The following is a 68,947-nucleotide window of genomic DNA, read 5'->3' as shown; positions in this document are numbered from 1 at the left end:
TGCATTTTTTTAATCTACAACACTCTTGTTGCGCTATTGCAAAACCATAGTGGCAATAGCTATAAGTCTATCATTGCTGGCCAACTTTTACGTACAAATAAAAATAAAAACTTCCAAAATATCGAAAGTGGAAAAAGTGAAAAAAGCGATCACAACAAAAACAAAGCTTGAGATTGAGTGTGATCATAGACATCTTACAATGATTAGTGATTGATTGATAATCTCGGAAAACTTTAAACAGCGGATATTGGATAGGATAATGCATGGATAATATGCGGAAAAATAAAATAGAATAATTAGTAGCCCATAAAAAAATGTAAAGTCGGTTCAGAAGCTTTATCTTTGGGCTGAGAAAGCCTCTGAAATGTTATTCCTGGAAGTTCTGCATACTTCTAGAGTATTTAACCACTGAGGCTGGCTTGTAAAGATGGGCATCGTGACTCGTGAGCTCCGATTGTTGAAGTGATGTTTGTTTGTTTGTTTGTTTTATTATCTTTATCCTGCATTGCGAGAAAGCGGACTTGAGCGCTATGCATCGGTGTACGCCTTCCGACGTACACCTGACCCACGCTGCAGCCGACTGCAATGTCTGTTTCCGGTTGTCTACTCTATTTATGACTTAAATTTGGTACTACCCATTACTCGAAATCGATCACTGGGTAGAGGCAATTATCGTAAAGTTTCTTGCGCCAAGAGAAACAACAGCAAGTGCGAGTGGCTGGAGTCGAACATGCAGGCTCTCGACTGCGAGTCCAACGCGCTAACCACTCGGCCACTGCTGCCGACTGTTGTTTGTTGTGTAAAATGCATCCACGAGGTGCCGCTGAATGAAAGCAGATCAAATACGTTGCTCAAGCACAAACATCGCGAGTCGAATCACACTGCTTGGTCCTGCGGTTTCTTCGTGCATAAAGTCAGGCATTTAACGAACTCGTAGTTCAAATGAAGCAGAAAGTTTGTGATCAGCCGAATGGAAGGACTCGGGGCCAATTTTGTCGGGTTATTAAGTTTGAGAAGGCCAATATATTCCGTTGGGAGATGAATAGATGAGACAACCAAAAATGATGTGATTGGCTGTTTGCTCCGTCGCACTACACTGACACGCAGCAGAGACCCTCATACCTCAACATGCCAAGCAAGAATTAAAATACCTCGTTCCCGTTCTCAATCGGTTCAGCGTAGCTAACCCACTCCCGTCTTTGAAGCTTAGAAATTAGGGTAGACTGGGGTAAGAAAAGAAGCCCCCCTTAAGCAAGAACACGCACCAATCTTCACCTTCACTATTTACTGAATCATTCACCATGTTAACATAAAGGCACAATGCGACTAAACAAATTGGCCATAAAAGCAAAGATGACATTTTTGAACGAAGCTCAAAATAAGACAAAAATTAAAATTACTGAAAGGGGCGTTTTACCCCTGCGCTGGGGCAAAAAGCCTATGGGGTGGGCGTTTTACCCCACAAAGCTTTATGAGCCAGAGATGATCTCAAACAGAGAAATAGTTTGTTAACTTTGTTGTGACGTTGCCAGTTTAAGTAAATTTAAGATACAGTAACAATGTTGACATTATGCTCCCTACCAAAACCTAACATTTGCTGACTTTAACTCATGTTTCATTATTTCCAGGCTAAAAAACAAGAAAATATTTTATTTCTATGCTGATATCTTCATGATTTAAATGCATTCAGAATTTGAAATATCTAGGCATTTTGCAGAAAGTTATTTGTACTGAAAAGATTTAATCTAACAAGCATCAGCCCTGTATAACATAATATGCTAGGTTATGTAGCATAGCCTACAATAGATTTAAAAAATATTGTCCAACTAGAGTTCATCATCTGAGCTGCAGTTTTGGCAGACATAAACACATTCACCAGGGGTGCATTCTTCATGTGCCCAATGCTTACACATGCTGCATTGCATCCACTTTTCTCCTGGCCTACTGTTAGAAAACGGCTCCCCACATACTAAGCAAGGCCATCTCTCATCATCTGAATCATCAGCAACAACGTTCTTCTTAATTATCTTTTGCTTTCTTTTAGCTGCCCTATGCATGGACACAGTCTTCTTTTGGTTTCTTGAAAGTTTGCTAGTAGCAAGTTTCTTTTCCTGTAACATCTTTTTATAAGGAGAAGATGTGATTAATTGTGCTTGCTCTGACGAACGTTTTCGTTTGGGTTGAGCACTCGATGTGGCAAGCTTAGGTGTGCACAGCTCAAACAGAACTCGTTTTGCTCTTACAATGTCTTCTCTCATAGAATCAGCTGATGAAGTTGACGGCATATTATGATGAAAGGTTACATCAGTAGGCCTACCATGTTGGCTTTCCAAGGACCCTTCATTTGGCTGCTTTGTCAAGGACCCACCACTTGCTTGCTTTTCTTGAGACTCGTCTATTTGTTGCTTTTCGGAGGATTCATCACTTTGCTGGTTTCCCAGAGACCCATCACTGTGCTGTTTTTCCTGGGACCCATCACTTTGCTGGTTTCCGAGAGACCCATCACTGTGCTGTTTTTCCTGGGATCCATCACTTTCCTGGTTTCCCTGAGTCCAATAAATTTGCTGCTTTTCCACGGATCCATCACTTTGTTGGTTTCCCAAAGACCCATCACTTTCCTGAAACTTTTGAACTTCTGGATCAGATTGGTAAGAAACTTCATTCTCACCAACTTCTACAAAATCTTCATCTGTAAAAATACAGTCATTGAAAGGCCAGAGCCCACACACTCTAAATCCATTGACAGATTTTTCAATGGTTGCCGATTTGTTATAAGCTACTGCAAAAATTCCAGCTATTGGTCACAGCGGTAAACCATAATTTCTTCGTGGGAAAATTGTAACTTAAAGTTCCCGGATCCTTTCGTCTGCATATAATGACCGAAGAAACACACACTTGAACTTCTTTTCAAAAAGTGTATTTCTGTAAAAATTAGCCCACGGCTACCGAAAACGAGGGGGTGCAACGCGTACACCACTGAAAACTGTCACTACAGAACAGATTACTTGGATAAAAGACGGAACCTTTGTCCAGCTAGCAAGCACTAAGCCAACAGTTAAATGTGCGGCCAACTTTCAAACAATCATTTTACGAATGACCAGAATAGATAGCAATATCTCAAATTCACGTATGCAGTACTGTGACGCAATAATGAAAGACAATTATGAAGTCATTCCAACAGGTGTTTAAAGCTGATGTAATATTTTATGTCAGGCCCAAACAGGCCCAAACAGGTTTGACACAAGTCTTATGACGATGTGCAATTTTGGCACATTTTCTAGCAACTTCCATGACATAATATTCAGTAGACTTGAACGGTTTTTATATGACGTTTGATTAGGTGAACAATTGTCTGGAACATAGCGGCCCCTAGTTATGACAGTCTGACATGGCATAACTAAAAAAGAATTGACGACAATTGTGAGCCAATGAATAAAAACACATGATACACAAATTGTTTGAACCACTCACGTTTAAGTTAATAGGCAAATACAAAGGGCATGCAAAGAATGAACAGCAATAAGAAATAATACACGACGATACATGAAATTGGTACCATAGGTACACGCTAAAATGACGCTATATACAATAGTTGCGATAATAACCGACTGTTCCGGGCTCAGACAAGTATCGGCCACCGCAGACAAAACCAGGCTCAAACCCTAACACTAATTAGGTGTTCTTTACGAGGGCGAGGCACGAAATATCCCTCAACACGTAGTCTACTTTCACTTTCCCCGTACTCTCATCATAGTTGCAGGCGGCAACTTTGGCTCTACGAACCACAGGCTTCCCTTTCCTAATTTGTGGAACTACCTCATGCACCCTCCCAAGTTGATACTTCCCACGTTTACCAATGTCTTGGAGAGAACCTACCACTACAAGTTGACCAGGCTCCAAATTCTCGGCCATTTTTAGCCATTTTTTCCGGCCCTGAAGACCTGGCAAGTAAAAATCGATCCATTTACTCCAAAACTGCTGAGAAAGTGACAAATTGAACCGATAATCCCTTCTTAATTGGTCACGATCATGTGGTTGCCCAACAGCACAGTATGGGTCTAAGTATGGGGTCAAAAGTGAGGCAGGGGTGATGACAGTAAAATCCCTAGGGTCGTCACTCAAAGGTACCAAAGGGCGTTCGTTCACGATCCGAACGGCACTGCCTGTGTACGTAAGCAGTTCAATAAAATTGGGCTTACGAATTGAAGAGTCCAAAATGTGAAAAAATGCAATTTTAAATTGTTTAACCATTGCCTCCCAGGCGCCACCTTGCGCCGGAGCATACGGAGGTATAAATTCCCAGTTTATCTCTCTCTGTCTCAGGGCGTTGTGAAATTCAGCTGATTCTATCAACTCGGGTAACTTCTTAGATGCTGCCTGAAAGGTACTTCCATTATCGGAATAGATAGCATTAACCTGCCCACGTAAATCTGTAAACCTTGTAAAGGCAAGTAAAAAATCACTCAGCGACAATGACGTGACCAGCTCAACATGAATAGCGCGAGATGCCATACATGTGAATAAGAGTCCCCAAGCTTTTTTGTGACTCCTACCTTCAACAAAGGTCAATGGTCCAAGATAGTCTAAGCCGCAATCAAAAAAGGGTTTCCTATGGGCAGTTGTGCGAGACAAAGGTAAATCAGACATGAGCTGCCTTATAGGCCGAGCTTTCTCAATCGCACATACACCACAATCATTAAGATACCTCTTCACGGAAGCATTACCATTAGCGATCCAAAACTTCTGTCGCGTAGACAACAAAGTGTGCTGTACTCCACAGTGCGCATTTCGATTATGATGCGACAGTACAACAAGCCTAGTGAAGGGGTGTTTCGAAGGCAAAACAATCGGATGCTTTGCTTCTAGAGAAATCTCGGGAGAATTACTTAAGCGCCCTTCAATGCGGATTACACCAGCATCATCTACACAAGGTCTGTACTTTTTAAGTGAACGCAATTCCTTCAAGCGTTCCTTCTCACGTTGCGAAGCGCCAACACTACCCCGCTTTATCACTTCCTCAAGTGCATCCGGCGATCGTTTGGTCATTAAATGTAACACATCGCCATACACGCTCTTCTGAACAAACTTCACAGTTAAGTCTAAGGCTCTATTAAGATAAGAGGCGTCCAGTTTTGGCTTCATAAAGCTACGCTTTCTCGTTTTACAGCACAAAAATTCAACAAAAGCAACCAAATAAGCAATTCTCTTTTTCATAACATACAAAGAAGGTGCGGCCTCGATCAATCTGTGAAGGCCACCCTGTGCAACGTCAAGCGACCCCTCTTCGTCACGAAGATATAGGCTATGGACAGGTACTGGAGTGGGGTTTTCTACAGATGGAATTTCTTCACACTGATAGAGAAGACTAGAACCATTTAACCACAACTCTCGAAACTCTTTCTTTGTAATAAGATTTGGCCTTGTGCCAACATCAGCTGGGTTCATATCGGTAGGGCAAAAACACCAATCCTGGGCTCCAGACAACAATAAAATATGCTCAACTCGACGCGTAATAAACTTATTCAAACGTAAATCAGGGTTTTTAACCCACTGCAACACAGTCCGAGAATCACACCAAAAATACTTACTGCAGTCGGGCATCTTCAATGCCTCGAAGGCCTGCTTCACGAGTCTTGCTGTATTTAAAGCGGCAACAAGCTCTTTCCTAGCTATCGGCCAAGAAAACTGATTTTTTACAACAATGGTAGATTTACCCAGAACGAAAGACACACTCGGAACTCCGTTAACCAGTCTACGTAAGTAAACAACAGAAGAGAAAGCTTGATTCGAAGCATCACTAAACCCATGCAATTGATATGAAACAATATCATCAGGACTGCACACACCAGAGTTTGCAAAATACCATCTCGGTAACGAAAAATCCTTAAGCAGGTCCAAAGAGCGAAGCCACGACTCCCACTCTTTAACAAAGCTATCAGGGACCTCGGTGTCCCAATCAAACTTGTCTATCGCCAATTGCTGAACTATAAGGCGTGCTTTTAGAAAAAATGGCGCTCCAAAGCCTAGCGGATCAAAATTTTGTCCAAGCTGACTGAGCATACTTCGGCGCGTGTGTTTAGCTAAGGGCTTTAAGGAACATGCGATACGCATCTCGTCAGACTCGGTTTGCCACACACAACCCAATGTCTTCGCTGATGGCAAAGTCATATTTTCAGTCTGAAAGTCAATGTCACGAATCAAAGGTGAAAGCATCTCATTATCCAAATTTGACAAGACAATCATAGCCTCCTTGTTAGCACTCCACTTAACAAGTTTAAACCCACGGCTTTCAAACAAAGCAATTGATTCATGAGTGATTTGCTGAGCTTCCTCTAAGCTATCAGCCGAAAATATAAAATCATCCATGTACATATTATCTGCAATATTGCAGAGAGTTAGTTCACCAGCACTGCTGGGGTTCTGCTCGATCATTTTCTTTATAGCCAAGCAAGCGATATACGGGCTACTCTTTATTCCCCAAGGGTGTACACAAAAACGAAATGGTACCATCCTACCATTTTCAAGGTCATCATCTTCAAACCACAATATACGAAACAAATCCCTTTGCGACTCAGGTAACATTATTTGAAAGAAGCATTTAGTCACATCAGCCATGAGACCAAATCTACCAAGCCGAAATCTAGCCAAGACATCTACCAGAGGGTTTAACAAGTCAGGACCCGAAAACATTACATCATTAACACAAGTTCCTCGAAATTCAGACTTGCCATCGTAAACAATCCCAGCAAACATTGTACTTCGGCCCAACGTAGTGTGACAGTTGGTAAAATAATGCTCCTCCGTTGGCACTACGTTGTGGCCGAAGTTGACCCAACGTATCTTGCACCATTCGTCGCAGTTGGGACAACTTCTTCAAAATGTTTGGGCCAACGTTATCCCAACTCTGCACCCAACGTAGTTCATCGTTGGTACCCTACGATGGCCCAACGTATTTTGCACCATTCATCGCAGTTGGGACAACTTCTTTAAAATGTTTGGACCAACGTTATCCCAACTCTGCACCCAACGTAGTTCATCGTTGGTACCCTACGATGGCCCAACGTATTTTGCACCATTCATCGCAGTTGGGACAACTTCTTTAAAATGTTTGGACCAACGTTATCCCAACTCTGCACCCAACGTAGTTCATCGTTGGTACCCTACGATGGCCCAACGTATTTTGCACCATTCGTCGCAGTTGAGCCGACTTATTTTAAAATCTTTGGGCCTACGTAATCCCAACTCTACTGCCAACGTAGTTCATCGTTGGTACCTACGCTGGCCAAACGCACTTTGCACTTTTCGTCGCAGTTGGCCATACATATTTTGCACTAATCGTTGTAGTTGAGCAACGTTGGTTAAACTTAACCTGCAATTTCAAGTTGACACTGTCCTGATGATCCAATATGCCAATACGATGACCATCTTCTTATACTGAGCAAATTTAAGTCAATGATGTAAACAAACGTAAAGTTGTTGAAAAATACATTTATTCGAATGGTAAAATGCACCACCCATGCACAATTCACAGCTACGACAAGACATGCATAAAAGTCTAAAAACACAGTGGACTGAGGTACTTCATGCCTCATCAGAAGACTGCGCCTGGATGTAACAACGTGATCTGTGGCGGCTCAAACGCAAGTACCTATAAAACAATATGCAACATTTGTAAAGAAAGCAGGGATGAAAGAAAATATACTGTACAGTGCAAATTAGGTCGTGTTTACAGCACCGTGAAAGAACAGACTCTAATTGCTACATATCCCATGGATATGTGTATGCAACACCCGGTTATGTTACAACAAGCATTTTTTTAATACATCCTAACATTCCTCAGTATGTTTTAATTCTGTAATTCGTAGCCTATACGATGGGGGTGGGGAATGGGTATACCGTTATGTTCTATCAACCTCTAACATTAATGCACATTCGTTAATCGTGTTAATGCGGTTTGCCTTCTCTAACCAGTGCAAATTATTATTGTTATCGTTTGATAGATCTTCGAAGTCAAGTCTTAAAATGTGTGTATATTTCTTGAAGTTCTGCTCCAGCAATAAACTAATCGCTGGTTAAGTAAATAAAAATGCTTTTATTGCCCTTATTGAGAGAATAGTAACGATTTGTCAGTGACGGAGAGAACAAATGAACATACCCGCAGTACTTTTTGTAGCAAGACGTTTAAGCCGGCCCCCATCGCGGTCTTCCCACGTCTTAAACCAGTCGCCCAGTTTGTGGTCGATTTCTTGTAGAGTGCATGATTTCGTATTGCTCTGGACAACATCTATAAGTAAAGCAGTTTTGTAAACAAATAATGTTACATCGATTTTTATTTTTACACAATCATCTACAGCAGTGGCCAGCGGCTCTTAACCTGTGGGTAATTACTCAATCTGGGGAAGTTTGAGGTCTTCCAGAGGGCAATGAGCAGGACAGTGCAAATTATTACCAATTTTTAATCAAACTTAAATCATTGTTGGGTTTGGCTTTGGCTATTCCATTCAATTGATTGCCAAAGACTAATAAAATTGGTACGAATGGAATTAATTTTATGCTGCTGTTTGGAAGTCTTCACGAGAAGATGCAGAACAACGTGTTCTTGTCGAAGGTTGCTTATTTGTGCGACTTTTTCTCTGACATAAACGCCTTGAACTGCTTGCAGGGCAAATGGACAAGGTTATGGGATTTAATAGACAAATAATAGATTTAAGATGCCCAACATGCTTAATTGCTTAAAGTGGGGTAACGGTCAGAAAAGGTTAAGAACGTTGCTCTACAGAGTCTACAGTCTGTTTCACGTGCGTGGCACGATCATCAGGAGAGCTGTAATAAAAATAAAAGCGAGGACATCACCATAAGCATAGCCGCCGAACCCAGGAAGGTCGGCCTTCCTGACCTTTTCGCAGAGAAGGCCACCCTTCCCTGCGAAATCGGCCAGATCAACTTTCTAATCTCATCTTTTTTACTGCACACGAGTAAACAGCAGGTGTTTTTCAACTAGATCTAGACTGAGGCATTAATCAGGGATAGTAAACAGCAAATTGACAAAAAAGAATACGAAAAAGGTAAACTTCAGATGCTGCAAAACTTATGATATATCCAAGGTTGTTATTTCATTGAAAATTAATCATGAACAGTAAGTATTCTTTCTGGAGACGATATCATACCAACAAGAGGTGAATACAAAACTTAAACAAACACTTACCTACGACCATGTTCTTTAAGTTTTGCATGGAATCAAAAGAAAACTTTTTCTCTCCACTTAATGTATTTTCCCCTTCCCGGTCCGCGAGACGTAACTTGCGACTTCGTTTAACATCACCTGAGGCATCAATCGATTAACCGTGTCGTATAGGCTTTTTCCTCCTAGATACGACACAGTTGTTTGAACTGCAATAGAACAGATGGATGTTGAAATGCATAAGCCGAGATCGTTAAAACAGCATAGAAAGCAGTCCCATCAAACAGTCGCGGTGCGTACCAGGCTACCAGCGTACATAGGTGTCGAAATAGGGTGGGCCGGGTGGGCTTTATTTTAACAAAATATGTTTTGCCCACCCTGTTTTCATGACACCTATGAAGTGTTCGTTACAATTATTTCCGTTTTTGTTTTTAGCTGAATTATCCAACCAACTGCAGTGTAACCTCTGAAGACTTGCAATAAACAAGATCACAGATATGCGTAAATCAAACGCACAATACCACATTCCAATTGACAACTTTGAAGGTGGGTATGTAAATGAACCCAAACCTCCAAACAGTGACATTGATACCAACATCAGATTGTTCCAAATTCCAGTTATTAACATCAAGGCTAAATATTTTCACCAAGTTGTCAACTTAAACCTCAAAGATATCAAGCATCTGCTCATGTATTTGGATTAAAACGTAGAGATGGCCTCATCACTATCAGACAAAAACTAAAGTCCCGAAAGCTGACGAAATTCTTCAATACCAAACACGATTTTAATGTTTGTGCAGACTAATACTGTGTGATGCTGAAACCAGCTTTGAAATTTTTGTGTTTTCAATATGGAGTTGTGTGATACAAACCATACAACAGCATGTCTGTAAGAATGTGAAGGACTGATTCACACTAAGCGTTTTGACTCCAATATGACATTTGAAATACAAATTAAATATGCACACAATGAATTCAGTTTATTTAAGAATTTCTAAAACAAAACTATATTCTGCCTCATTGAAGCCGAGCTGTGACAGTGTGAATCAGCCATAAAAATAGTGGGTTACTCGAAGTCCACTTTGAAACTAGACTGTTTTATTGATTCTTTGATTGCTAAGATCAAGTGTATTTATACTAGAAGAGGACTTCATTTGTTTGAGTAAGTTTTTAAAAGTAGTTCTACTTGATGGGGTATGTTTCACAGTCATAAGATCAATCATTATACACTTTTGACATCGCACCCACTGCATCAGTGCTTGATTTTACTTTAAAAAATCAGTAATTTGCTTGTAACTTTTTTCTGTACATTTTTAAGAGAAAGTTCTTTGGAAATAAGATAGAAACATGTTACTTCTGCAGCATTTAAGCCAAAAACTAACTTTCTAGTATAAGCAGTTATCAAGATATGGCAAAATTAGCTATTTTCAGCTCGTTTGGTGAAATTGCACGGCCACTAGAGGGTGCAAGAACCCAAAATTATGATAGAAGTATTTCATTTGATATTTGGGGCCATATATCAAGACCACTTTTTGAAATTCAATTTTTTTTATTTTTCACTCCACCCTAATGAACAATTCGTACCCTCAGTTACCTTGAAAAGATCAAGAGAAAAAATTAAAAAAGCAGTCGGTGATTGTAGTCGCTGATCGTAGTTTCCGCAAACATTTTAAAAGGATTAGATATCGATTAGCTAGGCATCGGTATCCGCAAACAAACAAACTGAAAAGATCGAGAGAAAAAAATAGAACATTGCTGATCGCAGTTTCCGTTTTTCCGCGAACATTTTAAAATTTCCGGTAATGCAAACATTTTAAAATTTCCGGTAATGCAAACATTTTAAAGTTTCCGGTAATGATTCTAAGAGTTTGCCGAAGTCGCTGAACGCAGTTTCCGCAAACATTTTAAAAGGGTTAAGGTTTAGGGTGTTTCCGCAAACAAACAAACTGAAAAGATCGAGTGAAAAAAAATAGAACAAAGCCGAAGTTGCTGATCGCAGTTTCCATTTTTCCACAGTTTCCGCAAACATTTTAAAATTTCTGGTAATGATCCTAAGAGCTTGCTGAAGTCGCCGATCGCACTCGCAGTTTCCGCAAACATTTAAAAAAGGGTACCTCTAAATACCCATTGTCAGGCATTAGACAAATCCTAGACAATGCCTTGAAATTACCGACAATGCCTGAAAGTAGCTACTCTACAATGCCTGACAACCCCTGAAAATGCTATAATGCCTAACAAACCCGTCAACCACTGATAATGATCGACAATGCCTGGAAATTCCCAACAATGCCTGAAAGTAGTTAGCCTACTCCACAATACCTGACAACCCCTGAAAATGCTCCACAAACCCCCAAAAAGCCTACTATGCCTGACAATGGGTATTTAGAGGTAGGCCTACCGTTTTAAAAGGGTTAGGCTTGATTAGAGTTTCCGCAAACATTTTAAAAGGGTTCGGGATTAGGGTTGATCAAAGTTTCCGCAAACATTTAAAAATTTCTTTAAATGATCCTAAGAGTTTTTGTTTGTTTGCGGAAAAATTTTAAAATATTTGCAGAAACTGTGATCAGCGACTTCGGCTTTTTTTAATTTTTTTTTCGATCTTTTCAAGGTACGAACTGACGGTACGAATTGTTCATGGTGGTACTAATTAGGTTGCATCCGATGCTGCGCAATCTACTTCATAAAACAATCTGCAAAAAACTTGTGGTATATACATAATGCGGTGATAGTAGCAACATTCGAATCCTGATAAAAAACTTCTCGTTGACATAATAGTCATTTTTATGCCACTTGAAAGTGAAGATACCACTTTTTGAAAAAATCGAGTAGGCTACTTCTAAAAATGTTACTTCAAAACCAATAAACAGGTCACGTAATTGCCGTAAAAAGTATTAAATAGTTTACCCTGAAGAATAGATTAGAGTCAACTGCAATAAACCTTACCTGAGTTTCATGATGATCATTCATTTGGGCAGTGCTCTCATAAATGAAAACCTGAAAGTCCCCAAAGCTACGTCTAAAAATTCCTAGATTACATCAAAGTTCCCTAAATCATTATTACATTCAAACAGTTTCACGTTCTGAAACAAAAAGCAACAGTTAAGCGGTTTAAACAACAACACTAGCAAAAACCATTCTACATAACTTTGTTGTATTAGTGGGCAAAGTCTCACAGCAAAAAGCAGTACAGTATGTTAAATTACAGTGATGTTTAACATTACAGGGATACAGTGAAGATTTCCCAATGCTTATCACATGCTAAAAATGACATAAACTGTGCACGACTATCGACTTATTCATGAGAGCTAATTCGACTAGTAATTAGTTGATTAGTTCATGTGCTTCAGCATCTGTAGCTGAACTCTTCATGAGCCCTTGCCAACTGCAACAATTTAGCTCGATCCCTTAATCCCAGTTTGTCAGCTGACTTCATACCTTGGGTGTGTAGCAAACCAACTAAACTTTCTGACTTTAAACTGTTCCTGTAGTCAGTTTTAATGTTCTTCAAGCTATCCGTACTAAAAAGTCATTCAACTGAGGCATTTAAACATGGTAGGGACATTAGGCAAGTGACTACTTTGCTATGAACTCAAATACGGAAGAAAACTTGACAAATAAACTTCCATTGATTCTGCAAGCGAACAAGACAAAACTGCAAATGCAAATGGCGTCCAACTCCATTTGGGTTTTCGCGCGTTTTTTACGATTCACGTCACAGACAATTGTAGTTTCTGACTGCGCATGCGCATCGTCATCTCTTTTTAGCGAATTTTGAAAAAGCACGTTCAGATGTCCGCCATTTTTTACAATGTACCAATTACTCGCGTTTGTCAATGCTTTAGATATGGTGTGCTGTGCATATGGATGTAGAAAACGAAGAAAATACAATTCAGATGATAAAAGGAGTAAATATTATTCCAAGATATTTACCAATCTCTCGGATCATGTGTTTGAATGCACCGTTACCAATAATCATATTTTTACACTAGTCAAAACTGTGTACAAATGTTATTTAAAAATTAGGTTTTACCGCATTGGTAAGAAAACTTGCAAGCAAATACAAGCTAAATTGGTTCGTAAAACGCTTAACAAAAATTCTGTCTTAACAAACGTCTGTAGACGTTGAATCAGTGTAAAAATGACAGATTTTGTTGTATGGCTTGGCTGTAACAGCGCAGCTTTCACGCAAAATTGAGACAATGCCTTTTTTTAATTTCTTCAATCGAGATGCGCTGTCTAGTTGTTATAAGATGTTTATGGTTTTTTTAAAGTGCTTGCCTGAAACACATGGTACGGGAAACTGTGTCCAATTATTCAGCTCAGTGTTGTCATAATTTTTTTCGAAAATAAAATGAAAACTTCGAAAACAAAAATGAACGGAGCACGTAAAAATTGCGAGATGAAACTACAGCCCTGATCAATTTTAAGAAGGCAGAGTATAGTTATATAGAGCCATAGTAGAACACTAAAAAAACTAGCTGCTGCTAACAAACTTGAAAAACTGCAGCTAAATTTGCAAATTAGTGTTTTTTTTTCAGAATTAGTGATCCTCATAGTGATGCATGATTAAGAAAAACATTTCAAATTTTTTTTTTATCTATAGCAATAACGTAAAAAAATTGAGGGGTTACCGTAGTTTGCCCGCAAATAATGACGTTGGCCCAACGTTCTGTACAACTGCACACCAACATTGGAAAAACCGACTTTCTAATTCTAAGTTTTTTTGCATTTTCATTGTCCCATTACAATTGTAAAAGGAATACGATGAAGCAAACTTAAACAATTCTTCGAAGGTATCTTCAATTAAAATATTTCAAAAGTTGGCAAAGTTGGCAAAACTACACTACCCTCAACCAACCCGAACAACCGTCAGCCTACGTTGGGCCAAGGAAAAATGTTTACTGGGATGCGCTTTTTTAATTGTGACGTCACAAAGTATGGTAAATACCATTCAAATCCCTTGACATTTCCTGCTTCACCCGCACGCTCAATATAGCCATTAGATTTAAGATCTTTCATGGTGTCAGTAAGGAAATCACGAAGTTCAGGTTGTTTTAAAGCTTTCTTTCTTAAAGCAGCAGCTCTATCTGACGCCAACACAAAATTGTTAGGTAGATCAATATCTTCCTTCAACGGAACAGGTATCTCAAATCGACCATCTTTCAACTCAATATTCGGTTCGACAAGTTCCCTAGCCAAAATATCATTGCGAGACAATTCACAGGTTTCATTTTGCAAAGTCAAATCCTGAATGACTTTATTCAGGTCTGCTATTTCCATATCGCGAGACTCAATTTTACGCTGAAAGCCAGAGATGACATCCGACTCTGAAGACGTCTGCACTCTGCACACTTTAGCAACGCTTTCAACTAAGGGTGGCTTACCACCACAAGCCAACCAACCGAGAGGAGTGAGCAAAGCATGTGGTTCACTACGATTGTCACCAACACGCTCTTCTTTTGCACACATCAAATAAGCGTTGTCGTTGCCAATCAGTACATCTACAGTACTACAATCATTCAAATGAAACATATTCACGTCATGAAAATGACGGAAACCACTTAAATCTTGTTTATGGGGTAAAGTTTTAACATCGTCAGCCCAAGCTGGGTTAACCACCGAGGTTATATCACAAAACAGTTCATCAGTCTCTAACGACTGGGTGTTGAGTTTAACAAGGTCAGCACAAGTAGGTTTCTGACCAGCCAGAGTATCCATTTTAAACGACGCTTTATCATACGGTTTAAGACCAAGTTCGCACACCAAGTCACTCGAAACAAAGGTCAACTGCGAACCAGGATCATGCTGACAATACACCAACTTCGATTTGCCAGTCATTGGATTCAAAACACGAGCAGCAGTAACGCGGTTAAAGGCTGCTTTAACATTTCCAATCTTAACATTACGGACATGAACTCTGGCACCAGCATCATCTCTACCGACCGACTCCAGAGAATCATGTGACGTCACATAAAAATCATGCAGAAGAAAATAGTGTTTCCTATCGTTGGTAGGTCCACACTTACGACAGTTATTTGCATGATTACAGTCTCTAACCATATGCTGGCGCAAACAATTCAAGCATTTGCCAGCTTTCACAATGACATCTCTCCGATCTTTAGGTGTCAAGCGCAAAAATTCTTTACAATTAGACAAAAAATGATATTCAACTTGACCACGTGACGAACAACAAAAACACGCCGGTATGTCACTACGTCTGGCCACACCGCCGCGCGGTGTGCCAACAGCAGTCGAGTACTGCGAACTCCCTGAAATCACATTATCATGGGGTTTTACCGACGTCTGCCTAACCGGACATGAAGGCAGTTTTCCTTTGCCAAACTTTTTAAAATGCTGCGACTCATCAGAATCGCCCATTAGCATAATGCTAAAATCAGTCGACTTACGCGTTTCCTCCCGTACTACAAAATCAAACAAACTCTGAAAAGTAGGTTCCTCAGTGCTACCATACTGATCACCTAAAAAGTTAAGATAACGCTGCTTAGCGTCAAACGGGAGTCGTTTAGCCAAATCCAAAACAAAACGTCCTTCTAATTTATCACGCTGACCATAAGCTTTCGCGTAAAGCAAACACTGCGACAATTCATCTTTAAACTCTTTCAAATCACTGGAAAAGATAGAAGTCAATTTGCTACCATAGCGATACTTTCTAATTTCTGGTTCTGCGAAAAGACCTCCACGAACTCCAAAACGTTGGGACAAGCGAGATAACGACATTTCTATCCTGTCTTCCTCTGACAAGCCAGGAGTGTCGGAAACCAAATTAGCAATCGTTTGCGCAGCTGTTCTAACACAAGCTGCTTGCAACAAAGTCAAACGAGTTCCCTTAAAGGGCGAAGCTGCCATCAAGGCCATAACACGATTTTTAAAGAAGACAAATGGCATATTATTACCATCGTAACCAATCAAGGCCGCCTTATCGAAGAACGTCCTACGGTACTATTTTGGTATTCAAAAAAGCAATCCTGCTGTTGAGAACTCGATTTAGCGGGAGAAGACAAGCTATATCCCTTAAGGGGCTGAGTGGGCTCAGTCACATGCACAGCCCGATCACGATCCTCACACACGTTAAAATCAGGAGACGCGATACGCCTCTCACAACCACCCAAATTACGTGTAGCTGGGCGATCAAAAACTAGCGGCGCTGAAAACTGTGAAGGGGGCAAAGCATTACTGCTAATGGCGGCCCCGTGACCTGTACGCTCTGGGGGAGGAGTTCGGTTGTAATTTGCAGACCTTGGCTCTACAGCCTTCGGAAGACCCTTAGCCGCGGCCCCGAGACCTCCTGAAACAGCTGGAAAACATGTGGATTGTACAGGTCCACTTACAGATTGAACAGGCGTCTGGAAAAGGTTAGGTAAATTAAACTGCGATTGATGTTCACTTCTGGAATGCCTAGAAGAGCCCTTCCTAGAGCTACGCCGGGAGCCCAACTCAGAACGATATTCAGCTAAAGCTACCTCCTTACGTTGTTCAGCCCTCAACTGTGCGTCTTTGAGTGCGAACTCAGCAGCTCTCGCTTCGGCTTTCGCGGCAGCCTCAGCTCGTACGGCCTCAGCTCTCGCGGCGGCCTCAGCAGCTCTCGCTTCGGCCTCAACTCGTATGGTCTCAGCTCTCGCTATGGCCTCGGCTTGGATCTGGAGCTCCTCTCGTCTTAGCTGTAGGTTAATTTGTGCAACTATCCGTGACGAGCTCTCAGACATCCTAGTGCTTACATTTGAGGCGCTATCCTCAGGATGTATGTCAGCATCCAACCTATCTGAGAAATCACTTTCTTTTTGTTCGAAGTTATTTTTTAACAAGTTAAATTCGGGATCTACCCTATCACGAAGTTCTGCTAAGATTGCAGAGTTAAAAATTTTACTCAAGAGTGCATGGAAATGCCGTAATTCCTCTTCTAAAGTAGATAAGTTAGACCGAAAAATTAACAGTTCCTGCTTATCACTCAAAGAACCTAGGGCCACAGAAAGTTTCCCAATTTGAGTCAAAATATCCCGTCTAAGATGCCGGGCCTCTCGAACTGACTTAGCCTCATCGTTAATGGGTCCCTCCCCAGAATGGCCTGCCCGACCGCAAAGAACATCATCAGGCTTAAACTCAGTCGAGTCGACGGCGGTCGAGTCCCTGTCACCACCGAGTGTAGACATATTAAATGTTAGGGCTAAATTTAACAATTAAAAAATTAAGTTACACAAACACACAAAATTACAGTAGTTATAAAAAACTTAACTGCAAAGACCGTAAAAATACAAAAAAGAATTTAAATGCACGATACCGTAGCTGTACGAGTATGTGAAGTCCAAACGTCCACAAAACTTGCTTGGATTCTTCCACTTGAATCTTCAAGCACAGATGGATTGCCTTTAATCTTCTTTCTTGCCAATAAATGTCAAAGTTATTTTTCTTCTGTACCAAACTGAGAAGAAATGTCTTTACTTTTTAGCTTAAAGTTCTTCAGTTGCCTACCGAGAAGAAATGTCTTTAATTTTCTTTGCTTCTTTAGACTACCAACCAATAAGATCTTCTTTTATTATTTCTTTGCTTCTAAGTGCTTCTTAGCCTACCAACTACAAACTTCGTCTTTTATTTTTTGCTTCTAAGTGCTTCTATGCCAAACACTAGACAGAGAATCGTCTTTTATTTTTTTATGGTCACAGCGGTAAACCATAATTTCTTCGTGGGAAAATTGTAACTTAAAGTTCCCGGATCCTTTCGTCTGCATATAATGACCGAAGAAACACACACTTGAACTTCTTTTCAAAAAGTGTATTTCTGTAAAAATTAGCCCACGGCTACCGAAAACGAGGGGGTGCAACGCGTACACCACTGAAAACTGTCACTACAGAACAGATTACTTGGATAAAAGACGGAACCTTTGTCCAGCTAGCAAGCACTAAGCCAACAGTTAAATGTGCGGCCAACTTTCAAACAATCATTTTACGAATGACCAGAATAGATAGCAATATCTCAAATTCACGTATGCAGTACTGTGACGCAATAATGAAAGACAATTATGAAGTCATTCCAACAGGTGTTTAAAGCTGATGTAATATTTTATGTTTAAACAGGCCCAAACAGGCCCAAACAGGTTTGACACAAGTCTTATGACGATGTGCAATTTTGGCACATTTTCTAGCAACTTCCATGACATAATATTCAGTAGACTTGAACGGTTTTTATATGACGTTTGATTAGGTGAACAATTGTCTGGAACAGCTATGTCATAAAAATTGATTCTTTTTCCTCGATGAGCAACCATCCAGGTGTCAGAAGCAGCATTGTAAGCAGATTTTAGTGCTTTAAAAAATGTCCTGTCTAATGGCTGCATTTTGTGTGTGCAGTGTGGTGGTAGGGTAACGATATCAATGCCATTTGCTTGTGAAAACTTCACAGCTTGAAGCGTTTTGTGGCTGTGATGTCCATCCAGAATAATAATGTGTCTTTCTTCTTTTGAAGGTTTAGCAATAGTACAAAAGTGATTCAACCATATCATGAAGCTATCTTCGTCAGTCCATCCACTCTTAGTGCAATGTCCAATTGCTCCAGGAGGTTTGTTATTCATAAGCGAATCTGCCATGCGCTTTCGCGGAAATATGAACATAGGTGGTATGTAAGAGCCAGCTGCATTAGTTGCACAAATGACTGTGACAGTTCTTCCTCTTTCTCCGCTCGTTATTTTCCCCACTCCTCTTGATCCTTTCGTCGCGATTATTTTGGTTGGCTTATGAACATTTGATATGCTAGTCTCATCCATGTTCCACACCCTCATGGGATTATACTCGTGGCTAGTCAAGACGTTCCGATAGATCTCAAAGAAAGTTTCTACCTGAGCCTTATTAAATCCAGTAATTCTTGCAATATTCGTACTTTCTGGCTTGCGGATAGACAACTCAGGATGGCGTAATAGATATCCGCTAAGCCAATCAGGGCCAGCCATTTTCGTTTCTGTGTTGAAACGGTGCTTCACTTTCATCTGCGTAGCAAAGTCAAATGCAAGGCGGCGTTCATCTTTTGTGGTGAGACCAAACATTGACCTTTCCATAGACTGGATTTTAATTGCAAGTTCAGATTCATATTCTGTATTTAGGTCTGGCCTGTATCTACCAAGTTTAACATGCCCAGGACATGCAACTTTTTCATCCATATGTCTTCGCAATGTTCGTGCTGAAATTCCATAAGCCGTTGCAGTGGTTTTTAAAGGAGCACCAGCTTTTACTTCAGCAATTGCTGTTTTTAGATTTTCTTCTGTATAAGATGCTCGGGTTGTCTTCCGTTTGTAGGTGCGTGCCATTATTATGAGTCCAAGCTCGTATAATACAAAAGCCTAGGATATAATGAAGATTTATGACGTTTTTTGTGAAAAACAAATCTGCAGCATAGGCTAGATAAATCTAAAAAAGAGAAATCAGGTCTTATATTCTACGAGTCGCTCTACGTCTACATAGCCTAGGCTACACAGTTTTATCAATGACATAACCTCCCTGATAAAAAAAAATTAATCATTTTAACGTTAAGTTAACGTCTGGCGATGTTAATTTAACGTTAAAACGTCTGATTGTTCTGTTAGTGCTATGATATTAAGAGAAAACAGAATAAGGGGTAAAAAGCCTACCATAGGCTTTTTACCCCAATGGCATATTCTCCATGGTAGGCTTTTTACCCCAATGGCTTATGCTTTAAATTTTCAAAATTCTTCCACTACCTTAAAAACTTGGACAAAACTATTGTTAGCTATCCCTAGAATTAGCAACTGACTACTCTGTAACAAAATATCAAGGAGTGTTCTTCTTTCTGAGAAGAGTAATAGTTCATTGTCTCATTTAAATTTTTATAAGAAATCAAGCAAAATCAACCATTTTGTTCTATACTTTTTCTGTGTCAAATCGGCTTCCATTAACACATGTTTAATGATTACCCACAATGCAGTCATACACATGGTGGCAGTATTTATTTATTTACACAACTCTGTAAGGAGAAATTTAGGTAGGCTTTTTACCCCGGGTGGGCTTTTTACCCCAGTCTACCCTAGAACCATCTTTGAAGCTTGGATTTTGTGGCTGTGCTAACTACATATATAACCTATAGCCTACTACATGATTAATTGATTAACTATTCACGCACGCTTTAAACCTTTCAAGTTTTGCCACCTTTTCCCGTTCGAAACCGAATAAATTCCGTGATAGCAGAATTTAGGTTTTGAATTTGCAGAGTTGAAGTACATTTGTAAATTGCAGTTCTCATAAGTTAAATTTGTTGGTTAAAAACATGGTAGGCCTAGGCCTACATGTTACAAATGAACCAAGTGGAAGTGAAAAGGCAAGGAGGATATCAAATAGATCGAGGCTGGATTATATGTTTGGAGCAGTGCTCAGTTCCTCCGACAAAATTAAACCAACTGAGTTATCAAGATAGACAGTTAAGTTACTGATACAAAGAGTTGGCTTCCAGCTGACATGTCGGCTGCGTAGCTTTTGAAAACTCTACAGAACACACGGCTTTAATCATGTATCAATCAATCAAGTTTATTTTTGGTAGCCTTCGGGACGAGTAGGCTAACTCAGTTTTTCCGCCCGGCATATTAGCAGGGTTACCGATGTTTTGACTTAACTTGGCAATGACAAACAACTAAACAGAAATGAGGTGAAGATCTGATCTCAATGCGAATAATTACGTTCAAGTTGAAATTTTGGGGGCGTGCGACGTTTGTGACGTCATAAACTGAAGTGTCGTAATCAGCATAGCCTATCAAGTGCGCAGCTGTCATCCATAAAACAGTTTATTCCATAACAATAATGTCTGAATAACACTCTCCAGGCGTCACCTCCGAGATAACATGTTATCTCGGAGGTGACGCTCCAGGGCACACAGATAGGTTAGGCTACAATAGCAAGCGTAATGACGTTGCAGACCATCGACATTATAGACGACCTTTCCAGCCAAAAACCAATAGCAAAATTCTATGTTTTGCAGCTAATTGTTATGTTTCTACGTTTTGAAAGTCAGTTTTCCCGCTTCGCAGAGTTTTCTAGCGTTTTTTTGGTTTTTTGATTGATCATGTAAAAGCGTTTCAATTCATTTTGCCAAAACAATTGAAAGCATCCGTAGCCTACTGATTCTTAGAGCATTTTACGTCAAGTGCTTTGCTCAACGACTATAGTTGAATGAAAATGTTAGAAAATAAACTTTTTGATTGCTTGGCTTGAAAAATTTGTTCAAGTCTAGCTTGTAATATTGCACAGTGAGTGAGTAGTCCGGTTTTAATCTGGTGATGTCCCCGTTACCGAGGGTGGCCGGATTCACTTCCAAGGGCCGCAATCGCCTTCACACCCTGCCTCCACATCGATCTGTCTAACGCATCCTCTCTTGTTAAGCCCACCTTGCTGCTTTCCTCCTCAACTTACCTTTCCCACGTTTTTTTTGGTCTTCCTTCCTTGTTTTCTACGACCCTCCACTTGCAACTCCAGCGCTCTTCTCAAAACATCATCTTCATCCCTTCTCAAAACATGCCCATACCACCTCACTCCATTCGCTTTTGCCAACTTATCAACATTCTCATTCAACCCAAGCAAGTTCATACGGTAAGCTCTTCGGTACGGTAAGCTTAGGCTATTCCTTTAGTCCATCGATCAGCTTCACACCACACATTGCTCTCACCATCGCTCACTCAGTTCTTCTTAAAGTCGCCAATTTGTTTTAAAATACTTAAAATGCTGGAACTGAATAGTTTGCTTGAGGTATAGGCCTAGTAGCCTACTAGGCTTGCGGGTTGACAGCGGCATAAAACACCGAGTGGGTGGTAAAAGGATAAACCCTCGACCCACCTTCGGAAAGATGTCTAACTTTCAACAAGCCCTCTCAAGGCCCAGCACTATACCATGGGAAATCACCATCGGCACATGGAATGTGCGAGGCCTTAATGCTGAATCCAAAAAGCAAACTCTGGGCAAAGACTGCCAAAGCTACAATACAATATAGGCCTAGTAACTTGACTGTTAGTTGTTTCAGCACCACCAGCATTTGGTTTGCCAAATGCTTGAAAAAATTGCAAAATAGCATCAAGCTGTTGTTGATTTTGCCTACCCTGAAGCTCCAACTGTTCTTTTTGTGAAGTCAATTGTGCATAAAGCTGTTCTTTATTCTAAAGTTAATTGTGCATAAAGCTGTTCTTTTTGTAAAGTCAATTGTCCATCAAGCTGTTCTTTTTGTAGGTCAATTGTGTTAGTTGTTTCAATTTCTTTTTCATCAAATCGACGGTTTCTTTGTTGCTCATTTTTGCTAGGTTATAAACTGTTGGAACAGGTTAGGTCTAGCTAGGGCTATATGGCTCAGTCGCCATCAACCTCGTCGCCAATTTGTTGTGTTCTTGCAAAAAAATAAATAAACCTAAAATAAGCTTTCTCAATTCGAAAACTGTAATAAGAATGACCAGTCTTCGTTTCATTTGTATTCAATCAGATGGAACGATAAAGCAATCAGTAGCCTACGATGCTACGATGAACATCACTTGTGCAGACGAGCAGGGTTTCTAACTGGATTTCCTAAATACCATAACAGTAGTCGCAGAAAAATAATATAAGCATTGCACTAACAAAAGAGCAAAAAGCCTGTGAAGGTTTTGAAATGGATTTTATGTGGATATGGTACGCTATATTTATTTTATATGTTAATTTAGCCAGCTCAATACAAAACTCGAAAATAAAACTTCGTGAAGGAACTTTTCAATTTATATTGAATTTAGGCTACCAATGATTTTTGACCATTTTCAAATTACAATTGAAACTTTTTTCTGTGATTCCGGAGATATAGTCTAATTGCAAATACGGTAGCCTAATCTGGTATACAACTCCCGCTACTTAGTTCAAGTGTCTCTTGATGTGATCAAACACAATTTTATTTTGTTTTTCATAGTAGGTGTCTGTGAAATAAGCCCCAACACTTGCAGTGGCATGAAGACTATTTGGTAAATATTGAAAGGTGACAGGCTTCTTGAGATGCTTCAGTCTTTCATGAAGCAAAATCTATGAAAAGGAACATTTTTAATCGCATTAAATTAGGCTAGTTTCAATCTTCAACGTTATCTATAGCCTGGGATTGGGACTACCTTAATAAAAAAGAACATAAGCACTATTAGCCTAACTTCTCTGCCAAGTAACGGCAAAGCAAACTGCTCAAACAATTCAGATTTAAACGAATATTCTTGTACCGTTCTTATAACATTTAGCCTACTTACTCCGTCATCTCTAAGTAAATCGTATTCGCAAACCAAGATATGAGTTTGTGGTAAATTAGACAGCTCATCATCACTGGCCATCAGAGGCGCCACACGTGTATCAAGCAAATGACTTTGCATATGTTGTAAAACGTTTTCATCTAGTTGCATCTTTTGCTGATTGGTGAGAGGATTCACTGTTGAATTGTAGCCTCTAACTTTAAACCTGTAAAATAGTAAGAAATAAAACAAGTAAATGAAGTATGTTGTCGTTCACAATCATCCTGCAGACTGTTGTTCACAACAAATTTGTAACAAAACTTTACATATGTTGTTAAAAGAATTTATGATAAAAAGCAAAATGTTCTTCACTATTAAACTTATGTTCCAAACAATCAATTAACTATTGCAAGTCAGACGCACTAGCCCAGGTGGCAAGAAACAACTTGGTAACTGAAAAAATGGCAAGACGGTTTAACTCTTGCCATTTGTTCGACTCCAGCCACCCGCACCTGCTGTTGTTTCTCTGGGCAAGAAACTTTACGATAATTGCCTCTACCCAGTGATCGATTTCGAGTAATGGGTAGTACCAAATTTAAGTCATAAGTAGAGTAGACAACCGGAAACAGACATTGCCGTCGGCTGCAGCGTGGGTCAGGTGTAGGCTACGTCGGAAGGCGTACACCGATGCATAGCGCTCAAGTCCGCTTTCCCGCAATGCAGGATAAATATATGAAAAACAAACAAACAAACTCTTGGGTGTGTGCGTTTTAGAAATATCAAGGAAAGCTCTCCATGCAGCGGCATCTAGTAGATGGAATCATTTACAGACAACGACACTTCCACAACATGAAAAAACTTTACGCTGCGTCACTGATTCGAAGTACTGCCGAAATTAAGCTTGCTAAAAGGCCCTGTCAATTAAAGAATGAAGATTCCTACAAACAATCAGTAAAAACATTTTTAACACGTGACCAGCAAGGAACGATGCGCCTCTCCGGCGAAATAAATGACAAACCAAGATCTTGCTGATAATGTGTGCTTGACAATTGACATCAAGAAAACAATCGATCGTTACGCAATGGTGGCTAAACATTCATCGTCCGATAAACGTGCACTTCAGGGACAAAAATACTCACCAAAGCAGATGGTCAAAACCAGGGGTCACCAAACTTTTTTCTCTGAGGGCCGGATTGCTGCGAGATTAACAGCTGCGGGCCGGATGCAAATTGCGAAGATATACAACTATTTAGAATCTCCATTGACTTGAATTGAGCACAATACTGTAAATAACAAAGTCAGCGGTGCAATAGCAAAGTTATGATGAAAATCGAAAGGTTGCTGGAAAAGTTATCCCCTGCTGTGATACACTACAGAGTATCGTGCTCATGAAAAAACATTACATCTTTCCAAATTTGGCCTAGGCTGTCCCCATGTGTGGTGGCCTAATGATAAAAACATAACATGTCAGTCCTTTACAAAAAGTTTGGTAACTTTTTTCCTTAACAGTTGCAGTGCAGCTGGTGGCGGGCCGAATGAAATCAGTTTTCGGGCCGGTTCCGGCCCGCAGGCCGTAGTTTGGTGACCTTTGGTCAAAACCTAACGGTAGAATAGCAAATAATGATTAGGAATATAATAATAATGATTAGCAAATAATTGCTATCAAAACACCATAAAACCAAACTGTAACCTAAAAACTAAAGATCGTGTTGAATTACTAACTTTTCTGGTATAGCGCCGCCACTAACTCCGTTTAATTTCTGAATCAAACTGGTGTCTCCCTGGGTGATGTGACCATTTTCAGATACAATTTCCGCCAAGTCTAAACGATCGTTCATACTGCAAAATAAAACCTGTTCAGCCAGTGGCTTAGTTTCTTCAAGATTGTGAAAAAGAAACAAATTTTTGCGTAAATCAAACTTAGACAAAACCATTCAACACAGAGGGCTTGCTCAATAAATTTAAATTCAGCAACCATGCAGCATATCCGTCAAAAAACGAAACCATGCAGTAGGTTTATTTTTAGCCAGCATTTAAGTTTAACTGGTTGCATTCTACAAGGAAGTCTACTAGAAAAGGTCTAGGGCTCTAGGCAAAGCCAGGCAGCCAGAAGTATTGTCACACACTGGTGAATCGTCATCTGTCTTAAACGTCTGTAGATAAAGTGTTCGAGGCATAAATGACATTAAACAAATGTTGAAATTTTTAATAAGTTTTGAATTCAGTCCTACAATAAAAAAAATGTTTTATAGACGCAGTATAGACGCTACCCAATATACGCCAACCAAAGCTTTGGAACTAAGCCTTTTCCAAACATAAATTTTTGATTTTGTTGGTAGCTTGGTAAACGAAAATTTCCCATTTGAAGAATAGGATATATGAGAGTCATCATAGCTGGAGCGTGGATTGCAGAGTTTTTGCCGTTCATTTTCAATAATTCAAGAGTTATAGACATCGCCAAATTTCCACCTGAATATAAAACCAAAAAATACAAATTTTACTGGTTACTTTCATCTGACAGGTAAATCTGACCCTTCAAGAACTAGCGTAGCCTATGACGAAAAAGTCATAAATATTCATTTTAGCCTATTGCATAGTATTTTTTCTATAAGTTTAAGTAATAGCGTTGACAAGGGTCCTAAGGGGTATTTTTGAACCTGGGTCGGAAACAATTCTAGGGGTTGCAAATCTTTTCACGAAGCATAGAAACCGGAAGAAAGAACTATGTATTCTTGGTAGGCTAGTTCTATTTAGACATAGTAGGCTACGTTTGTATTCATATTCTATAGCCTAGCCCAGCTACTCATTTTCCTTTCAGAGCCAACTTGTTCCTTTTGATGGAAATCGACGTTTTCCTTGCGGAACTCCCTAGGCCAGTAGGGTTCCCTTTATAGAGTTGCAGTCTTATTTATCTTTGTAGGAGATGTTTTTGTTTGATGAGCCCAGGCCTCTCATTACTTCCGGATTAAATTATTCTTTCAACAGCTCGTGGATTGAGAGATGAGCCAGTTTCGGTTGCCACCAGGGTTGGCTGATTTAAATCAAATGATTTAAATCATTGATTTAAATCATGATTTAAATCAAACAATAAAAATCAAAAAAATCAATTAAAAAAATCAAATAATTTTTTATTTGCTAAAATAAAAATAAATACATCAACAAATGTTTCACTGCTTCTCTGTAATACAAAAGTTATATTTAAATACTTAAGGCTATAGGCTATGCATGTTTTGAAAGGCAACTTCGTTTACTTGGCAGTTCACAAACAGTGTTGTTCACTAAACATAGTTTTTGAGCAAGTTTTTTCCACTTTTGGTCTAGTTTAATCAGAAGTTCGAAATCGATTGGGCACTGCAAAAGCTGGCGAGCTTGTACTTATGTACAAACTTCTCAATGCAAAATAAACTGCAATTTTGTGTCATCTGAACTTTTATTGTTTTGGTATGATACGTCGGTAACATAATTATATTACACAGTTAAACTTTCTTTGCAAAAAGTCTGGTTGTAGGCTATGCATCAGTTGAGCAAAAAAGCAAAGTAATGTGTGCTCAAACGTAAGAAAAGATTTTAGTGTAGTGAGATGACAGTCTGAGACATACCTCAATCTCGATATGCACATTATGATTTAGTATAAAGCAACATATCACACCTACTTAAAAATATGTGCCATAACCTGACGCGACAATTTATCGAAAGACAATTTATCGGACGACAGTTCATTGAACGACAGTTTATCGAAAGACAGTTCATCGAACGACAATTCATCGAAACGACAGTTCATTGAAACGACTGTTTATCGAAACGACAGTTTATCGAACGACGAAGCACATATGCAATGGAATACTCAGGGGTTAGGGGATAATGGTTAGGGGCTAGGGGTAACTGGTAAGGGTTAGGTTTTCGATTAACTGTCATTCGATAAATTGTCGTTCGATAAACTGTTGTTCGATTAACTGTCGTTTCGATAAACTGTAGTTCGATTAATTGTCGTTTAATAAACTGTCGTTTCGATAAACTGTCGTTCGATAAACTGTCGTAGTACCGTGCAATAGACACTAGACAGGCTAGCCTACAATATGATAATAAAAATGATTAAACACTTGCAAAGCAAAGCCTTTCAATCAATCAAGGGGTTAAAGATAATTCTGCTATCTTACTAAAATGATCTCTTCCCCCAAGTAGACTCGACGCTTTTTTATATAAAAAAAATCAAAAAAATCTGATTTAAATCAAAAAAATCCGATTTAAATCAAAAAAATCCGATTTTTTTGATTTTTTTAAAAAAATCATGATTTTTTCCAACCCTGGTTGCCACACAACCCATACCGTTGCATACGTTTTTGGATCGCCAAATAGTGCAATGTAAGTACTGCACGATGGACGAATACGAAGCAGTTGAATAGAAAACTTGGGCTTGGTGCCAATAAGATCCAGGGGTTCTCAATTCAAGCTATTCCTAAAATCGTAAGATCCCTATTCAGAAAACACACAAATGCCTTTCACAGAAAAAATATCGATGATTTCTTCAAGCCATCGCTCCCCTTTTGAAGGTTTCGGACCCCTAAAATCATTGTGAAACTTGGTACAAAAATAACCCTGAACTCGACCGTCAACTCAATAGGATTAATGAGCGGTGAATTGACATGAGCACTGACAGATACATTCATCGCCATCTTCAACCAATTTTCATTATACAGGCCATGAATTAATCATCATGTTGAGAGTGAGCCTGCCTGCCTGTCTGTCTGTGGAGAGCGAAGTCTTTCTTTCTACACCTCGTGGTTTGTTGAGTTGGTAGAGTCCGTGATCAGGACTAAAAGGTCATGTTAAAGTTCTTCCCAAGAAAGTTTTGATTTACCTTAATCCCGCTGTGCTGCAACGTTGACGCATCTGACCTGAGAGATCCAGCTAGTGCTGCGTTCAACGTGTCCAAGCCATCTCATTCTGCCCAATTGGAAGACTTCACGAATGTCTCTTAGTTTAGGCCTGGATAAAATGGTTTTAAACTGGATGTTGTCTTCAGCCTTGACCAGGCAGTTCCATCTTACCAACGCCATGTTGTTACGTTGTAGGCGCTTGATGGTGCTTGCTAATGTTTTCTGCGTTTCGGAGCCATAGACTAGAGCATGACACACCTCACACAGTTGGAGTAAACTTGACCTCTGATTGCAGCAGCGAGTTGCTTGCTTGTAAGGATAGGGAGGAGTTCTCTCAATTTTTTTTTCTTTCCTTGAGCTCTGAACAATGCACTATAAAAATCACTGAATGACTTCTGATGGAACCTAACATAGATCACAGAACATTGGCTAATTTCTATATCTTAACAGTGCTCTTCAATCTTTTTTGTTGCAGTGTACGCTTAAAAATTTTGTGACAAACTCATGAACCCTATTTATTTCAAATGTAAACCGAAGTGAAAAACGATACGAAAATCTTCTTGTAAAGAGAGTATTACACTACTAACTAGTATTACTCAGTGGTAGATTTCCAGAAGATTAGCTTCCGGAGCGTTTGTTTTTTAGTTTCCAAATGCGCCAGGTGCCGTAGAAGAGATTCAGAAATATGTCCTTATAAGACTTTGAAACAACACATTTGATGTAGGCCTACGTAAAACTTTGCTAAAGTAAGTATCATATAGCGTTGTTCAATGCAAATATTCGTATTTTAGTGAAACAATAACACAAAAAATACAAGTTATAGCCTACAATTTTTTAAGACATTTATCGTATTCAAAACCATAAAACCTCTGGCGACTTCGGGTCTCAATTGCCGGGTTACGTCCCTAGCGCAACCAGGATCCAATATACTTCGCTGGTTAAAACTTTCTCAGTCGAGGACCGGCCATTCGTATAAAGAGTAAACTTGAAACAGTTACATAGTGTGTAGAGAAGCACGGCCAGATCAGTATGAGGTTCATTTGTGAAAATCCGCGTTCACACTCGCTCGATGAAATTGGAAGGGATTTTTGTGACGTTATCAAATTTTGAAGATTCTGGGATCTTCTTTTCGTAGTTATATATTCACGAGGTCCTCTCACAACTTCGCGTTCATCTAAGCGCAATCTCTTTGCCACTTCAATGATTTCGTTTTCTCCGTGTTTCATTATTGTGTCCTCTGGCCTAGTTGAATCAAGAATTTTTCAGCTTTTAATAAATGACAAGTCTGTTGAATTCAACAAGCGATCTTAGATGGAATTTCCTAAGTGATGATGGAGGATGCGGGGATTGATTAGCGGGCTATTTCTGCAATTGTTTACATGCAATTCCACACCTTTGAACTCTCAGTTTTGTTCAGCATCCTTGGCAATGCGATAATGTCGTCCGGGTTCGTTCCTACGTTGTTTCAAATATTTTTTCAAGATTATTAATTTTGTTATCTGCATCCCAAATAGTACATGCTCTGTTTTGCAGTTCGAGGCTTAGGCTACTTCGGATAATTCTTGCGAGAATTCGTACATCAAAGCCAAGTCCAACAAGAAATCCGTGGTTGTCATCTTCGACAAGAGTCCTTGATATTTCGCACGTTCCCGAGAATCTCTTGTGTATAGCTACTACAAGCTCACTTTTTGAAATGTTCGACAAGTGCTGGAAAATCATTCCAGACGGCATTAACTGTGCGGAAACTAGAGGCTACCCAACGTGTGTCCAGTACTCTTTCGATTATCAACAACTGCACTTCAACAGCGCGCTGCACATTCACCCAATTCCCTGATATAGTTAGGAGAAGCGTGGTAAAGGCAATAGCGCTTGTTCATAAAAGATCGAAATCGATTCACATTAGGCTACTGACTGATTTTACAACATCACGGACCGATAGTTCCAATCCATAGTTTGCACAATGTCTGGAAATTCATCACAAAGCAATTTTGCCACACCATTTTTGCGACCTAACATCACAGCCGCGCCATCACATACAACACCAATCAAACAAGAAGACAAAACTGTTGTCGACATGCCATATGATTTTAGGCAGCTTTTCAGGGAATCAAAGATACCATTCGCCGTAAGACTATAGCGAGCTCAACAAGATCTACAAATACATTCACAGTTTCGCTTCCGTCAAGACTGGTACGATGATATATATTATCAAAATGGATACGCAATTTAACGTGGTCTACTCATCAAGAATTATAGATATACCGTACTTTTACTGAATAGGGCAAAGCATAATAAGAGTATAAAATATTTGAGCCTCCGGAACGCCGTTCCGGACAAGTCAACTTTTTGATCGAGCTTCCGGAGCGGCGCTCCAGACCGTTCCGGCTGAAATCCAGCCCTGGTATTACTACACTCTCTTGGACTACTACCTTAACGCGGTGAGAGAGTTTCAGTGCCTCGATGACCTCTAGAGCTGTACTGGCAGGAGCATCTGCTCCTCGTAGGATCACCCATGCCAGGTTGGTCGAAAGGTAGAGGCCAGACAAAACGTAGTCCCTCGACCAGGGCAGGAGAGCCCTCTAGTCCAGTAAGACTATCTCCTAGTGATGGTGTCACAAAATCAAACCACTCTCTTCCAACCTGCCATGAGCCAGCATGGAAGCAGTACGGCTCGTGAAATCACATGGAATAATATGTCAACCAATAGTATCGCAACTAAGAGGAGGCTACCTCCGGATCCTCGCATGTCGACCAGGAGGGCACATCAGCAGCCCCGGACTGATGTGACAGTTACGACCAGGGGTTTGCATCAGCAGCCTCGGACTGATGTAAGACAAGTGAACAGAGGAAACAAGAAGAAAAATAAACAAATTTTCAACCTATGCACATACAACCCAAGGACAATCAATGACTTAAACAGTCACGCACTTGAAACAATGTTCCATGAGCTCAAAAATGTGAATTGGGATGTGGTCGGCCTAGCTGAAACCAAAGTCATGAAAAGCCAAATTACAACTCATAACACCTCTAATCACAAACTGTTCCTATCAAGTAATGAAACCTCTCGATCTAACGGAGTCGGCTTCCTGGTACATAAATCCTATGCTCCCTTTGTGGAAGGATACCAACCTATATCTGACAGACTTGCTGTGTTACGTCTTCAAGGAAAATTCTCAAAACTAGTTCTCATACAGTGCTATTTCCCTACCTCATCCCACCGCGATGAGGAAGTCCATGAACTATATGACAAAATCCAAGCTATCATTGACAACGTACCAAAAAGAGATCACCTCTTCATTATGGGAGACTTCAACTGCAAACTAGGTCAACTACATAAAACATTCCCGTCATCAATTGGAAAACACACTCTGGCGACCGGAAATACAAGAGGCGAACTACTGGGCCAGTTCTGCGTAAAATACAACCTCCAAGTCACTAACACATGGTTCCAAAAGAAAAAGAAAATGCTGTTTACTTGGACCTCTCCTGATGGGAAGACAAAAAACCAAATAGACTTTATCCTATCACGCACCTCGTCTTCTAGACTAAACGTCCTGAACAGCTCTACCTTTGTTCCAGACGGTTGTTCGCCTGGTCAAACGTCATGTAGAAACCGTTCGGGTCTACTGAATATTACGTCATGGAAATTCCTAAAACATGAGCCAAAATTGCACCATCGTCCGTAAGACTCGTGTCAATCCTGTTGAAACCGGTTTAAACATGAAATGTTGCGTCGCCTTTGAGTTATCACAAATTTTTCTGATTCATTCTCGAAGTTGTTTGTTGGAAGTCGGTCGCACATTTAACTGGTTTATTTGGTGCTTGCTAACTGGACAAATTCTCCGTCTTTTATCCAAGTAATCTGTATCGTAGTGACAGTTTTAGAGGTGTAGGCATTGCATACCCATTTCGATAGCCGCGGGCTAATTTTACAGAAATACACTGTTTGAAAAGAAGTTCAAGTGTGTGTTTCTTCGGTCATTATATACAGACGAACGGATTTGGGAATCTTATGTTACAATTTTCCCACGAAGAGATTATGGTTTACCGCTGTGACCATAAAAAATAAAAGACGAGTTCTTGTCAGTTGGTAGGTCAAGAAGAAATTAAAGCAAGAAAAATAAACGACGATTTGTTAGCTGGTAGGCCAAGAAGCACTTGAAGGCATAAAAATAAACGACGTGTTTGTTGTCAGCTAGTGCAGAAGAACTAATTAGAAGTACAAGAAATAATAAAAGAAGATTTGTTGGTTGGTAGTCTACACTCTTACAGAAGCAAAGAAAAGTAAAGACATTTCTTCTCAGTTTGGTACTGAAGAAAAATAACTTTGACATTCATTGGCAAGAAAGAAGATTAAAAGACAATCCATCTGTGCTTGTAGATTCAAGTGGAAGAATCCAAGCAAGTTTTGTGGACTTTAGGACTTCATACTCGTACAGCTACGGTATCGGGCATTTAAATTCTTTTTTGTATTTTTACGGTCTTTGCAGTTAAGTTTTTTATAACTACTGTAGCCTAATAATTTTGTGTGTTTGTGTAACTTAATTTTTTTAATTGTTAAATTTAGCCCCAACATTTAATATGTCTACACTCGGTGGCGACAAGGACTCGACCGCCGTAGACTCGACTGAGTTTAAGCCTGATGATGTTCTTTGCGGTCGGGCAGGCCATTCTGGGGAGGGACCCATTAACGATGAGGCTAAGTCAGTTCGAGAGGCCCGGCATCTTAGACGGGATATTTTGACTCAAATTGGGAAACTTTCTGTAGCCCTAGGTTCTTTGAGTGATAAGCAGGAACTGTTAATTTTTAGATCTAAGTTATCTACTTTAGAAGAGGAATTACGGCATTTTCATGCTCTTTTGACTAAAATCTTTAACTCTGCGATCTTGGCAGAACTTCGTGATAGGGTAGACCCCGAATTTAACTCGTTAAAAAATAACTTTGAACAAAAAGAAAGTGAGTTCTCAGATATGTTGGATGCTGACATACATCCTGAGGATAGCGCCTCAAATGTAAGCACTAGGATGTCTATGACTTCGTCTCGGATAGTGGCACAAATTAACCTGCAGCTAAGACGAGAGGAGCTCCAGATACAAGCTGAGGCCGAAGCGAGAGCTGAGGCCATTCGAGCTGAGGCTGCCGCGAGAGCTGCTGAGGCCATTCGAGCTGAGGCTGCCGCGAGAGCTGAGGCCGAAGCGAGAGCTGCTGAGGCCATTCGAGCTGAGGCTGCCGCGAGAGCGGAGGCCGAAGCGAGAGCAGCTGAGGCCGCCGCGAGAGCCGAAGCGAGAGCTGCTGAGTTCGCACTCAAAGACGCTCAGTTGAGGGCTGAACAACGTAAAGAGGTAGTTTTAGCTGAATATCGATCAGAGGTGGGCTCTCGGCGTAGCTCTAAGAAGAGCTCTTCTAGGCATTCCAGAAATGAACATCAATCGCAGTTTAATTTACATAACCTTTTCCAAACGCCCGTTCAACCTGTGAGTGGACCAGGGCAATCCACACGTTTTCCAGCTGTTTCAGGAGGTCTCGGGGCCGCGGCTAAGGGTCTTCCGAATGCTGTAGAGCCAAGGTCTGCAAATTACAACCGAACTCCTCCCCCAGAGCGTACAGGTCACGGGGCCGCCATTAGTAGTAATGCTTTGCCCCCTTCACAGTTCTCTGCGCCGCTAGGTTTTGATCGCCCAGCTACACGTAATTTGGGTGGTTGTGAGAGGCGTATCGCGTCTGATCGGGCTGTGCATGTGACTGAGCCCACTCAGCCCCTTAAGGGATATAGCTTGTCTTCTCCCGCTAAATCGAGTTCTCAACAGCAGGGTTGCTTTTTTGAATACCAAAATAGTAGGACGTTTTTCGATAAGGCGGCCTTGATTGGTTACGATGGTAATAATATGCCATTTATCTTCTTTAAAAATCGTGTTACGGCCTTAATGGCAGCTTCGCCCTTTAAGGGGACTCGTTTGACTTTGTTACAAGCAGCTTGTGTTAGAACAGCTGCGCAAACGATTGCTAATTTGGTTTCTGACACCCCTGGCTTGTCAGAGGAAGACAGGATAGAAATGTCGTTAGCTCGCTTGTCCCAGCGTTTTGGGGTTCGTGGAGGTCTTTTTGCAGAACCGGAAATTAGAAAGTATCGCTATGGTAGCAAATTGACTTCGACCTCTTCCAGTGATCTGAAAGAGTTTAAAGATGAATTATCGCAGTGTTTGCTTTACGCGCAAGCTTATGGTCAGCGTGACAAATTGGAAGGACGTTTTGTGTTGGATTTGGCTAAGCGACTCCCGTTTGACGCTAAGCAGCGTTATCTTGACTTTTTAGGTGATCAGTATGGTGGCACTAATGAGCCTACTTTTCAGAGTTTGTTTGAATTTGTAGTACGGGAGGAAACGCGTAAGTCGACTGATTTTAGCATTATGCTAATGGGCGATTCTGGTGAGTCGCAGCAATTTAAAAAGTTTGGCAAAGGAAAATTGCCTTCATGTCCGGTTAGGCAGACGTCCGTAAAACCCCATGATGATGTGATGTCAGGGAGTTCGCAGTACTCGACTGTTGTTGGCGCACCGCGCGGTGGTGAAGCCAGACGTAAAAACCTACCGGCATGCATTTGTTGTTCGTCACGTGGTCAAGTTGAATATCATTTTTTGTCTAATTGTAAAGAATTTTTGCGCTTGACACCTAAAGATCGGAGAGATGTCATTGTGAAAGCTGGCAAATGCTTGAATTGTTTGCGCCAGCATATGGTTAGGGATTGCGTTCATGCAAATAACTGTCGTAAGTGTGGGCCTAACAACGATAGGAAACACTATTTTCTTCTGCATGATTTTTATGTGACGTCACATGATTCTCTGGATTCTGTTGGGAAAGATGATGCTCGTGCCAGAGTTCCTGTGCGTAATGTTAAGATTGGAAATGTTAAAGCAGCCTTTAACCGCGTTACTGCTGCTCGTGTTTTGAATCCAATGACTGGCAAATCGAAGTTGGTGTATTGTCAGCATGATCCTGGTTCGCAGTTGACGTTTGTTTCGAGTGACTTGGTGTGTGAACTTGATCTTAAACCGTACGATAAAGCGTCGTTTAAAATGGATACCCTGGCTGGTCAAAAAGCTACTTGTGCTGACCTTGTCAAACTCAACATCCAGTCGTTAGAGACAGATGAACTGTTTTGTGATATAACTTCGGTGGTTAACCCAGCTTGGGCTGATGATGTTAAAACTTTACCGCATAAACAAGATTTAAACGGTTTCCGTCATTTTCATGACGTGAATATGTTTCATTTGAATGATTGTAGTACTGTAGATGTACTGATTGGCAACGACAACGCTTATTTGATGTGGGCAAAAGAAGAACGTGTTGGTGAAAATCGTAGTGAACCACATGCTTTGCTCACTCCTCTCGGTTGGTTGGCTTGTGGTGGTAAGTCACCCTTAGATGAAAGCGTTGCTAAAGTGTGCAGAGTGCAGACGTCTTCAGAGTCGGATGTCATCTCTGGTTTTCAGCGTAAAATTGAGTCTCGTGATATGGAAATAGCAGACCTGAATAAAGTCATGCAGGATTTGACGTTGCAAAATGAAACCTGTGAATTGTCTCGCAATGATAAGTTGGCTAGAGAACTTGTTGAACCGAATATTGAGTTGAAAGATGGTCGATTTGAGATACCTGTTCCGTTGAAGGAAGATATTGATCTACCTAACAATTTTGTGTTGGCGTCAGATAGAGCTGCTGCTTTAAGAAAGAAAGCTTTAAAACAACCTGAACTTCGTGATTTCCTTACTGACACCATGAAAGATCTTAAATCAAATGGCTATATTGAGCGTACTGGTGAAGCAGGAAATGTCAAGGGATTTGAATGGTATTTACCGTACTTTGTTACGTCACAATTAAAAAAGCGCATTGTTTACGATGGCAAGTCTGAATTCCGAGGAACTTGTGTTAATGATGTAATGTTTTCGGGTCCTGACTTGTTAAACCCTCTGGTAGATGTATTGGCTAGATTTCGGCTTGGTAGATTTGGTCTCATGGCTGATGTGACTAAATGCTTCTTTCAAATAAAGTTACCTGAGTCGCAAAGGGATTTGTTTCGTATATTGTGGTTTGAAGATGATGACCTTGAAAATGGTAGGATGGTACCATTTCGTTTTTGTGTACACCCTTGGGGAATAAAGAGTAGCCCGTATATCGCTTGCTTGGCTATAAAGAAAATGATCGAGCAGAATCCCAGCAGTGCTGGTGAATTGACTCTCTGCAATATTGCAAATAATATGTACATGGATGATTTTATATTTTCGGCTGATAGCTTAGAGGAAGCTCAGCAAATCACTCATGAATCAATTGCTTTGTTTGATAGCCGTGGGTTTAAACTTGGTAAGTGGAGTGCTAACAAGGAGGCTATGATTGTCTTGTCAAATTTGGATAATGAGATGCTTTCACCTTTGATTCGTGACATTGACTTTCAGACTGAAAATATGACTTTGCCATCAGCGAAGACATTGGGTTGTGTGTGGCAAACCGAGTCTGACGAGATGCGTATCGCATGTTCCTTAAAGCCCTTAGCTAAACACACGCGCCGAAGTATGCTCAGTCAGCTTGGACAAAATTTTGATCCGCTAGGCTTTGGAGCGCCATTTTTTCTAAAAGCACGCCTTATACTTCAGCAATTGGCGATAGACAAGTTTGATTGGGACACCGAGGTCCCTGATAGCTTTGTTAAAGAGTGGGAGTCGTGGCTTCGCTCTTTGGACCTGCTTAAGGATTTTTCGTTACCGAGATGGTATTTTGCAAACTCTGGTGTGTGCAGTCCGGATGAAATTGTTTCATATCAATTGCATGGGTTTAGTGATGCTTCGGCGCAAGGTGGCGCCTGGGAGGCAATGGTTAAACAATTTAAAATCGCATTTTTTCACATTTTGGACTCTTCAATTCGTAAGCCCAAATTTATTGAACTGCTTACGTACACAGGCAGTGCCGTTCGGATCGTGAACGAACGCCCTTTGGTACCTTTGAGTGACGACCCTAGGGATTTTACTGTCATCACCCCTGCCTCACTTTTGACCCCATACTTAGACCCATACTGTGCTGTTGGGCAACCACATGATCGTGACCAATTAAGAAGAGATTATCGGTTCAATTTGTCACTTTCTCATCAGTTTTGGAGTAAATGGATCGATTTTTACTTGCCAGGTCTTCAGGGCCGGAAAAAATGGCTAAAAATGGCCGAGAATTTGGAGCCTGGTCAACTTGTAGTGGTAGGTTCTCTACAGGACATTGGTAAACGTGGGAAGTATCAACTTGGGAGGGTGCATGAGGTAGTTCCACAAGTTAGGAAAGGGAAGCCTGTGGTTCGTAGAGCTAAAGTTGCCGTCTGCAACTATGATGAGAGTACGGGGAAAGTGAAAGTAGACTATGTGTTGAGGGATATTTCGTGCCTCGCCCCCGTAAAGAACACCTAAGTGTTAGGGTTTGAGCCTGGTTTTGTCTGCGGTGGCCGACACTTGTCTGAGCCCAGAACAGTCGGTTATTATCGCAATCATTGTATATAGCATCATTTTTGCGTGTACCTAATACCTATGGTACCAATTTCATGTATCGTCGTGTTTATTCTTATTGCTGTTCATTCTTTGCATGCCCTTTGTATTTGCGTATTAACTTAAACGTGAGTGATTCAAACAATTTGTGTATCATGTGTTTTTATTCATTGGCTCACAATTGTCGTCAATTCTTTTTTAGTTATGCCATGTCAGACTGTCATAACTAGGGGCCGCTATGTTCCAGACGGTTGTTCGCCTGGTCAAACGTCATGTAGAAACCGTTCGGGTCTACTGAATATTACGTCATGGAAATTCCTAAAACATGAGCCAAAATTGCATCATCGTCCGTAAGACTCGTGTCAATCCTGTTGAAGCCGGTTTAAACATGAAATGTTGCGTCGCCTTTGAGTTATCACAAATTTTTCTGATTCATTCTCGAAGTTGTTTGTTGGAAGTCGGTCGCACATTTAACTGGTTTATTTGGTGCTTGCTAGCTGGACAAATTCTCCGTCTTTTATCCAAGTAATCTGTATCGTAGTGACAGTTTTAGAGGTGTAGGCATTGCATACCCATTTCGATAGCCGCGGGCTAATTTTACAGAAATACACTGTTTGAAAAGAAGTTCAAGTGTGTGTTTCTTCGGTCATTATATACAGACGAACGGATTTGGGAATCTTATGTTACAATTTTCCCACGAAGAGATTATGGTTTACCGCTGTGACCAACCTTGAACACTCCCGACATATCAGACCACAGAATGATACGTACAAAATTCAGAATAAGCTTCTCATGGCCTCAGAAGCAGAAGCGGAAACCAATCCAGAGACCCCACCTTATGAAACAACAAGAAGTCGCTGAACACTTCCAAGTAAATTTACAAAACAGATATGCCACTTTACAGCAAATGACAGACCCAGAGTCCATTCAAGAAGCTATAACCGCAGGACTACGGGAAGAATCAGAAGCTGTTCTTCCCAGAAATATGCACCAAGACCAACCGAACTGGATGTCGCAACAAACTAAAAAAGCCATCCAATCTAAACATAAAATTAGAAAACAACATGGATCCTCATCTACTCAATACAAAATCGCTAAATCTGAGTCGAAGAAGCTCGTGAAAAAAGACCAAATGAAGCAATTAGAAGATAAAATCGATGAACTCAACACTCTACCTCCACATAAAATCTATTATGCTGCCATAAAGAAACTTAAAACAAAACCTAAAAATATCAGTTGGGGAATTAAAGATGCAAAAAGAAACATCCTCACGAGCAAAAGCTGTATCCTCGAACGATGGGCAAAATTCTATGAAGAACTCTATCACGACAATCCGCAACAGATACTCATCGATGACTCTGCCTCTGACGAAATCCCATCTATTTTAAGAAGCGAAATATCTAATGCTATAAGAAACTTAAAGTATGACAAATCTCCCGGTATAGACGGCATTTACTCGGAATACCTCAAAGCAGGAGGCGAACCTCTAATCACAGCACTGCTTCATCTCTTCAATTCTATCTTAACAACGAAAAAGATACCCAGCAATTTTAAAGAAGCTCTAATAATTGTAATCTACAAGAAAGGCAATAGACTCGACTGCAGCAACTACCGTCCAATAAGTCTACTCAGTCATGTATACAAACTCTTTATCACTATCATTGCGGCACGCGTAAAAATGACCTATATGCATCCCTCCCCCCTACACAAGCAGCCTACCAACCAGGAAGAGGAACAATCGAGCAAATCTTAGCGCTGGAACAAATCATAGAAAAGTCTATTGAATTCAACAATCCCGTTCATATCACCTTCATTGACTTCAAAAAAGCGTTTGACAGTGTTAAATTACCCTACCTTTGGCAACTTCTGGATAAAACTTCCATCAACAAAAAATACATCAACCTCTTAAAAGCAACGTACGACGACTCTAAAGCACTAATCAAAACAGACATCGGAACAACCAGACGAATTGATATTATAAAAGGTGTTAAGCAAGGAGATGTCTTGTCTGCTATCCTGTTTTGCATCGTAGCGGCTGCAATAATCTCAGAAACAGAAAATAAGTGTACAACTGGATTCACCATCGGCGGTCATGTAATATCCAACTTAAGCTACGCAGACGATATGGCCATTTTGAATAATTCTAAACTGAAAATGCAGGAATACCTAGATGCTCGGTCAAAAAATGCTGCTAAATTCGGCCTCCAAATAAATGTGTCCAAAACCAAATGTATGACAACCGACAAAACTAACAACACACTCAATCTCACTCTCTATGGAAAACAAGTAGAACAAGTACCAGAATTCATATATCTTGGCCACCGACTATCCGCAACCAACGATGGAAAGACTGCAGTGCAACACCGAATTGGCTTAGGCTGGGCAGCATTTGAAAAGAACAAAAAGATTCTAACATCCAATAGACTCCCAATCAAACTGAAAGCAAAAATTTTCAACACCTACGTTTTACCAGTCGTGCTGTACGGTCTAGAATGCGTAAATTGGACATCATCAACAATGAAAAAACTCACTACCTTCCAAAATCACATCATGAGAAGCATGACCAACAAAAGGCTACTTGATCACACAAAAATAGAAGATCTTCTAACTATGACAAAACTACATCCAATTGCAGCAATAATAAAATCAAAAGTTTTAAAACTGTTCGGCCACACTAAAAGATCACAATTCGGAATCAGCAAAGTTTGCACAGAAGGCAAAGTAGAAGGAAAAAGAAAACGTGGCAGACAACCAAAACGATGGCAAGACAACATTCAATCATGGACCGGACTCCACTTGACGACACTGGGCGAGTTGGCTCAAAATCGCTCTTGGAAACAAATAACCCATGTTGATGCGCAATCTGCCGCAGGCGGAGATAACGACTGATGATTACTACACTAGTAACTAATACTACACTACTACTAGGCCATATAAATAAGCAAGCAAAATTAAGGAAATTATATTTAATGACTCATCTCTACAATAAATGACTTTATTGATGTTACAGTACATGTAATTAACCAAACACTTAAACCAAGGTTGCAGCTCTTCCTTTCAATTGCTTCCCTCATCAATGTGTGTGATTAAGTTTATTTTTCGCGATGTGATTTCACATTGATAAAAAATAAATACAAACATAACTGACGCATAAAGACGATTGACATAAAGACGAAAGGCATAAAGACGTTGGTGGCATTTAAACAGGCATAGATATTGCCTTCAGTTGTGCTTCTGTATTCTGGCACACTAAACAAGTGTACCCAAAGTCAGTGTACGGTGTCTCTTTAAACAATGCTTCCATGCCAAAATCTGATTAAAGATTAATTAAATCTTCGAGTTCTGTAGTAAATCTATCATAAATGAAAGGATGTCGCATCCAAGAATATGTGGCATTCTATTCTGCATTGAAATATTTTTCGAAATTTTTTTGCAACAAACTAAGATGGGCGTCAATAAGTGAAAGCGGTTGTTCTTAAAAATGCTCATGTTTGTCCATGAAGTTGCTCGTAAGTGTTAATTTTGGGCTGAAATGGTATCTTTCAGTAATGATACCTAATGCAAGTCTTACCCATATTGACAATTATTCCAAAATTTATTAAATCAGCTTTTTATCATCTCAATCAAACTCACAAAAGCACAATAATGTTTGCAAATTTAGTCTGCACACAGAAGTTACAACCAGAAATCAGACACATGTATCTTTATACTGTAATCCTGAGACGCAGCATTAATATTATTATTTTATTAAGTTTTGAAGGTTAAGCAAAATGTTTTTTTAAACCTGAGATCTTTTTACATTAAGTAAGTTTACACATGTCATTGCAAGATAAGTTGGTTACAAATTGGTTGCGACTAATTTATTAACCTCAAATTTGAAGAATTGGTTATTTTACTGTAAATGGATAAAATTTTTGCTACTACCACTTTAAAATAGCATTTCTGCTTAACTTTGAAACGTATCAGGCAATATTTTCTCTCAAGCCTCAACTCTCAACACATCTTTTTTTGGCAGTTGAGGTAGCCTGGTTGGAAATTTAGTTCTTCCAAATATCTGGGTTAATGGTTCAGTTTTGCTAACAAACATTTTCGCACAAGTATGCACCCTTGTGTACCTTTTCGTAGTGGTGTAGTCCGTATAGATATTTTGGTGTACTCTAGAATGCACCATGCTGCACACCGGTTGAAGAGCACTGACCTAAGTTATCCTACCTGCACTGTCTCCAACAAGCGCTATCTTGTCAGGGTTGATATTAAACTCTTTGGCTCTGCTCATGAACTCTAAAGTGCTGTTGAGACAATCTTCAAAAGGAATTGGAAAGGGATGGTGTGGAGCTTTTCTATACCTGAAATTAATACCGGCAGTCCATATCAGTGATTCTTCTAAAGCTTAAACCCAAAACAATGTTTAAACAACGGCAAGCTGAAAATTATTTATTATTGGATAATTGCTGTAGCCTAAAAGATACAAAATTAAGGTTACTCTCTAAAAAGTATTTGGAGTCAGGGCGGTGTTAACCGCCCACGTGCTCCCCCGACTGGGGGGTATCTACGACTGTTTGAAGACCTACTCATTTTGATATGTTTAATATTTTTGACAGTTCAAAAAAAGCTGTCACAATAACTTAAACCATGTGAGGCCCTATTTACTCCTTCCCAAACCTCCGGCTGGGGCCACCGTCTGTCTAGGGAAGGGCTACTCAACTAATGTTAGCAAAGGTCCATTTTGACAAGTTGAATATTTTTGCGGTCCGGTGAATATTTCATATGCGACCACGAAAATTAAACAACCAGTAGCCTACGAGCACCGAAACACTTTTCAGGTACTATGTAACACAACTTGGATTTTTGTCTTGACACAAACAAAGAAACAAAAAAGGGAAAAATGTATTGTGTTTCTTTGTAGTGTAGCTGTGTGGATCGTAGCCTACATCAGAGAAGACGGCAAAGCGTTAGGGGTGTGGGGGCAAAGCCCCCAACTCCTTGGATAGCTTAATCACAAAAATTGCTTTCCGTAATGGAAATCTGTTTAAAGAGGCCCTAAAATGTGGCAATGAGGTTATTCTTTCAAAAGCCTGATGTCCACCTTCAACACCCAGAAGGTCCGGATTCGGACCGCCAGTTGAGTAGCCCTGGTCTAGGGGCTCACGCATATTTAGTTTGTGCAGCGGTTTTGTCTTGTAATTTTACATGCAATGTAACATTTAATACAATTTTTTTCATTTTTTCAAAAGTTTCTCGCTTGCTTTGCTCTCTGAACTACATTTTGTTCATCTAACACCAGCAATCTTGGGCATGCATAGTGTTTGAAAGGAGTAAAAAGCTTTTATGTCACACAAAAAAATAAAAATAATACTGCAACATTCCGATGTAAACAGGCTCACTCAAATAGAGTCTTTATTTCTAAAAACACACCATTAAAATATTCCTGTGGTCGTGAATGAACTTTTGTTTTAAAAAGGTAAGATGATTTAAGTTCAAACCAAACCTTCTACCCAAATCCAATTTTAATTTGATCAATTTGGTTACATAGGCTACAAAATGTGCATCTTGATAAAAAAAAGCATATTACGCCAAAAATTCCAAAAATGTGACCAAAACAAGATGTTATTTGTCAACATTTTTCTGGGAGCAAACCCCTAAAACCCCTATCTAACTTTACCATTTTGGAGATTAAGTTTTGCATTATCCATTTATCTTGTAAATTTTGCTTTACAGTATTGATAGTTTGGTTCTTCCCATACTTTTTTCCAGATCCTTTACTGCATTGTCGCCCTATTTACTATTTTTAAAATCTTAGAGCTGTTTACTTTGCTAAAAGGATTAATGTAGGGGAGAGTGGGGCTAGTCGGAAAGATTTTTTTTAAAGTGAAATTTAAAACAATTCGTGCATAACCTGACAACTTGAAGCGGCTTAAATTATCACCTATGGTGTCCTCTATCATACAACCAAAAATAAGTATTGAGTCAATTAAGCTTTTAATAAAAATTTAAAATAAACAAACATACAATGGATTTTTCAACTAACCCCATGCCTGGGGTTAGTTGAAAAACGTCAGTTTGATGCCCACCAATGAACTGGATACTATTTTTTCAACCAACAAACATTAACATGGGATTGTAAGCAAATATGTTAACTTGCTTTAAAATCAAAATGCAATGAATTCTACATCAAATCATCGTAAAAACATTTTTTAATAAACGCATTGTTAAAACTTGTGATGCCGCATATATAGCACTTTCCAAGTTATTCAAATTAAAATTTTACAATGTATATCTGCTTAAAACAAGTACATTGGAGCTTATACTACTTATTATCATACCACGACGATATACTCGTATCATACTACATAGTCATACCGTTATCAAAACGTTTTCCAACTAACCCCACCCACTATTTTCCAACTAGCCCCATTAACATATGACAAACTATTTTCTTAAAATATTGAAGCATGGTGCGTTGGACTAAAATTTGTTTATTTCTTAGTGTTGTAGAACACCTACAGCTGACACACACTAAAAAACTTCTGCCTATCTTTAACGATATCGACGCATAAGATGTTTTTCAATACGCCAAAAATTTTACTTCGAAAGTAAGAAAATACAAAATTGTCAGCCAAACAGGTATACCTTGACTCAGCAAATCGAAACTAACATGGATTATGTGTTTTTATAAACTACTTCACATGTTGGCAACAAATATTTAAAAAAGTTATCAAGAGTTAAAAAATGACCATTTTTCAACTAACCCCGCCTTCCAACTAACCCCACTCTCCCCTACACTTTATTTCTACATGAGTTTGCGGCTATAATCGAACTCTTTCTTGTCCTATTTTTAAGAGCCATCACTAAAGTAGATGCCCACTATTGGATTTCGGTGAGGGCCAAGATGGTGCTCACGCGGCCCTGTTTGAAGTCCAATCTAGCCTAATAGAGCTTGAACTTCTTTGCATTAAATGTAATTATTTTTTCTTGAGAATTTTGAGTCAATAGACATGATAGTGGAAGCTAGCATCCAACGAAAATGCTCCGATAAATAAACAGAAAACCTGTAAACTATGTCATTGTCAAAAGAGAGAATGCAGTTTTAAAATATCACATACGCATACGCACTCTGGTGAAAATACGACAAATTCTGTTTCCTGAGCTGTTTGCGTGAGAAGATGCATGTACGAATCTACAAAACATAAAAACACAAAATTAAAATACGGTATTGGACAACAACTAAAAGAACAATACCTCGGCAAACACAATCTTTGCTCCATAGTTATATTTAAACTTTAGTTAGTTAAATTAAGATAACCAGGTAGAGTTTGGTTGATAGATGAAAAAAGAAGTTTTTATCTTGTAGTAAAACACTGATAAAACATAATGGACTGTAATAGCACTGAAAATGAAACCAGTCCAATTTTTGAAACGTTAGCTGAGCATGAATTTAGTATCCACATATCAGGGGTTTTTTTGATTAAGTTTCATCTTTCCACTGAAGTTTTAAACAAACTAATAGATTAAAATTTCTATTCTACTCACATATATCTCCAAACACCCACCCTCCGCCGTGGTAAAATACAATAGCTGGCCCTGGGTCTTCGCGTTTTTTGATAGCTGTACGAAACAGAAGTGTTGTTTAGCTATAGCCTGCAAGCTGTTGGTTAGTATTTTTAAATAGTCTTTTTTCTGTTCTATTTTAATCGCGAAACAATTCTATTTAGCAAAATCATTCTAGATTTTTATATATTAGTAGCCTATTTCGCCAGAAAAGGTCTCGACCTACCTTGACTTACCTTTAGGTATAATAACTACCGATTCAACTCCAGCAAAAGAACCATATTTGATATCTACGTTGTCTGGTGGAAAAAATGGAATCCCAATAGGTGCATTTCCAGGGTAGGACCACCAACGGTTGATACCTAAACTCTCTGAGAGTTGAGCCTGTTTAAAAGGCAAAAACTGTTTGTTAATACGTCTTTTATTGGTGGCTTAATTTTAATTATGACAGCCTACTTCAGGCCTATCATCCAGAATCAGACCTTCCATTAGCACGAATGCCATGATTACTTTATACTGAAGTCCAGGTTAAAATCGTTTAACAATAAATTTGTCTTAGGCCTGCAGCTTACCACTTTTTCAGAGGCTGCTAGAATATCAACTATAATTTGAAAGTGATTGGGGTCTGGAACGGGTGCAGGGATGGGATGATGGATACAGTATCCAAGAAAAACTGACAAAATTACAACAGTCACAGTTAAATTTCGAAATAAACTCATTGCTTTAAGTAACGGTAACACAGTCTTTGAGTGGACTTCTGAAAAAAAAACATATGTGCAAAGTCACTTATTGTCAATACCGTACATGGGTTAGGTTTGTGTGTAGGCTTTCTCTACTTCATCATGCTTCGCTTTATCGTGGACTTGATAAGTGGGATTTTACAGTAGCCTAACCTACATGCAGTTAGCCTACCTTATGTAAATATTTCATACTTGCAGAAAAAGTGAACATCCAGTTAAAAAGTAGTCCCGGTAGCTTACTTTGCACATTCATGAGAATAACGGAGAGAAGGCCTACGTACCGGCGTAGAGTTCTTTTGGCTGATAAGTTACCGCGTGTAGCAGCGCATACCGTAGGTTGTTCAACATAAAAATACAACTCTTTTAGATACTGTGAATGTAAGCTGCGTTTTATTTGCAGACAATCACACTTAGAGTTTTTTTTTTGCAGTTTTTATGCGGAATTGAACTATACTACTACTTTTGAGGACTATAATTTTAACAAATGACATGCTTGAAGGTGAATACAAAGATTAGCTTCCCGCGTTCCCAGTCCACTTACCTTAATTTAAATCAACCAGACATAAGGCTGGATTCGAACAAAAAAAATGGAAGCAAAAAACTGCAGCAGTAAGCTATAGCTTTCCATACAAAAACAAAAAACAGGGAGACAAAACTTGAGTTGAAGATGACCATCACACCAGTTGTGTTGATATAGGGGTATGTTTAGAACTGGGACCGAGATAATTTTTGGGGCCTGGAATCTTTAAGAACCACCGCGTATTCTTTGAATAGAGTGCGTTTTTCTTAAAAGTGTTTTGGTTTGTGGGCTTAAGGATCTCATTGGCAAGGCCGTTAGGCAACGATTAAACACAACTCTAAGAAATAGAAAACACGATGATTTTTTAGGTTTCTGGCCCCTAAAATCAACTCGGAGTTGGTCTAAAAATACCCAATGACTCCCTGTCAATGCTACTGCTCATTAGTACCGGGCCAAAATTATTTTTACAACGGCTCTGATTACGGTAAAGCTTTACCGTTCTGTCAAGAGCCTGCATGTTTTTGCTTTTATGGCAGATCGCTCACACATTGGGCTTAGCCACAATAAACCTTTGTTAAGCTACAGTAGCCTTAATCTCGACCTTTCACTAAGGTTGCACAAAATTTGGTAGCGTATACACAAATTAGTAGCCTAGCTATAAGTTTGGACCGCAGTTACCGAAACCTTATCTACACGAACTCCAAAGTTGTCTGAATTGACTGCCACATAGAACACTGGGCTTACAAGTCTGGTGCAGCAGTAGGTCTTATTACAGTAGAGAAAGAGAAGGTAGTTTGATACGGCAGGTAATTTGATACACCCCTTTTACAGGATTGTACAAAAAATATTAGTCAAAAGTACTGTCAGTAGAAGAACTGTGAAAATATTGCCTATAAAAATGACGTCATGCAGCTAACGCGTGCTTTTGTGGCATAGTTAGAAAAGTGTGTTTTTTGAGAATTTTGTAAACTTTTTGCTCATGATTATTTTCGTCTCAAAGAAAACAAATTGAAGAAAAGATTCAGAAAGATGAAACCAAACTCATTTAACAGTTCGTTGATAAGGTTCAAGAGCATGTTACGTTTTTTTGCAATGTGCATCCAAGCATACAAAAATCAGATTTATATTAAATAAAAATTAAAAAAGTAAATTGATATATGTGCAGAAGGTAAATTGATACAGTATCTTAAATTCCTTTCTGTGATTGTAATAAAGGTTGTCATTGATCTAGTTGATTTAAATAAGTTGTTCTTCTTTAACTAGACCTGTTACTTTGGGAAACAGCTACTATATAGGCTATCGTCGGCCTACACGCTATTTGCTGTAAAAACACGAGAACAGCGTACGGCCCGAAGGTTGAATAAGAACTCAAGTCAATCATCCTTCTCGTGTCCATCCTGCAGCAGAAGCTTTGCCGCACACTTGGGCCTCAACAGTCATCTTTGCACCCAAACACGCCAACCATATATTAAATTTTCATTCCTAAGCTTATTGCTTTGCTATCAAAGGGGATTTCTGTATTGGTATTAGGCTACAGTATCAAATTATCTTCTGGGTGTATCAATTTACCTTCCGTGGAAGGTAAATTTTTTAACATTTTAACGTTTTGACGTTTTTAACATTTCAATTAAAAAAAAAGAAACAAAATTAAAAAATTGAAAATGTTTTTAAAAAATGTGTAAGGGACCATACTGTAGGCTAATTTCATTTCAGCCTAAAACCAATAATTTGTGTCAAGTAATTTTCAGTTAACCCCGAAATCCACTAGTGGGCCCTTGCATTTAGCGATCGCTCTTAAAAATAAGACCAGAAAGCGTTTAGAGCCGCAAACTGCTTCAATGTGGGGGAAAAAATTTACATTTATCATCTTAGCAAAAAGTAGCCTAAACATTCAAACAGCTTTAAGATTTTCTAGACAATAAAGGCTATGCCGACAATGCAGTAGCGGATCTAGAAAAAAGTTGGGGAAGGACCAGAGTTTTAACAAAGCAAAATTGCAACATACATGAACAATGCAAAACTTAATAAAAACTGAAAGGGAGTGTGGGAGGTTTGGCGCCCAAACAATATTGATAAACAGCCTATAATCTTGTTTTGGTCACTTTTAGGCATTTTTAAGAGCAATAATGTTTTTTTCAACGAGATGTAGGCTACACTTTATGTGTAATCAAATTTATCAAAATAAAATTGGATTGAGTAGAAGTTTTGATCAAAAAACTTAAGTTAGCCTTCCGTTAAGGAACTGGTCAGATCCGTACCCAATCTGGTAAAGATTTAGACCAGATATAGTAGCTGTCTGGGTATTTATTTAAATCTTGTAGACTACTGTAGTTAGAATATTAATCTGACAGGCAGATAAGCTAACTAGATCAATTAAAATATAAAACCTCTAAAAAATATATAGCCACAAAGTGCTAGGTTATAATCAAATCTTACAAGAGGTTAGTTACTTCAAATCCACCACACGTCAACGATAATTATATTGGTGCTTTTTAAGGTCTACGAGTGCGTTTTAAAATCAGATAAAAGTTGTTATTCCTCAAATATTGCTAGCCCATTTACTGACCCTTTTCAGTGGAAAATGTATCAGAGTAGCTTAGCTGTTTTATGCCGGGTTTTATGTTCAGAAAGTGGTAATACAATTTGGGTTGAAATGTAACTTTTTATGGATAAAAAAAATGGCAAGTTACCGTAAATAAGTAACATAGCCTACGTAGGCCATGAGCAAAAGTTTGTTTTTCTTCTTAAAAAAGTCGTCAACAATGTTACGAACTGTTCAAATTTGAAGAAAATCATTTAGGTTTGTATAAGTAGCCTATATAGGTCCCATAGGCTATGTTAGTCTGTCTTAAAACTTTAGTAGCCTATGCTTGAAAATCAAACTTCTGCTGTGTTCTGTTTTTTTTATTCTTAGGTCCTAGTATAGGCTACTAACTTTTACAACAGAAGCCTACGCTAACCTATGTTAAGCTACCACCCAAGTAGCCTACGCCTAGGATTTATAGGCTTAAAACTAGTTGTATTTCTACATTAGCCAGTCACCTGTCTTAAAACTGCAATAGTTCCTCAGAAACTCATTTTCGTGCAACAAATATTTAATAAATAACTCAGACGGAGTGTCGTTCTTGTTGAGAACAGCCGATTGTTGTAGGCCTACTGGTAGCTTCTAGTGCGCAACCTAAATTAACTAAAAAAGACTTTGGGTTCAAAAACCTAAATTAAATATTAACTTGTAGGCTACACAATCAAAAGCTAACACGATAGCGATTAACCTCTAAGTTACGATCTGCAATGTGTGAATGCAGCAAGGAAAAACATACCGCAGACCATCTACCATGCGCCAAATGGTGTGCGGAACTGGATGACAAATCAATTCAGTGGCTGGACAGTGGACACCTGCCCAAACATCTAGCCGCGATTGCTTAATGGTGGTAAAAGGCAGAGCCCCTTGGAATGACGACAAAAGGTTTAGGATACACGAAGAAGCTAGTAAACTTCAATAAAACCGCTTAAAGCTACAGTTTTAATTTAACATCCGGTGTTGGAATTGTAGTTGCCTTGGGCTGTGGAGTGAGAAGGATTTTGGCGTGTCCGGAGTCGTTAAAACAAGGCCGATACAAAACGATGAAAAATTAAATTTTTGTTTGCATTTTTTTTCTCCGTTTTGCACTTCAACATTTTTTCAGAAAATAACGTTTGCGTTCTTGTCAGCTTTTGTGAAAGTCGTCGTTTCAACTTCGATGATGACTAAGGCTAAGTGAAATTAAGTTTCAAATAAATGAAAAAGGTCAAAAATTAAAAAAAAACTGGCAACACCGAAGCCGGACTCCGCCAGTTATAAACCAAGGAGTCGGAGTGCTTTTTTTTTCATCGGACTCCACAGCTATGAATTTTAGTGAGACAAGCGGGCCTGGCAAAGAAACACTTCAAAAAACGTAATTGGTCATTTCAACAAGATTCTGCCCCTTCACATGGAGGCAGCCGTGGCTGAGTGGTTAGCGCGTTGGGCTCGCAGTCGAGAGCCTGCATGTTCGACTCCAGCCACCCGCACTTGCTGTTGTTTCTCTTGGCAAGAAACTTAACGATAATTGCCTCTACCTAGTGATCGATTTCGAGTAATGGGTAGTACCAAATTTAAGTCATAAGTAAAGTAGACAACCGGAAAACAGACATTGCCGTCGGCTGCAGCGTGGGTCAGGTGTACGTCGGAAGGCGTACATCGATGCATAGCGCTCAAGTCCGCTTTCCCGCAATGCAGGATAAAGATAAACAAACAAACAAACAAAACTGGCTTTCAGCCAATGTGCCGTTCTTCATTTCCAAGGAAGAATGGCCTTCAACCCCAGACCTGAATCCCCTATACTTTGGCATCTGCTCTTACCTGGAGAGCAAGGTTTCGACTAAACACCACCAAAGTTTGGAAGCGCTGAAGGCTAATCTGAAACAAGAATGGGCCAAAATACCTCAAAGAGTTATTCATGACTCTTGCAGGTCCTTTTTGAAGCGTCTCGGACTTGTTATCGACGCAAATGGCGGACACATTGAGTAAAACTTGTTTTCCTAAATATTTATTTATTTGACGATATTATATGTTTATTACGCAAAAATTGTCTACCATTTGTTAAATAGCCTACAGTTGTTTGAAGTTGTAACGTTAATTTATTGTAATCTATGCTAATGTAAACGCTGTGACATGATTAATGTTTTTGCGTAAGTATACCCTCATTGAACCATAGGCATACGAAGCCGAGCAACGTGATCAAGTTTAACATCTTCAAGTTTATTACATTTACATAAAACTACACAACAAATGGCGATACGTTCGTTTTTCCGGGAGTTGATCCAGTTACTGAAGCTGTTCCGGACACCCAGAGCTTCTTTCAGGAGGAGATTTTAGCACACCTTGTCGCCAACATAAGCAAGTGAAGAGTATTTTCCAGGCGAGAAAGTGATGCCTGGATCATGCGATCATTTGTGGCGGCTGAAAACATAATTCCTGATACCCTCATTCAATAAAGTTGGAGTTCCTGAGGCTAAGTGACGACTACCGTTTGAGCAGAGGACCAGTTTTCAATTTTTATGTTGATGTAAATGTAATAAACTTGAAGATGTTAAATTTGATCACGTTGCTCGGCTTCGTATGCCTATGGTCCAACAAGACAAACTCTCTACCGAAGCTCTATACCCTCATTGTGTACAAACGTCGTTTTCGTACATGATATGGAAGGTAAAAGTTGGGTCCCCTCTAGCATACTCATTGCCCCCCCGGTGCTCCAAGCTAGTTACGCGTCTGGCCATCACAGATAGAATTTAATTAAGTTCCTAACAGATAATGACTTGTTTTAATGGTTCCTGATTTTATTAGAAAATAACAGTGTATATAGGCAAAGAATATACATTTTACGATCATGATCACTTATGATTAAATGAATACAAGCCTACTGCTTTTCATGAACTATGACCAATACTGTATGTCGCCTACTACGACTTGAGCAACAAAATTGTGAAATCTACTCAGCGATAAAATAAAATAACGGTTGAGATTTCTGAAGTTGCAAAAAGTATTATCGTAGGGTACGTAAAGCTACCTCATAAAAAATAGTACTGATAACCTACTCCATGCTTACCAATCAAAATAACAATGGAAACCTCGCATCAATATGGAATGTATAGGAAAAATCAAAACGACAAAATACGTTAAATTTGGAAGAAAAAAAACATGTGACAATGAATTCAACAACTTGAGTACTTTTATTGTGGTCGTCTTCATATAATTCTACTTCTTACAGAGTTTTTCTTTCATTGTACGTAGCCACATAATGAAGCGGAAACTAATGCTTAGGAATCCATAACTTACGGCAAATCAATAAAGCTATGGTTCAATAAAAATTTTCATGATAAAAGCTCCAAATTAAAACGTAAAGGGAGACACACCTGACACAACATATAACACTTTTGTCGGTTTTCAGAAAATACCAGATGTGGACAGAATTTTTTTATCTAGTCTGAGTATGCATTGATGCCACAACCAACTTGATGCTTGAGAGCACAGTCGAACAGATACAAGCGAAACTTTCCAATATGCGATGCTAGTTAGCTAGACATGTCGGAGTGGAACTACTTTTATGCAGGTTCAGCATGGGGCAATATTAAATCTCACAATGGTACAAACTTGGTAGAAACTTGATTTTTGCAATACAAAACTTGCCTCGCTAACTCCAGAACACGATTTAATGCGAACACAACAAAAGCGTTTAAATCAAAAATACGTTGAATCCCATGGTGCTGCTCAGTTTCATTTTTGTGCATTATATCAAGAAGTCTCATGGTTCCATCAAAAGCAGTATCGTATGCAGTATCTATGGTAGCCACTACGACTTTTATACCAGCGGTACTTAACCTGTGGGTAATTAGTAATTACCTCGGGAGGGGTAATTTGGGGATTTCCCGGGGGTAGTGAGCAGGACAGGGCAAAAAATAATTCGTAACTAAATTTTAATTTGATTGTTGGTTTTGATATTCCATTTAATTGATTGCAAAGCACCAATTAGTACAAACGGAATTAATTTTATGCTACCGTTTGTTACCTGTGTGCTGGAACTTCAAGAGATCGCTTTCTTTCTAGAAAGAGATCGTACCGGAAAGTAAAGCCGTCTCCACGAGAACATGCAGGATCATGTGTTCTTTACGAAGGTTGCCTATTTGTGAAGGCCAAAACGAAAGGCCTATCAGCCTATTTGTGTGACTTTTTCTCTGACCCGAACGCCTTGAACGTGCGCCTGCAAGGCAATCAGTTCCTCATGCCGATCGCCGTGGACAAGGTTGCTGTAGTTAAGAAAACGCTGGAGCTATGCACAAAGCGCGTCAATGATGGCGATACGTTCGTTTTTCCGGGAGTTGATCCAGTTACTGAAGCTGTTCCGGACACCCAGAGCTTCTTTCAGGAGGAGATTTTAGCACACCTTGTCGCCAACACAAGCAAGTGAAGAGTATTTTCCAGGCGAGAAAGTGATGCCTGGATCATGCGATCATTTGTGGCGGCTGAAAACATAATTCCTGATACCCTCATTCAATAAAGTTGGAGTTCCTGAGGCTAAGTGACGACTACCGTTTGAGCAGAGGACCAGTTTTCAAGATGGTGAAAGCGTGATCTTCTTTTGGGCAACCCAAAGAGAGGATTACACTCAGCTAGCGAAAAAGCTTTTACAGTTCTTGTCCAGGCCGCATCAACGCATTTCTGTGAAGCAGGGTTTTCAGTCATGCTAACCAAGAAGACCAAATCTCGAAAGAGGCTTGTTATTAATGAGGACGAGGTGTTGCCTCACTGCTTATGTCTCATGGTTCAACCGTTTGATGGCAGCGAAGCAGTTTCAGGCTTCTCATTAATCATATTTCTTGGGATTTTACATCAACGGCATTGCGTTCTCTGCTCTGTTCGTATTTTGGCTGCTTGTTTATATTGGTGACTCAATTAATTCTATTGTTGCTCTATTTTTCTCGGACATGAGTGGGGTAGTAGAGATTGCCATGATACTCAAGTGGGGTAGCGGGATAGAAAACGTTAAGAACCTCTGCTTTATACAAAGATGGCAAAATGCCCATTTGCGTTCTAAACCTTTTTTTCAAGTTGTAGTAAAGGGAAAGACGATAAATTTTCCAGTCATGTAAAAAATAGGTCGATAATACTCTACAGAACGTCAACAGTTTACAATAACTTTATGCACAAAAGAGAAAATCATGTAAAACGAGGAAAGAGTCTTTTTTAAATAACACATCTTTCTACCAAAGCCTGCTTCGTAGCCTATAACGTGGAACAATGGAATGCCGTGTGACCAGCGAACAAAAATCCAGCACTAAAGCAAATTCTCTTGCTGTTCAATGGCGTTAAAATAAATCGTCTAACAACTCAGTAAACCAATCGTTTTTTTAAATTCATTCGACGTCTGCAAACGTTGAATCAATGTAAAAAAGGATGCCTTGCTGTTTGGTGAAGAGTATGTACAAAGCAAAATAGGTACAGTATTTGTTCAAGCATTCAGTCGCACTGTTGTACTGTTATTGTGTCTGAAATAAAAGCTCAAAGTTTGAAAGTAGGCGTGTTGAAGCAGGACATTGTGTACACAACAATATGACCACTAATTCAAGAACAAATAACAATACAAACCATCATTTTCCATTGAAAAAACATTTCTGAACCAAAAATCGATAAGTAACGAATGAACGAGTTGGTGTCGCCAAAATGCAATTGAACTAAGTTTAGATATATAGGAACTCACTGAACACGATTTCTCAGCTTCAAGTTTATCTTACATTTATACATAGCACAATGGGTTAAAAAACAAAGCAATCACAGTTTCTCACAATCGTAGTTACGCTTACAGTTTACCAATTATTGTCAAAAATATGTTCATAAATATTTTGTTGAAGTGACGTTTGATGATAATTCTTCAGAGCAAAAATAGCCGATTTACCAATAGGGAAGTTAAGGTAGTATAACCATTGACCAGTTGTGGCATGAGCACCCGGAGAACATATTAAAAAAATCCAACTATGAACTTCTTTTCAAGGTCAAACCCAGCAAAATCAGCTTCTCAATATTCATCTTGCCCGTTCAAATCCTCTTCTGGCGCCTCGAAGCCCTCCTGTGAGAGAAGCACGCTTAGCTAAGGAACCGAAAAGACTTTCGTGTATAGTTTCCTATATCATGTGGGCTGGTATCATGCAACAAGTGGTTTATAAAATCACTAGGCTACTACAGTAGTTTTAAAGGCAGTGAAATGGGAAGAAATTTATTTGATGTAAAGGGAAGAAATTTATACAGATTGTGATGAGACAAATACAAACTTCAAAGTTGCAAAAAGCGATGGAGACAAACTAAGTTAGTTAAAATCTATTCACTTTCTTCACAATGTAGATATTAACAACTTGTTATATTGGTCGCTGTTCTATTCACTTTTCTGGACCAAATTCGGTGTGTCTCATAACCTGCTGAAATACTGTTTCAGGTTTTAGCTGTTCAATATAATTAACTCGTAATTCTCAACATTCACTGACAATCAACACATATATGTGCAGAAGAGTAGGACGACCTAAAACTCTTCGTTGACTAACAAAACAGTAATAAATCTGAACCCTTTTCCATCATCCTTTTCCTGCCCAATGCCTACCTTGTTTTAAAATGAAAAGGTCTTAGGATTTACGCAAACTGCATTCAATGAAACACAAAACAAAATTTAGTAGACAAATAACCTTAGTAGACTACAAAGCCGTGGGCAAAACCTGCCTGTTAAACTGTGTCAATGACGTCTTGTGTGGTCATTATAAGGACGAGACTTGAAATTGCATAACATATGATTTCATAGGCGCCTAACCCGTGGGGGCGTGGGGGCCAGGCCCCCACGCATATTTATGCGTGGGAGCAACTTTTTATGCTGCATTGATACATAAAACAATAGATGAACTAGCGATCGGCAGCAGGACAACATTTTTAAATGCAAACCGCAACAGCTTCGCGCTAAATAATCACTAGAACGAGTAGTGATGCTACAATCCCACACCAGAAAAAAAATCTGTCATTTTTACATTGATTTAACGTCTGCAGACGTTGAATCAATGTAAAATGACTGATTTTGCTGCCTGAGATATAGCAAAAATCTACCATATTGCGTCGATTCAATGTCATCAGATGTTGAATGCACCCAAAAACAACATAATTTGCTACGTTGACGCAGCGTGCGTTTAGCTTTATGCGCTTGCAAACAGACTCGATGTCGCTTTCGAAAGTCGAAACCTCTGCAGAGAATTGTCGCGGCAGTGAATCGGTTGCTGTGAAAATGAACTTGAAGTCTCGGCCCGAGGTAACCACTAACCAACGTAACAAGGGCTGGTGCAAACCGCATTGCGCACACGTGGCATAATCAACGCAACAATGGACTCGCGCAAACTGCATGGCGCACACACGACCGTTGCCATAGAAACCCGATCAAAGGCGGGGAATATGCGCATCTTTTGTTTCATCTGCAACACGAAAACGGGCGTATTACAGCCAATTGAAACTTGAAAGCTGGTCAGCCATAAGTTGCGATATTGTAGTGAAAAGGGAGCAATGTCAAGTCGAAAACTTAATCAAACGTCTCCCCGTAACTATTTTTCAAGGGCTGTTTACGGATGTCAGCAACTTTTAAATTTATTCAAGGTGACGTGCTGTTGAGTTGATGTAAACATGAATGATTTTGCTTGCAACAGGTATATTTTCAAGCATATGATCAAGTTAGTATTTTCATTACATTTACAGACAATACCTTTTAGTAAACCTTTTCGTCTCTTGTTTCATGCTAATAAATCTAGTTCGTTGCTAAACTTTTAAAGAATTGCAGTCCATCAACCGCTAGCCAACGCAGACGCATAGCATGTGTTTTGGTCGAGTTTTGTTTATAATAATTAACGGTAGGTCGAACGTAGCGATAACTCCGAGTGTGGCAATAAAAGCAATTCTAGTGTGACGACATAATTACGTCATCCATCTGCATGACATTTCGCTGAATTTACGTTGCTGCTGGTGAAACACGCTTTCGCCCCCACGGCCAAAAAAATAGTTAGGCGCCTATGTATGATTTATCACTACCGTTGATGAGATATGCTTAGTTGCTTACTCCAGTACTCCACTGCGCCTGATTGCAACAGTCTATGGCTACTGTCAACAGTCTCGCCGCCGAGGTAATACAAATTTGTTCTGACTGGGTGATTGGAATAAGTTATAGTGATTGACTATTCAAATTACAAGCGAACTACCGAATTGCATCTATGATGTCTTTACGTTAACACTGTATAGACTAAAACTGGTTTTTATCCCTGTACTTTCTTTTTCCTGTAATTTTCTGTGTAAAACTCGTAACTTTGATGATGCGCTGAGAATGACTCAAATAGCTGACGTAGTTTAGAAGTTAGTTGCTTTATTAGTGTTATATTACATTACAATACACCGTTTTTACGTAAATTAAAATCGAAAAAAAAAACAATGCAAAGAGTAATGTTTCAACCTGGCATCAACCAAAATAATCTATTCAGCAAAGAAAACATAAGCTTCACTTCGTAACATCTGCAAGCAACTAAAGATAAACATTTTCTGTTTGATACATTCAATTTCTCAGTAAGCTGCTGAACTTCCTTCTTTCTCGGCTCCTGAAGAGCCATCTCCTTGCGCCAATCCTGTGCTGTTCTCAATCTCATTACTCCAATGGCCCTACACATTACAAACTGACTCAATTAAACATTGACATAGGAGGAACTCAGTATTAACTTTTCACATATGAACAGACGAAACCAAGCAACCACACGGCTTTTAACATAATATATTAAACGAAACAAATTTCACTAGTGTTCAGTTTAATATATTATGTTAAATGCCGTGTGGTTGCTTGGTTTCATCTGTTTATGGTTGAAGAAAGTCACCTCTTAACCAAAATTGTTTCACATATGAAGCAAATTACTCGAAGCCTAAATTTCTCCAAGACAAAAAAAGTCTTTCATACAAGACAGATTTTTCAAAGTTCAGAGTGGAAACCCAGGTTAGAGTAAATTTCCACAACAGGTCTGAACCTTGACAAATTACCATGTAAACGAAAAATTTCTTTTTTTTTTCTTTGTATTATTCGCACATGGGCAATTTTAATTCCTTATTTACTAATTTTAACTTTTGTGCCATGCTCTTAATGTTAATATTACGATTTAACAAATCCAAATCGATACTCAGTGGAAAAAGCCCATCTTCTTACCACTCATCATTACTATCAAGAATTGATCATGTACAATATCTACACATTCTACTTGAGATGTCTTTCAACAAAATATGACCGAGATATGGTTAAAATGAACAATGTCAATTTTGTACAAAGAAAAGTCATTAAATCTAATGTAAAAAATATGACATTTTTTTCGCTGCAGCATTGAACTCTGTAATATGTATCGTAACAACTACAAATCTTAACAAAAAGTCAAAACCTAAATCAATCAATTTTACAAAGGCTGCTGTACCTCTGTGGCATAAAGAATTTCCACAATTTTACTACAGATTTGTTTGGTTAAGTCGGGGGCATTTTCGTCTCCTTCAATGTCCTGGCATATTACTTCGACATCTCGCAGTTTCCCAAAGTAAAAATCGCGTTCTTTCTCCAACGCTTCCACAGTAGTTTGCAATTCTTTTGACTGAAATAGAAATAATTCGTAAAGGTGAGGTGGCGCAGAGGATGAGGCGTTGGCTTTCCAATAATGCAAACCTAGCTCGACACCCGACTTATGCTGGTTGTTGCTGAGCATCGCTCACCTCTATCCAGAGTGTAATAAATTGGGTGGGCATAATTGCTGAAGGAAAGGGAGGTCAAGAGAAAGGAACTGGCCAGTGGGGGTCTGCTACTATTCGGTGAGTCCAATTCGGTGAGTTCCCTATTCGGTGAGAGCCTTTTTCGGTAAGCTCCCTATTCGGTGATTTTTTGATTTTTTTTTGAAAATTATCGGGTTTCGTAGCCTAATTATCATTGCCGCTTTTACATCGTTTTAACGTCGCTAAACGTTGAAATAAGACCCTAACCCTAAAACGGCAATGATAATTAGGCTACGGTTAAAAAACAAATTCAAAAAATCACCGAATAGGGAACTCACCGAAAAAGGCTCTCACCGAATAGGGAACTCAGCGAAACGGGCCATTCCGGGCCAGTGGCCACCCTACTCTCGTTAGTGCCGAACGCGTAGTGCGATGAGAACCTTTATCTTCTAACTCCCAAAAGCTCAGTAACTGAGTATGGGACCTTTGGAAATCACTGGCATTCATCAGAATCTGTGCGCTAACCACTTCCACATAAAACATAGCATTCGTTGAAGGTTCTGCTATGACGCACGTCATATGAACTGGAGTGTTATCAGTCGTTATTATCCATACATTATTGTTGTTTTTAATGGCTGCCAGCCCTATTTCTGAGGCTGAAAATTTTTGTAGTATAATTTGTAAAAGTTGTCTCCTACTTAGTCAGTGCGACTCAAACCTAGTGGGGATAGATTCTAGGCAAGTGTGGCTTTTCCAAGCCTGCAAACTAGCCCTTTCATAGTGCTTCAACGTTTGCAGACGTCGATTTAATATGCTGTATACAGATTAAGCTATCAACTACCCGAAAAAAAGGGAATTCGGGACAACTCCAGACAGCAAAACCAGTCTTTTTTATATTACAGTATTGACTGACGTCTGCAGACATTAAATCAAAGTAAAAATGACGGAATTTACTGTCTGGGATATCTTCACCAATAGATATTGCAATCAACATAGTGCAATCAATATATATATACCAATAGTTAGTGCAATCAATATATATATATACCAATAGATAGTGCAATCTCATACATATCATCAACGTTTAAAAATGATTCGAAACCTCAGTCAACATAATCACAGGTGATAGAAAGTTCAAGTGGCGATTTTACCAGGCCTTGAAAGTATATAGAAGTTAGAAGTTTCGCTGACTGGTGAGATATTTCGTACCTGTTCCCCAAATTCTTCAACTTGTCCCCGCAAAATCAATACTTCCTGGTTACTCACAGACGCGTTGCTGGTGCTTGGAGAAACGCGAGGAGGATTACTGGAGGAGACACGCTGCGTGGTGTTGCTTGGTCGGCTACCTAGAATACGACCTAAAACAATATTGATTGAAAATTTGCACTGTAATCGCGGAACGGAATCGCGTAATCACTGTCATTTCGGCTAGTTCCCTATTCGGCTACAGTTTTGAATTGTATTTTGTATTTTATTCCACAATATCGTTTCTTTTGCATTCCGACAAAGAAAAATAAATTGAAATGAAATTTAGCACAAAATGTTTGAACTGTTAAATTGAAATGTTTGCTCACAATAAAATCGACATGTATCCCACATCACCGTCTGTATGCAAACTTAGAATATATTAGAATCCTCAACTATTACAAAATTCTAAATCCAACGACGCCTTCTGTTTAGTTAGACAATTTTGTATTTTATTCCACAATGTCGTTTCTTTTATAGTTGAAATTATCGAAGCTTTAGATGAGTGGGGTTTAGACCTAACCACTGAGATCTTAAATCATATTTATGACAACGGAAACATCCCTAGTGATACGGTACGTTCCATATTCATAACTTTACCAAAGAAAACCGGAGCAACAAAATGCTCACTCCACAGAACAATTAGCCTTGTGAATCATCTAACAAAGATCTTATTTCGAATCATGATGATGAGATTGAGACGAAAACTAAAATCAGAAATTTCAACAGCTTAGTTTAAATTTTTACATTAAAAATGATAACAGAGAGATGTATGTCCGATTCTTCTGTTTATTTAGAGAATTTTGTATTTTATTCCACAATATCGTTTCTTTTGCCTTCTTGCATTTTATCCAGTGTTTACCTTTGAGTGCCTTCCCAGACGGCAAAAATGACGAATTTTGTCGTCTGGGTTCGTTCAAAATAAGTGCTTTACATCAAAACAACATTTTTCATGATTAACAATAGAGGTTAATGAGATAAAGTCTCAGCGAAAACGTGTCAACGAAAAAAAGACAGTTGCCAAATAGCGTTTGACATAAAAGATGAAGTTAAAACCTAAGTGGCAGTTTAGAATGAACCTGGGTTTCGGCGTTCCATGACCTGGAATGTTTCCGGTGTCATAAATATGATTTAAGATCTCAGTGGTTAGGTCTAAACCCCCCCACTCATCTAAAGCTTCGATAATTTCAACTATAAAAGAAACAATATCGTGGAATAAAATACAACATTTTCTAAATAAAAAGAAGGCATCGTTGGATTTGGAAGGATTCTAATATATTCTAAGTTTGCATGCAGACGGCGATGCAGGACATTATACATGTCAATTTTATCTGAGCAAACAATAATAGTTCAAAAACAAATTTAATTCGCTTTTTAGTTTTAAGGTCTCAGTGGTTAGGTCTAAACCCCACTCATCTAAAGCTTTTATAATTTCTACTATAAAAGAAACGACATTGTGGAATAAAATACAGCATTCTCTAAATAAACAGAAGGCGTAGTTAGATTTGGAATTTTGTAATAGTTGAGGATACTAATATATTCCAAGTTTGCATACAGACGGTGACCTAGGATACATTCGATTTTATGTGAGCAAACATTTCAATTTATTTTTCTTTGTCGGAATGCAAAAGAAATGATATTGTGGAATAAAAAAACAAAATACACTTCAAAACTGTAGCCAAATAGGGAACTAGCCGAATCGGACTAGCTAAATCGGACTAGCCGAATAGTAGCAGACCCCACAGTAGGCGCACCTATTTGGCAGGCACCTGTCAATACCTAAAAAACGTGCTCCTGAGCCAAAATTTGGAAAGCAGATAAAGGCTCAAAGCCTCCGCTGGAACATAACAATTGCTAAGATTTACTTTTAGAAGAACCCTTTGCAGCCCAAGTATTAATATTTTCAAACTATAAGGTTGCAGACAAAGATTACAGCTGCTTGCAAACTAAAAGCAGTGCAAACAGTGAGAGCCACATGCTGGTAATTCATCAGCAGCAACTACCGGAGGGTATGGACTTTAAATATATAAAAACAACTAACTTTTTGTTGCAGACCGAACAGGTGGTGATGCACCCCTGTTATCCTTCTTTGCAGCAATAGATAGATCAGCACCTCCACGAGCATACAAGGCATCGTAGTCAGCACCCTTAACATAAAAAAAAATTTAAACAAAAATATGGCAATCCATAGTGTCTTAAGCATTTAAAATACTTGTATTTGTTTACCTTTAAAACAGTTGCAAACCAAGTACCAGTACCACCAAAACATCTACACTTCTACCCATGAATGAGGTATGTAATGACACTATCTCTTAAAAGATAAACAATTGGAGGTGGTGAAAACTTTGGTGGCCACACCCACAACTTTACAAGACAAAGAAACAATTGAGATAGGCCACAATAGAAAATCTTTATCTGGTTCCAAGATTCATTACCTGATAGTTGGCATCAAAAAACCTTTTAAACCATTGCACAAATTCAAAGTTGTCTTGAAATCTTCCTTTCACAAGCTTTTCTATTGGTATGATCTGAAATCAGGCATCGATAAACCAAAGGTTGTGCATTTGAATCAAAATTCACTTTGATTAAAATCCAATCACTTTGTTGTACAAGAAACCACAATGGCAATGATTGCCATTACTTTTCTCTTGTGGATCAATAAAAAAATTATTTATTTACTTGTACATTACATGAGTTAACATATTTAAAATAATGAAACTTACTTGTACATGTAAAATATTTTATTTCTTGAGTTATACATATAAGTTATCTAATGAGTTATGAGTTCATTTAGTGACATTTTCATTCATTCTTTCATGACTTAATTTATTTAAAATTATAAGCCTTACTTTATCAACACCTGTCTTTCCAAAGCAATCTTGTAGCAGCTTAAAGTTAGCAATATATTCATGTTCCAATTTTGAATTCCACTTGACCTTTTTAAGGGGCATTTTTTCTGCATAATAATAAAGCTAATTAATTTCAGAATATAAAATGTGTCATAAAAAGAGTGCTTTCAAGAACACAATTCCAGCTCAAAAATTTGCAGCTCAATTGAATAACGTACTGTATAATTGTATAATGTATATACAACCTTACATTACAAAAAACATACAGTTGATCACGATCCTGTTCTCAATAGCAAAAAATGTATATCATACTGCTTATATTTGTGCAAGTGTAGTGGTACATTATACAAATATATATATATATATATACACACACAAATTTCCAAACTTTTACTTGTATAGCGAAAAACAAGCATTTCTTTGCAACGTACTACAAATGTAAATTACATGTTGTTACATTCAGTACAAATAAAAACCTAATATGTTAATTAAACCGGGTGCAACCTAGTTCGTACCCTGAAAAGATCGAGAGAAAAAATAGCACAAAGCCGAAGTCGCTGATCGCAACAAAGCCGAAGTCACTAATCAGAGTTTCCGCAAACATTTTAAAGTTAGGGTTAAACGGAAACTCCAATCCATGTGCTATTTTGGCTTTTTTTATTTTTTTATCGATTTTTTCAGGGTACAAACTGAGGGAGCAAGTCTTTTAGGCGCTGGTCTAATAGGCGCGCACACTGTGGCGTCTGGATATTTAGGTGCGGAGCACTGTGGCGCCCGGTCATTTAGGTGCTATATATTCCTAGTAAAGTCTGTAGATTGTATGATAACAGCTTGGCAGCTTGCCAGAAAATTATATCATGGCTTCCGTGAGTGAAGCTGCTTAAACCAGCAATGCTTTTCACATAAAATGTTACAGTACATAGATTGAACAGAAAAATATATTGTTGTTTTATTGATTTATTATTGTTTTATTTGTTGTTAGTCCAGGTTTGCGTTGGTGAAAGCTTTATCAATAAATTATTCAAGCTTCCGAACATTATTGGAAGTAATCCTACGGAAGTATCCCTACGTCGTAAATCATGGCAGATCCATAGTCTTTGCCTGTCCTTTTTTGGCTACGGTAATAATATAATATTTTGTGTGAAAATCATTGCCGGTTCAAGCAGCTTCACCCATATATTTTTCTGTTTAATATAATATTTTGTGTGAAAAAGCATTGGCGGTTTAAGCAGCTTCACTCACGGAAGCCATGACATATTTTTCTGTTCAATTTAACATTTTGTGTGAAAAAGCATTGCCGGTTTAAGCAACTTCACTCACTGAAGCCATGACCAACAACGCACACGCATTAACAAAACAACATATTTTTCTGTTCAATATAATATTTTGTGTGAAAAGCATTGCCCTACGCCCCTACCTGCCAAGCTGATACAATCTACAGACTTTACTAGGAATAGCACCTAAATGACCGGGCGCCACAGTGCTCCGCACCTAAATATCCAGACGCCACAGTGTGCGCGCCTATTAGACCAGCGCCTAACTGTCAGCGCCTAATAGACGTGGACCCCAAACTGAGGGTACGAATTAGGTTGCATCTAATTAAACCTATGTACAAAATATTCAGTCTTGTCCCAACAGAAGTAACAGCGATAAAACATATTATCACCCATTTCAATTATATATATATATATATAATATATATAAAACACTACAAGCAGCAAAATTTATAAATACATGAAAGTTAACAACAGAATATAAAATTATCTTTTAGCTTTGTCACTTTTATGGTGCTTCCACACCACAGTCAACATAAACTATAAAACTAGGTTGTCTTTACAGCAGCAACGCTAGATCAAACCAAACTGAGAGGTACTAATTTTAAAATGGTAACACAATCAATGCTGATTAACAAAAACATGAATATCATACCATATTTAAAAATCAAGCAGTGCATCTCAAGACTTAAATCGTGAAGTATAACACAATAAAGACAAGACCGAATATAAAAAGGGTAAAACACATAAAATACTACATAAAATAAATGTTGCTAAACAATTATATATATAATACAAGAACCACTTACTATCAAAAAGCATATGCATAAATTGACAATAGACTGCTCCAGTACACAACTGCTCGATTTTGGTTATGTTGAGTTGAAGACAGTCATTAACCCATTGTGTAAGCTCTTGCCTACTCAAGTTATTTGATGATGAAACAGATGTGGAGAAAACATTTACAGCAGACATATTACTGTCAATTTAACAAACTGGAAAGCTAAAATATGTGCTAATTCTGAAAAAAAAGGGGAAAATATAATGCCATGTGCAGTTTTACTGTAGGCTATAGTGATTCCCCTGAACACGAATTTTTGGTAAAATAACCCGAAACATGAATTTCAAATAAAACATGCTAATGTTTGTTTAAATTCAAAAACTGAAACGGCACAGGTAAGAAGATTGCTATCCCTACTTCTGCACTAAAAATTAGACCTTTTCAGATTTCAGCAATCAGCAAATATTTCACCTAGGCCCAAAACCCTGTCCTTAATAAAATTGAAAACTTTCTGACCATCTGCACTAACTTAAATGCTGTTAAATCTCTTCTGGTGAACCAAGAATTGCCATTGAAACATCAATAAAATCAGAAAATAATACTCTAGCGCCATGTGGCAAATAAAAGTTCAAAACAGCAACCGCTAGATGGCGATAGTAAATTTCGCGTTTCAAGCAATTTTACTATTGCACAAGAGCCATGCTTTTATTATATCCGTTTTGATCTGGTCATTGAAAAGGTAAGGAAGTGTAATGAAGAGTAGCCTTTGCCTGGGATGCAGATATAATTTAGATATATATGCATTAGAGAATGTAAAAACTTATTTGATCATGTATATCAGGCCTCAAAATTCAGTTTTGTTGACGGCGGACAAACGTGTCCGGCAGGGTTGTTGGTATTTTACCCGACCCAAAAAAACCCGGATAAGTTTTTTTAATAAAACCCACTTAAAAAAAAACCAAAAAACCCATAAAAAAACCCAGAGCATCATATTTGTCCAGTTTTTATTGGAAAATTAAAAAATTTACAAAAACACTACAAGGCACTTACAACAAACTTTAAATTAGGACTTAAGGATGTGATTTTGAAGTAACTTCCAAGAATAAACTGAAAACGCAGTGGATATTGCACAGTACACAAAAATCAAGTAATGTCACTTTGTGTATACTACACTAAAACTCATTTATGCAAGAAGGCCTTATAGTTAAATTGCTGAAAGTACTACTCTACTGTAGTCTGTATATATGATGTGAAATGCAATTTAGGAGGCTATTCACCAATCACCAATTACAGATTCTGGATTCTAACGCATGGCTGTTTCAGAGCATTTGCCTAATTGGCCACGCAATCGCTCAATTGCTCATCCATTACTATATATAATATATATATAAATGATAAAAAATATTTAAACATGATGGCATAAATGCTCCTTGCCTTCAAATCTAAACAAATGATGCAATAATGTGATTTCTACCACAGTAGCATCAACTTGGCATAGCAATCAGTGGATGATGCAACATCCAACTTGATCTTGAAACTAATGGATGATGCAACATTCAAGTAACAACAGCCCTAGTGCATTATTTTATTGAGTTATGCAAGCATGTACTGTGAGTGAAAGGCACTTCACTCGTAAAAAGTAGTTTTGAGGTGAAATAAGCATGAATCTACCTTTTTTTGCATCTTTTTAAAAAAAAAACAATAAAACCCAAAAAAACCCAGGTTTTTTCAAAAAAACCCGGGCGGGTTGGGCTTTTTAAAAAAAACCCGGGTTTTTCTCAACCCTGGTGTCCGGTATGAGCAGCTATCTCGGCAGACAAATTATGTCTCACGGCGAACACACCAGTTTTAGAGTCGATCGTCATGCTTAATCACTTTATCTTGATAATTCTTCACCATTTGAGAACTATAGCTACGGTTTAAAAGTCTTGTTAAAATTGCAGTGAAGTCACTCTGAAAGGCATTCATCAGACCAACGACGTGCGCTTGAAGAGTCAAAGCGCCCTGTAGCTGCTTAATACGCCGCATAACTGATTAACTTCCACCGAACGAGGTCGTGTGGCTTCTTGCGTCACAATTGCTCTGGGCACGAGTCGGAAAACTTTTGCACTAAGGCTACTATTTTCTGGTGTGCCAAGTTTCACTAGGCTTTTCTCTTTAGGTTTATTTTTGCGTGTCATGTGAGCGAAAATGAATTTTCCCTGAGCCTTTTCTTTCTCACTGTAATACTAAAGCTTAACAAATTTTGCAACCAACCTTGCCTTATCAATATTACTCGGAGACAGTGGCGTAGCTAGAGGGACGGGGAGGGCGGCACTTTCAGGATTTTTGATTTTGATTATAATCTGATAAAAAAACGCATTTCATTTTCACATGCTTTTTCTTGAAGGGGCGGCAAAATCTGAATCCGCCCCGGGCGGCACATTCCCTAGCTACGCCACTGCTCGGAGATCAAAGCCAAACATTGTGATTTGTGATGTAAGACTTGAACTAAGTTGCGTGTGAATAGTGTAGAAGTATCATACTCTCGTCGATTCCTGGCGAAGAATTTACCTTTGTTACGCTGATTCAATGTCATCAATCAAAGCAACGTAAAAATCAAAAGTTTTCCTGCTTGAATGGAAACTAAGGGATACGATATAATAGTCACATTTTCTAGATGCGTGCTAGAATGCACGAAAAATTATATTCTCGCAACAATTGTTCGTGCTATGCAAATTTGACAATTTGTATCGCTAGTTCGTGTGTTATTTCTCGGCAGACAAATATGACCGATCTAGGTGATACTTCCGTGGACAGCCGGACATCACATGCTGTGACGGACATTCGAGGCCTGTATAGTGTATATACAGGCTAGTGTGGGGGTGTTCAGAGCCAGAGGCAAATTTACAAATGTCAATCAATCAATGGTTTATTTGTCAGTAACAGGAACAATGAACATAGTACCGGTACCGGTACATGTTTGAAATATGCAAAATGTCCCGGATCATTTAAATCCGGACATCTCCATTTTCCCAGCATGTGACGTAATATCTGTCGCATCCATGCTGCCTCTTAAAGGCAACAAATGGCAATGCACTAACTATGATGCCATAGTACATCTCGCGCGCACTCGTCACGTAGAGCGAGTCAAAATATTTGAAGACTTTGTTAAATCATTTTAATTCCTCCGTGTTGTTTTCGTGTTTCTTATGCTGTGTTGTTCATTTTAATTTCTTTAATAAATTTATTTTTTTTCACTGATTGCATTGTGTAATGGTGTCCGCCCCGATAGCTCAGTTGGTTAACACTTCATTTCTGGAACGAAGAAGCTTCAAGATCAAGCGGCGCTGGTTCGACTCTCGGTGTGTGCGCTTGAGCAACGCACGTTAAGGACTGCTCTCCATTCAGCGGCATCTAATGGATGGAATAATTCCATGGTAACAAGACTTCAACAATCGGAAACTTCACTCTGTCAGGCTTGGTGACCGGACCTGCGTCAGTGATTCAAAGCCTTTATAAGTATGAAAAATTGCCAGGATTAAGCTCTGCAAGAAGCTTTCCCAGTTCGAGGATAAAAATTCAATCAATCAATTGATGAGTAATGTCGTCACTGCTATTGTGTTCTCAAGTCTTTAAAATGTTTGGATTGATATTTTTTCACTAAATAAATAATTAGAAAAATTGCAAATCCGCGATAATTTATACATATTTTCCTACAGACCAACATCGTTTTCGGGATCCATTACGCCAAGGTTTTTTTTTTTTTTTTTCGGATGAAACTATGTGAAAATAATCAGTAGGTATGCAGGAGCTAACCATGTCAAATGGAAGAAAATTTATTCCAAAATAAACGTGCAGTTGAAAGATTTGTTGTATCCACGAATT

At 38.9% G+C, this 68,947-nt stretch overlaps 2 protein-coding genes and 1 long non-coding RNA gene across 5 annotated transcripts; all 3 read right to left on the bottom strand.

Moving 5' to 3' along the window:
• Positions 1 to 7,468: 7,468 nt before the first annotated feature.
• On the bottom strand, positions 7,469 to 12,282 carry LOC145765342 (uncharacterized). The gene is made up of 4 exons (XR_014288562.1): positions 12,125 to 12,282; positions 9,206 to 9,390; positions 8,156 to 8,284; positions 7,469 to 7,648 (listed from the first exon to the last, which is right to left on the bottom strand). It is a non-coding gene; the product is annotated as an uncharacterized LOC145765342 (long non-coding RNA).
• A 10,349-nt stretch (positions 12,283 to 22,631) lies between these two features.
• On the bottom strand, positions 22,632 to 46,071 carry LOC145788356 (arylacetamide deacetylase-like). The gene is made up of 9 exons (XM_082600131.1): positions 45,925 to 46,071; positions 45,589 to 45,736; positions 45,335 to 45,409; positions 44,918 to 44,981; positions 42,017 to 42,150; positions 25,682 to 25,880; positions 25,134 to 25,250; positions 23,433 to 23,637; positions 22,632 to 23,220 (listed from the first exon to the last, which is right to left on the bottom strand). Exons 1-9 carry the CDS (start codon positions 46,069 to 46,071, stop codon positions 23,056 to 23,058), a joined length of 1,254 nt encoding a protein of 417 aa, XP_082456257.1. The 3' UTR covers positions 22,632 to 23,055.
• A 5,884-nt stretch (positions 46,072 to 51,955) lies between these two features.
• Positions 51,956 to 65,316, bottom strand: LOC145764577 (microtubule-associated protein RP/EB family member 1-like). 3 transcript variants are annotated; one of them, XM_082576206.1, is made up of 7 exons: positions 65,109 to 65,316; positions 63,026 to 63,132; positions 62,612 to 62,704; positions 62,218 to 62,323; positions 60,141 to 60,289; positions 58,646 to 58,816; positions 51,956 to 55,254 (listed from the first exon to the last, which is right to left on the bottom strand). In XM_082576206.1, exons 1-7 carry the CDS (start codon positions 65,272 to 65,274, stop codon positions 55,204 to 55,206), a joined length of 843 nt encoding a protein of 280 aa, XP_082432332.1. In that variant the 5' UTR covers positions 65,275 to 65,316; the 3' UTR covers positions 51,956 to 55,203. The 3 variants fall into 3 exon arrangements, with proteins under 3 accessions (XP_082432332.1, XP_082432331.1, XP_082432329.1); XM_082576205.1 differs by lacking the exon at positions 51,956 to 55,254 and adding an exon at positions 57,599 to 57,854 and having other exon boundaries at positions 60,141 to 60,277; XM_082576203.1 differs by lacking the exon at positions 51,956 to 55,254 and adding an exon at positions 57,609 to 57,854.
• Positions 65,317 to 68,947: the final 3,631 nt, after the last annotated feature.

The sequence above is a fragment of the Aplidium turbinatum genome, chromosome 2 (assembly GCF_918807975.1).
Source record: "Aplidium turbinatum chromosome 2, kaAplTurb1.1, whole genome shotgun sequence".
In the NCBI taxonomy this organism is placed as follows: domain Eukaryota; kingdom Metazoa; phylum Chordata; class Ascidiacea; order Aplousobranchia; family Polyclinidae; genus Aplidium; species Aplidium turbinatum.
The sequence above is the reverse complement of the archived record's forward strand: the minus strand, read 5'-3'. Positions and strand labels throughout refer to the sequence as shown.

Coding starts and splice junctions, on each gene's coding strand:
- LOC145788356 (XM_082600131.1), bottom strand. CDS start 46,071: ATGAGTTTATTTCGAAATTTAACTGTGACTGTTGTAATTTTGTCAGTT. Junction 45,410..45,588: donor GGTAGTTATTATACCTAAAG/GTAAGTCAAGGT, acceptor TGTTTCGTACAG/CTATCAAAAAACGCGAAGAC. Junction 42,151..44,917: donor TTTGTCGTATTTTCACCAGA/GTGCGTATGCGT, acceptor TATTAATTTCAG/GTATAGAAAAGCTCCACACC.
- LOC145764577 (XM_082576203.1), bottom strand. CDS start 65,274: ATGTCTGCTGTAAATGTTTTCTCCACATCTGTTTCATCATCAAATAAC. Junction 62,324..62,611: donor TTTTTGATGCCAACTATCAG/GTAATGAATCTT, acceptor TTTTATGTTAAG/GGTGCTGACTACGATGCCTT. Junction 60,290..62,217: donor TGTTCGGTCTGCAACAAAAA/GTTAGTTGTTTT, acceptor ATATTGTTTTAG/GTCGTATTCTAGGTAGCCGA.